Source organism: Amblyomma mixtum, chromosome 9 (assembly GCF_055824585.1).
Source record: "Amblyomma mixtum isolate Tamu chromosome 9, ASM5582458v1, whole genome shotgun sequence".
Lineage (NCBI taxonomy): Eukaryota > Metazoa > Arthropoda > Arachnida > Ixodida > Ixodidae > Amblyomma > Amblyomma mixtum.
The window spans coordinates 60949786-61000753 of NC_143020.1; the positions used below are offsets into that span (position 1 = coordinate 60949786).

Sequence of the window (50968 nt, forward strand, 5' to 3'; positions counted from 1 at the left end):
CCTACGGGACACTGCACAAGCGTGATGAACACACCCGGGTTATATAAAACGGTGTGTCATGTTTAGGTGGCGGTTCTCGATCAAGTTTAGCCGCTGGACGAAAGACTAGCTGCGGCATTCGGGGAACCGTCGTTCGCGGTACGCTTTCAAGGCCGAGTCGCTGAATGTTATAATAGCTTGTATGTGCCATCGCTACGGTGTTTGCATAAAGTTAATTTCAATTGTTATCCGAGTGGGCACTGCTCGGCGTTCACAAGTGGCATTTTGCTACGAGCCATCCGCTCTAACAACTGATCCTCGGAAGAGCAGAGAAAAATGTTACTTTAATGCTAAATCAATAAACAATCCAAAAATGTCATGTTTTTTATATGAAACCCGAAGTTTAGAATTGCAATTCGCGCACACCAGAAAAGTACTGCGTAATAGCCAAGATGGAGGAGTTAGGCACCGTCGCTCTCGACCAGATGAATTCCTATGAAGCTTGGCTACAAATGATAAAACATGACATATAGGGTAAATATTTGTTACTGAAGGCGTCATTTTAAGAAACTATAGAAAGAGCCAGGGGAAATATTTGTTTCATTACAACGCTTTGATTGCTTTTGTACTTTGTACGTCTTGTCAGAAGAACCTTCGAAACAAAATCTACCACCCAGACAGAACGCGCCAGTCGGCCAGGCGCGGCATCGTGCGACCTATTCGGCGGAGTGGCACAGTCACGGCCATTACGCCCCTGCAGTCCTTCCTTCAATGCAGCCCTCCTTTAAAAGATAGTCATCAGCGAGTAAAGTGGAGATCGGTGTATAATGTGGAGCACAACGCCGCCACTAGCACTTTTCACTTCCGCAACATTATTCGTTTTGTATGAACATCGCAAAAGCAGCGAATACTCATGAAAAAAATCGAGTGTAATACATTTAGTTTTATTACAACACGATTCATTTTTACTTTTTTCCTGCACTATTTTCATTTCATACGGCAGGAAAACTACATAATTAGAATCCTAAAAATGCTATTTGCATACCCTTAAATAATGCCTCTAAACTTTTGGAAAATTTTAAACGCATCACATCTCATCTGCGTTGTGGCCTCTTTTCTTAATTACAACTTTCGCAAAACATTCATCCGCTAGACCAACAGTGGCAGAGGTTTAACAAGGTAAGACATGTCAGTTCTCGCGAATATCTCAGAAGTCACACCGAGAAAGTAGCTCGCTCCTAACACAGTTCCTTGTGGAGGTAACAGATTTGGGCTTACACACAAAAGTTCGCACCAAATAAGGGTAAGCAAGAGTCATACATAAATTAAAAGGAATACACTTCAGAAGAGCTAGTTGTTGGGATACTTAAAAAAAAAAAAGAATACTTAAGTGATCCACTCGTCTATAATAATGAGAGCAATATCGTATAGCAACGAAGTCAACCGGTCGAAAGGTATCGCACAAAAAACAGATAAAAGAGCAAAAAGCATACAAAAACGTATCATCCCGCAGATGTACACGGTTTCCCTTAGCAAACTCATAGACACATAAGCTACATCATCCACTCGGTAGCGTGACATTATCGCAGCGATTCTGTTCGCCCGCCTCCGCGCCACCCTGGCAGTTGTACGCCGTGGCAAAGTCAGCGTTTCCCTTAAGTGGTTCATTCACCAAAAGCGTAGTGTCAAATGTGCCACTGCAGCTGTAGTAGGCGTAGCGCGCGTAGAAGAACTGCGCCTCGGACATCCAGCGGAGGCTCCACGCGGGACGCATTTTGTACCAGCTGGGTCTTGCAACCGCTGGTGCGACGCCTTCTGTGGGCTCAGCAGGCGCTGACGCGACCAAGGCGGAGATTCGTAGCCCCACCTTCAACGCCTCCACTTGAAGCGCGTGTTTGGGGTCCACTGCGGGTGATGAGTGCGCCTCGCAATCCCTGCACCCAAGTAACTGCAGCGTAAGTTTTTAAGGCGAAAGGCCTTTAACGGCTCATTAATCCGTCCGTCCGTCCGTTGCACTATACCTGTCAATCATGCTGATGATGTCATCAGTAGTGTAATAGCAGGAACCAGAAATCACTGAATTCGTTGTTGCATGGTATGTCGTAACCATTAATTGGTAAGCAGTCATTAATTTATACTAGTTTATTAGCAATAAGACATTGACAATTAGTAATTTATCACTAATCAGCCATCAATTAGCAATTAATTATTATTTGGTGTCTAGTAATTGGTGATTACTCGTTAATTGATAACTACTCGGTAATTAGTCATTGATTAGTTATTGGATCCCCACATGGTTGATGGCGCTCGCGTAGCTCCTTACTGCGCATGCGCTTGGCGCTTTGGTGGCGCCACCGTCGTGTGGCGCTGACATTTCACCCGACCGAGTCAGACGCCTCGTTTCATTCGTAAACAGCATTCAATCAGCAACAGAAGCAGCCCAAGTGGCGCAGAAAGGCTTTCGCCTCGCGCACTTAAGATCGTCAAAGTTCCCTCTGAATTTTGATATGACGGCCTACCTTACCTGTTTCCGCGGAGAATGGGTCTATCGGCATTTGAGAGTACTTAAAGGGCAACTCCGGCGATTTTTCAGTCATTTTAGGTCAATGGCTCTTTTGTGTTCCTAAAAACCTCCTGTACTGTGTACGATACAAGGTTTTCAAAAGCAACCCCAAAATAATTTTTAAACAGCAAAAAACGCAAAACTCGTAACAGAAACCGCAAAAAAGAAACCGGGAAGGTGCCTTCGTGCGGTATTGACTGGGGCGTCACTGGCGTGTTCGCCGCTCTGTGAAGTCCCCGGAGATATCGAAACTACCCTGAGCCGCGCTGTCAACATGGCTGAAACCGCGGAGAACAGCTTTTCCGAGACCAGCGAGTCTTTAGAAGACGACTCATTCGATGATTTTGGACTGGACGAGTCGCCTTTCAGGTATGATCCACCACCGCGCAAGCCAGCCGAGTCACACCACAGGCCGCGTCACCTGCAGCAAACAGATGGTCTGAACTCGGAGAAGCACTCGCATGGGCGTCCGGAAGTGGGGGGAGGGGGCAAGGGGGGGGGGGGGGGGGTTCCCTGGAATTTCGGATATTTTTTATGCACTACTAGAAAACAACTACACAGCTTGATTAGCACGCTCAGGAGATATCTTTCCGGATTTTGCTTATTAAGTTCAATTCTTTGTTCATGAATAAATTCCAATGTATGTTATCCATGCCTAGCACTAATTTGCTGTTTCTAATTTTTGTTTCCTGTGCGTATAGTTTAGACTACAAATACTTCCTTTTTGGTGCTAACCTACCGCCTCCCCCACCCCCGCCCATCGGGTGCTGCACCCCCGCCAACCCCCCCCCCCCCCCCCCCCCCTCTGCAAAAATTTCTGTGGACGCCCTTGAGTACTTGAGTCATTTATCGTGCATGCATTTGTGACAATCGTCAGAACAAAAGATAATGTGATGCTCCCGCTGACAGCTGTTCGTGTGGCGAGTGCCGGCCGACCCAGCCTGATGAAAGAATCTGCTGCCGGAACGTTGCCGCGGTGCACAACGTCCAAACAGGGGCATGCATCGCCAACAGTCCTCTCTTCGCGAAGCTTCGTCTCGACGGCGAGCTTTTGGAGGTGAATTCACGCCAGTTACAGTTCAACGATCCAACCTACTTTGAGCACGCCTAGCGTGTTCCTCTTCCTCTTGACAGCCGCTCTTAGTTCAGCTGGCCGCTGCGACGGGCGGTTGTACTCTAATAAAGTTGGCACAGAATCTGCCTTCAATCGCTGGTTGAACGAAGCCATAGCGAGTCCAAAGCTCTCTCGAAGGTACACGCTGTCTTAATAGCAATCTGGCTCGAAATGTTCCGAGCACAAGCGGGAATGCTCCCTCGGAGACCAGTCGACACGACGGACAGCTCTCACCCACTTGTCGCGAAGGTCCTTATCGCTAGGAAACCTATGGTAGGTCACACTCGTTGTCACAGATGAAGCATTTGTGCACCCCACAGAAAACAGAAGTTGCCGTGAGCCATCACTCTGGCGTACACATCACATCATGCATGTTGAGATGGCGCGAAACTAAACAGGTGGTCGAAATAATTCCGGAGACCTCCACTACGGCACCTCTTTCTTCCTTTCTTCTTTCACTCCTCCCTTACGTCGCGGTTCGAGCGTCCGTTACTGTGTCATTTACTTCCCTCAAAGCCAATTTTCAGTTTTCCCCTGCACTGCCAACGCCAGCGCGCGCCCGACCAGCTTGACACGCCAACACGCCAGTGACGTCACAGTACAGGATGGCCTGTAGAAGTTGCTCGATCAATGAGTGCCGCTCGTGTCAGCTCGCGTCGAGGAGCGCTTGTCTTCAAAATTCGCTTGCGGAAAAACTACGCTGCTTCCAGGTGCGAAATTTTACGAGAGATCAGACTACCATAAAGAATACAGACTTAAAATTTCATTTTGATCGATGAACCTCGAAAAATCGCCGGAGTTGCCCTTTAATACCTTTTGCCAGTGCATTTTTGCACATTCTCTTTTAACTTGTCCTGCGTTCAGTTTTCAATAGCGGAACTTCTTGCTTATTACGCTACGTGCTTAAGTTCTCAGCAATAAACAAAGATTCCAAAAAGACCTTATCAAATTGAAAACAGTGTGACTATGTATTCCTCTCCTTGACGTATTACATCCTGCTTTTATTTGTTTTTTGTTTATTGATTGAACCCACGGGGCTGAAGGCATTCAAGAGAGGAATGGTTTCAAATAAGAACATACTTAGACTAACGCAATGACTTTTACAAAACTTCCATTCTCCTGTTATAAAATGTTAGCAAGGTTCGAAAATGCTGCTTATAACTGATGTCGGCCATTTCTCCGGCAAGGTTCCTTTCTCGTAATCCACGAGGCAATGAAGACTGAAATGTAGATACGGTGTGACACGTTCCAATTCAAATCTCGGCTGGCACGCTGAATCTACTGTGCGGTGGATAGCGGAACATTCATCTCACAGCACACTAAGTTCTTAACCGACAACGCTCGCATGATTGTAGGCTACGTTATTTCATGAGCGCTTGTTTTCTTACCGAATTCACAACGGAGTAATACACATTACCTGAACTCTTTGACCGCCGCCTTTGTTTCTCGAGACCAGCCCGTTGAACTCAGCATGTTGCTCCACATCAAAGCTGCCATACGACTCGCAATCACCGCGGCGTCGGCAAGCAGTGGATCGAGGGTGCCCGAACTCAGCCAGGCGTAGCCCAAAGACGACACGTACAGGGTGGCCTTGTTCAAAAAGTACAGGCGGTTGCTGACTCTATTCATAGTGTCGTCTCGAATCCCGGGGACACCTCGTCGCGCTTTTTCTTTTTTAGCGTCGAACTCGAAGTTCAGCGCCAAGAACAAGTTCCGAGCGAAGCCATGCATGGACATCTGGGGCACGGCCGGCTCCTGGAACACCAGGTCGCCGGGGAGCATCAGAGTAAAGTTGCCGATGACCTTCTTGAAGTGCTCCGTGTCATTTGGCGAAGCCATGAGCCGCAGGAATGGGGCGTATTCCACGAATCTTCTTCGCGTCTCCTCAAAGATCTTGTACAGCTGCTGGTCTTTCGCGGGACTCGCGAGGGCCGCTACATAAGTGGCGCGCCATAGTTGGCCTCTCTGGAACACGTGGACGTGGCAGATTGCCTTGCTACGCATCGTTGGTGATTTCAACGTCCTGTCCTTTTGAATGTAGCTCATCGATTCCAGAGCGACAATAAGCAGCATATAGCACAAAGACAACGGCTGATCGTTCATCAGGAGGCGTATGTCCGAAAGGATCGCAGCCTTGAAGGGGGTTCGGATTTCCTTAACCTTGTCAATGTCAATAAGAAAGTCGAGAAATATGTCCCTCAGCTGCGACGCTTCCAGACCGCCAAAGACGTCGCTTATTTCTTTTAAAGACAGGGAATCAGCTTTCTTACGGCCAGGCAGAAATTTACTTTCGCATGTGGACATGTCATTCCGGGTGTAGTTAGTGCCGAAATGAGCGCTCAGGATGGAGAGAGCTGTGATGTAGCAGGAATCGTCGCAAAATTCTTTGTAGTCGGTAGTCCGGAGTAGCCTCCTTTTTAACACGAACCCCAATGTTTTGGTGGTCGGGCTGATTAACGTGAAGATAAACTTGAGATGGTATCGCCTATCCACCGCGAGGGCAAAACGGAGCAGATCTGCGCCACTCATTCGACTGGAGGTGTTGGCGATTTCCAGCACGACCGTCACGACATCTCTGGCTCGCTGATCTTGACGCCACACCTCATTGAGGCAGGATGTGTAGAGAGCGTGAAGTGCTGCCGCAGCCCGGCTGCCGTAGTTGTCTGTTCCTTTGATGATGTTGGAGGCGATGTCCCACTGCGAAATTGCGCAACAGGGCGAGAGTCAAATACCTAATTAAGGAGGTGCAACGATGTTTGTTCACAACGGTCTTTCTCACCGCACAACAGTACACTGACCGTCGTGACGTTGAACGTAGCGGTACATTGAAATTAAGGAATCGCAATGTGCTCGTAATACCACGGTATGCAGTCCTATTGGGAATTTTTTGTGTGGGTTCGATGTCCACGAGGCGATAACAACGGTCTTTCTCACCACACAACCGAACATTGAACCTCATGAAGTTGAACCTTGTGGTGCTGTAAAAGTAGGGAGTCACATTATAAGCATAGTACCACGGAATGCAGACCCATCTTTTGGGACTGTTTTGAGTTGGTTCGATGTCCAAGCAGCGATAATCTAAGGAAAAGTAGATACGGAGTGCTTTACATATTAACATATATCCCGCGTAGCACAGCATACGGATTCTACAATCTTTCAGAGTGCTAAACGTACCGAGCGAAGCTCAAATCGCAGATTGCCCATGTATTACACTGTTTATCTTGATCGTGGACAGCTTTTATCCGTAATCGCAAGGGATGAAGTTATCGCAGAATCCGGGGAAGTCCCATGTTGCAAAACAGGGGAGGGAGGACTAGTGTTTCTCACCTTCAAGGGTTCTGAAAGCTGGCGATGCAAAGCAAGCGTCACCATATGGCAAAACTGGAAATCCAGTGGGCTTTCAGTTTTTACAAGGGTTGTGCTTACTGATGTCACAATTTTAACGTTACCGCAAACCATAACTACACAACACCTAAAGGGAAATGGTCCGGAGCAAGAAAGACGACAATAGTCCCTTCGCGCAACTGAATTCAGATGCATTCACGTCCTTCTAAATGAAATTGGTATCCAGACAATGTACCCCCTTTGACAAAAGTACCGAGCAGCAGGTTTTCGTTTTCAGCCGCATAACGAAGCCTTCATGGCACCCTTCAGGACCGAAAGGTGTCAGAACGTGAGGACAAAGGGTCACCTCACTCTATAGAGATTCATAGCTTAAGGGCCACCATAAGTGCTTCGCTAGGCGGCTAAGAAACAAAGCACCTGTGCCCGGTTACTTTTGGCAAAGGGGTACACAATGAAATGTGTTCATGAATGACAGACAGCCTGAGCTGTGTGCCTTGTAGCACAGACTGACTGCAGCCGTGTAGCCTGTGCTGTGAATGCCATGCAGAGGGCGCTCGGAATGAAGTGATGCAACGTGCACGAGCTCAGGCACCGAAGCCTACGACAGTATGCTCAGAGGTTGAAAGATGCGGGCCACTCTGAATCTACAGCCTTTTGAAGCGAAAAGCTTCACTACCCGCACCACAGCCGCGCTTCGGGTGAGCCGTCGGCGTCAACATTTGCCGCAGTGCGCATGCGCGAAACCGAATGACTTCACGCGCGGCGCAGGTGGCCACAGCCGCCGCCGCGCCGACTCCACCGCCTGACCTTTCGGTGCAGCCGCGCGCTACTGCGCATGTGCGCCGCCTCCTCACCGGAGCTACTACTGCGCGCTCGCCTTCTCGCCACCGTTTGGTCTTTAGTTGCAGCCGCGTGTTTACCACCGTTGCTACGCATGCGGAAGGAGGGCTAATAACGCGCTTGCCTACACCGTTATCGTGGTGCTCCCAGTGCATTGTGCGCGATCTGCGACAGCCATGACGTCTAACAAAGCATAACTGCAGCTTTTCGCTTGTATATCCAGGCTTAACCAGAGATAGGTCACTGCCAATTTTTCGGCCCACCCTGGGCCAACATCGGCGGCCGATCGAGGCAGTCGTCAGCGTAAACTTGTTGCTTGGATCGAGTAAGCGCAGAAAAGTGTACCGCTAAGCATATTTGCGGAAGTGAGCAGACAACGTAGCAAACTGTTCAATCCGTAACAAACCTCCTATATATCCCATCCATATTTCGGCGCCAAACATAATAGTAATGTCGTAAGAATACTGCAAATAGAGACACTGTAGGTTATTCGCCTTATTGCAGCCATACAGGCTCATACTGCACGTTCAGAAGATAAAATATTGCAAGATATGTTTTACCAAGGCTCTTAATATGAGACAGAGTTTTTCTGTGAACCACAGGCTCTCTTGAGCCAAGTGTAATTAAGGACGTGTTTAGCTTCTGTTCAAGATCAGCAACATAGTTTACCTTTCACCTCAGAAAGAAACAAAATTTTCCAGTTTATAGCACTGCCAAGACTAAATGCTTATGCTTTGGAATTTTGATCGTATTGAAAGAGAGCATACTACTTTCTGGACGTCAGTCAAAAAGAAGTGCTTTTTTTCGTTTTAGGCATTTATTCTAGATGGGCGATTCTTTTATTGCTTTTCAAGCGCGACAATGCAGTAAATCTTTTAGATCGACAGTTTAAATGCGCGTTACTAAATTTCTTAGAATTTTCTCCAAGCCACGAGCAAAATTCCTGAAGAGCGCTCCGGCAGGGGACTGTTTTTCTTCCAAATTGGGCTGAAACCTTTGAGAAGGCAGTGGGACTTGGAAACCTCCTGTCAGGTATTGAAAATTGTATAGCAGTAAGATATATAGCCTCCTATTGAGCATGCCAGGATAATTTTAGTTGGTATTGCGTACATTATGTGTCCAACAGGTTACTTCCCTGTAGTTTCGAAAGTCTATAATAAACGGACTTGCACAGAGGAGCCACCTCTGAAGTAATTTGAAGTAATTGCAAAAGCCTTAACAAAGAGTCAAAACCTGCTCAATTGATGTTTAAATTGCTCACTATTACACACGCCCTCTTTAGAATGCGAGTTTCGCAATGTATGCCTTTAGGTACACGTTTCAAAGAAGGTATGTCAGCGAAGAAAACACTACAGAACAGGAATGAATCCTGCCTTTTGAGATGCATTTCTAGTCTATAATTGTTTTTTGCTGAAGTACATTCCAGGGAAGCTATAGACGTTCCAAAGGAGGTATGTCAGCGAAGAAAACACTACAGAACAGGAATGAATCCTGCCTTTTGAGATGCATTTCTAGTCTATAATTGTTTTTTGCTGAAGTACATTCCAGAGAAGCTATAGACGTTCCAAAGGAGGTATGTCAGCGAAGAAAACACTACAGAAAAGGAATGAATCCTGCCTTTTGAGATGCATTTCTAGTCTATAATTGTTTTTTGCTGAAGTACATTCCAGGGAAGCTATAGACGTTCCAAAGAAGGTATGTCAGCGAAGAAAACACTACAGAACAGGAATGAATCCTGCCTTTTGAGATGCATTTCTAGTCTATAATTGTTTTTTGCTGAACTACACTCCAGGGAAACTATAGACGTTCCAAAGGAGGTATGTCAGCGAAGAAAACACTACTGAAAAGGAATGAATCCTGTCTTTTGAGATCCTTTTCTAATCTAAAATTGTTTTTTGGTGATGTACATTCCAGGGAAGCTACAGGAGTGTACCAGATATTCACCGACCCACAATCGTCTGTTCTACGCATGTGGGAAAATATAAGAATATTTGCGAGAACGAGTAAGAGACCAAAGAAAAGGCACCATCCCATCGCTTCTGTGGCACAGTGTATATATAAGCTCTGAGTTATTGAACGCATAAGGCAGTGGTCCGAATCGACTTTCTTTTTCTGATACGTTTTCTTGTCTTTTTTGTCACAAAGCACAGACAGCTGGCAGATTATGCATCTTTTAGTTTGGGGAAGGGAGGGGGGGTATATACTGCTAGGGTGAGTTCTGTGATGCTTTCGACCCAAATTTGCCGTTCAAGGGCTCATTTTTTAATTCTCATTTTTTTTCTGTTCCTCAACCCTTCCATACACAGCGTGTACAGGAAGAATCATCAAATTTAGATGTCACCGTCCTTCAATTTGAGCAAGAAAAGCGTTCGTTCTTCAACTTGAGCAAGAAAAACGTACATTTTGAAGCAAAAGCCTTAGTGGCGTAGTCAAGCCGAGGTGATCGGTGCCGCAATTTCACCGTCAAGTGGAGGAGCGATGGGTGTGTGGCAGCCACATGACATACCTTCTCTCATTCCCTCCTTTATCCCTTCTCTTAAGACGCGGCTCAGGTGTCAACCGAGATGTGACACAGATACTGCGCTGTTTCCTTTCCCCAAAAACCAATTTTCGATTTCCCCTTTCTTTCTTCATTTCTTTCTTGCTTCTATCACTTCCTCCTTTATTCCTTTCCTTACGCACGGTTCGGGCGCCCACCAAGATGTGACAGTTACTGCGCCATTTCCATTCCTCAAATACCAAACCAAACAAAGCAAGTGGGCCATCGACGTTCATTGGGTTCATTGGTTTGGTTTATGGGGTTTAACGTCCCAAAGCCACTCAGGCTATCATGGACACAGTAGTGAAGGGCTCCGGAGAATTTCGACCACCTGGGGTTCTTTGACGTGCACTCAAACTACCGCACTATATGAACGCTAGTCTCAATCAGGGTAGGCGGCAGGCACGAGCGAGCTATTTCACCAAAACATACAGAAACCGCCCCGATATCCTTTATGTCGACGCGGCGGAAAATTCGAAACCAGGATATTTCACGGCAGTCGCAGCCTATGAAGACGGCACAGTGGGGGCCGCCGCCACTATCCGAACTAATTCGCCTGCAAAGGCAGAAGGAGCCGCCATCGCACTTGCGGTGGCCCCCTCGATCATTCACAAAACACGTAACCGAAATTTGCACAGATTCCCAGGCCGCGTATCGCCACTGCCTAAAGGTCGTGGCGACGGTATCCTTGCCACAGCCACCCCTCTCGACCGAACGGCTACTCTTTCGTGGGCCCCTGGGCATGCCTCGATCCCCGGTAATGAGAGCGTTCATGCGCTGGCCCGAGAACTCTATCCCGGACCCCGGATGATCAGGCACCCAACCCTGCTCAAGAGGCCCCACCGGTCCTCTCTACATATCAAATCACCACAGTCTACAATCTCAGCCGCATGACACTGCTACCACCGTACAGTACCTTGTCGCCCTTATCCAGCGCCACATGGCGACAATTACAGGCAGGCTGCTTTATTTCCCCCCACCGTCTCTCATGATTTCCCCCCAACTTTCTTCCTGGTTGTAAAACCTGTGGCGTGCCCAGTTCCACACTCTCCCACTACCTTTGTGAATGTCCTTCCGCAAAGGCAGTACCCCCTATCCCCAACCCCACCCATTCTTCCTGGGAGGCTGCTTTACGGACCGCTCTGCCCGCTGGCCAGAAATGTCCAGAAAGGGAATTGGTAAGGAGGACGTAGAAGGGAAACGGCAGGGAGGAGGAATGGGTAAGAACTGTAAGAACTGTTACAGACAGGCTGCACTTCAGCAAAGACAAGTGTGTTTCAAAGGAGCTGATATTAAATTTCCAACAAATCATCTCACCCAACTAAGCCATTTGCACCCATCAAGTCCCACTGATTCCATTTGGAATCGTGCAAAAAGCGCATTAAGAACCAATGTAACTTTTTATTTTTATTCGAAGCATACTACTTTAGCTACCGCTTCAGCCCTTCACCGTGGTTATGCGCTTCCAAATCACGTGATACATGACGTCACACCACGTGACACGATGACGTCACGACAGTGGAGAAACGGGGGCCCACCTCGCGCCGTCGCTGTGGTTGTGCGCCTCCAAATCACATGATACATGATGTCACACCACGTGACACGATGACGTCACGACAGTGGAGAAACGGGGCCCACCTCGCGCCGTCGCTGTGGTTGTGCGCCTCCAAATCACGTGATACATGACGTCACACCACGTGACACGATGACGTCACGACAGTGGAGAAACAGGGGCCCACCTCGCGCCGTCGCTGTGGTTGTGCGCCTCCAAATTACGCGACACGATGATGCTTCGCATTCTCCAGGCTTAACCAAGTTAAGCCTCAGCCATTTTTTTTCACCTTGTTGAATTATTCTCCTCCTACACACGCTGGCCTCAAAATATGCGCTGTAATTGGGCTACGAAAGGGTTAACACACAATAACCTGCAAGCAGATCGTTTAAAATATTCCTCGGCACGTGAATGACCTTTTAGGTAGCATTCAAATGTTATGAGCTAAGCTCGATCTTTAGCAAACTTTCAGACTAGCCGGGCGACAAAACCAGCGAATGCCAGCTGTTAAGAGAATGCCGCTATTACGACAAGTGGGATGTCCGCGCTGAAGCTCACCAGCATGTCGTTGGCCACGTCTTGCTGGACGAAGCCGTGGCTGATGGCGTTTTTGCAGATGTACGCGGAGAAGTCTCTGCAGGGCGGCTCGTGTTTGTCGATGACGGCGAACAGCCTGCCTGCCTCGCTGGAGCAGCAGAACTCAGTCCCGGTGCCGTTCTTCTCGTCCCGTTTGGCAACTCCTTGGATGGCGAACCAGAGCAGCGCGGTGGTGGCCGCTGCCAAAGAAGCTCCGCAGAAGCAGCCAAGGCAGGTGCCGGCCGAGAGTAGCGCTTTGCTCCGCGGTGGTGAAGTCCGGGACGCTGGGGGACCGCTGCCAAGAGGCGAAAGTGGGTTTTCTGCCATTGGCGGAGGCTCCATCGCGTCTCTGTCTCTTCTTCTGGAAAATTCCCTCGAGGAGTGCGTGCGAATGCGTGTCGGTAGCGCCTCCTTGTGGTAGAAATGTCCGGTACAAAGCTCGTGCTCCCGCTGAAGCTGCCCTACCTTTCCATATATAGTGATCCAAGTGGTCGTCCTGCAGCGTTCCAGGTGGTGTCATTACGCACGTGTGTATTCCGATGGTGTCTTACTTCGATAAAAGAAAGACCGATCTCCTGAAACAGACTGCCCGCAAACCGCAACGAAATGTCAACGTGTTGCGTCCATAACATGCTCTCGCAATCCCACACGTCGTCATCATCATCTTCAGCCTGTCTTAAGCACACTACAAGACAAAGACCTCTTCCTTGTCTCTCCAATTAACCGTGTCCTTTGTCATCCGCGGAAACCGTATCCTCACAAACTTCTTGATTTCAGCTGCCCACTTAACTTTCAGCCGCCCCCTGCTACGCTTGCCTTCTCATGGGAACCAATTAAGGACTTCATTTTACCATTACCACTAAGGACCTCATTGTTACCTCATTTAATTGAATGCCGATGTGCCCCGGTACCCAAAAGAACCGCACCGAATTTACACGGAGCAGGATCAGCTGTTGAAAGAGGCGTAATACCCGATACTCTGTGGGGGATGATAATGTAGAGCAAATAGAGAGTCCGTCATAACCATAACATGGGAAACGGTAGGATCCAATTCACGTAAGGCTAAGATTACTGCTAATAATTCGTTCAGATTAAACAACAGTTTTTCGCCGCTGCGTTTCGCTGGGCGTTCCCTCTTCATCTGATGACAATGATGATGTCCTCTTCATCATCGTCCCTGGACATGGATTCACAGTTAGTGCGTAATATCCTTTCCTCAAATTCATTTTCTTCATTACGGCCTCTCTTTCTGTTTCTTCTTTCCCTCCCGCTTCTTCCCTTCCTCTACAAACGGATGACAGGTGTCCACTGATATATGCGAGGCAGTTACGGCGTAATTTCCTTTCCTCAAATACAATTTTCATTTTCATCATTAGGGTCCCTCTTTCACTTTCTTCTTTCGCTCCCACTTCCTCCCTTCCTGTACAGTGCGGTTCTCATCAATAACAACTTTTGCGTTCCGCCGCCATCAAAACACGGCCGCCGCGGTCGGGTTCGAACCCGGCTGCCCCAGCTCGGCAGACGAGTGCCTTAACCACTCAGCGAACGCGGCGGGTGGTCGCCAAAAAGCAAGGTGATTTTCTGGACTGTGGGTTGCACACTCGCCTGGAAATTGCAAAAAATTAAATTCCCCTTACGTACGGAAGAAATTTTATTTTGCTTTGATACCAAGATGACGTCATCTGGTATTTTTGAGCCCATTGCTTCTAGTGAACGCCGAGACCCGGCTTTATTGCCGATTAGCGATATAATGCCTCCGCATTGAAAGATGCCTACGTGCTGTGGGATGTCAGTAAACGTTCAAGATCACTAAGTGGTCGAAAAAATTGATAAGGCTGAAACTACGGCACCACTTTCCATCTTTTCTCTTTATCCGGAGCCCTCCACTACGGCGTCTCTCATAGCCTTAGTCGCTTTGGGACGTTAAACCCCATAAAACCAAACCAAACCAATCTTTATACAAGACCACTTCCTCCTCTTCAACACCACCTTCCACTATCCAAAACAGGCACGCATTAGCCGTAGAGGTAGGTGGTAGGACGGTTCGACAGGGTACAGGGAAGCTATCTCAGGAGACGAAAGATGTGATTGACAAACGCCAAAGCACGAGGACGTAAGATTGAACAGACAGAATAGAACGAGCAGAGCTATCAAAGTTAATTAATAAGCGCAAGGTAGCCGACATAAGGAAGTTTAGCATGAAGAAAATGGAGCATCCTCTAAAGAACGGAGGTAGCCTAAAAGCAGGGAAGGAAAAACTAGGCGTAGGTAAAAACCAGATACATGCGTTAACAGACAAAGAGGGCAGTCATTATCTATATAAACAAGGTAGTCCAAGTAGCGAAAGAGTTCTGCATAAATCTACAGAGTAGCGAATGTATAATGAGAAATGCAGTAGAGCACAGCAACGGGACACCCCACCGGTAACGAATGAGGAAGAAAAGAAAATATTAGGGGCAATGAAAAGGGGGAAAGCCGCTGGTGAGGATCAAGTAACGGAAGATGGGTTGAAGGATGGAGAAGAGATTGTGCTAGAAAAACTAGCCACCCTGTATACGCAATGCCTTTTGAAATCGAGCGTACCCGAAGCTTGGAAGAACGCTAACATTATTTTAATTCATAAGAAAGGAGGCGTCAAGGACTTGACAGACCGATCAGCTTACTGTCTGTTGCCTACGAGGTATCTACTAAGGTAATCGCTAAAATAGTGAGGACAACCTTCAACTTCAATAAACCAAATCGTCATGCAGGCCTTTGTAAAGGATACTCGACAATAGACCATTTTCACGCTATCAAGCAGGTGACAGAGAAATGCGCAGAATATAGCCAACCCCCTATACTTAATTTCGTTGAGTACGAGACAGCTAGAACAAGTGGAAACCTCCGCTGTCATGCAGGCATTGCGGAATCAGGGTGTAGAAGAGTGTTATGTTAAAATATTGGAAGGTATCAGTAACGACTGCACAGCTACCATAGTCCTCCGTAAAGTCAGCAATAAAATTTCAATAAGGAAAGGGGCCAGGCAGGGAGACACGATCTCACCTATGCTATTCACTGCCTTTTTGCAGGAGGTATTCCGGGGCCTGAATTGGGAGCAGTTTGGGATAAGAGTTAATAGAGAATACGTAAGTAATCTGCGATTCGCTGATGACATTGCCTTGCTAAGTCACTCAGGACATGAACTGCAAAGCATGATCAATGAGTTGCACAGACAGAGCTGAACGGTGCGGCTAAACATACAGAAAACCGAACTAAGGCTCCACAGTCTAGCGAAAGAACAGCAGTTAGCATTTGGTCGCGAGATTCTGGAAGTAGGAAGAGAATCCCAAGCAGTACAAGTTACCGGTCCAATATTCGAACTGGATGGCTTCACTGTTGGGCTATGTAAGATCGGCCTTTGCCTATACATGTCCAATAGTGTGCCGATTAGTCGCTAGTCGCACTTCTGGGGATATGTCTACTTCGGGCAGATAACGACCGCTGATCCGGATCAGGAGAGGGAAATAACGAAGAATAAGAATGGAGTGGAGCGCATATGGTAGGTTCTCTCACATCATGAATGGCAATTTACAAATATCCCTCAAGAAAAAAGTATACAACAGCTGTATCTTACCAGTACTCACTTATAGGTCAGAAGCATGGAGGCTAACAAAGAGGGTTCAGCTTAAGTTAAGAACAACGCAGCGAGCTATAGAAAGGAAAATGATAGCTGTAACGTTAAGAGATCGGAAGCGGGTGGATTGGGTGAGGGAACAAACGCGGGTTAATGACATCCTAGTCTAAACAAAGAGGAAGAGATGGGCTTGGGCAGGGTATGTAACGCGAAGGCAAGATAAACGCTGGTCCTTGAGGCTAAGGGAGTGGATTCCAAGAGAAAGCAAGCGTAGCAGGGGCAGCAGAAAGTTAGCTGGGCTAATAAGATTAAGAAGTTTGCGCGGATACGGTGGTCGCAACTGGCAAAGGGCAGGGTTAATTGGAGAGACACAGGAAAGGCCTTTAACCTGCTGTCAGCATAGTCAGGCTGATGGTGATGATGATGGCAAAGGGCATTTGATAACCTTGCCGAAAACTTAAACAGGCCGTCCACACTTGTGCGCAGTAGTCTCCCGCATAATACACAAAAGACTCCGTGAGAAACACCCCGCGTGATCCCCGAAATCATCTATCACGCATATACACTTTCATCCATCTTTATTGCCAATATCTACCACCCCCAATTGAAGACGATAGCCTCATTGGAATCTTTCCTGCGACAGCGGCACCGACTGGCAGGGAAGCACCTGCAAATCAGCGGGTATCTGAACAGTCAGCGGGCAGTCTGGGGACACACAACAATACACAGAGGTCACAGGCTCTGGCTGGGTACACTCACTTCAGGCTGACATCAGCACAATACACAGTAGCCTCTGACGACGTGATCACATTAGCATAATAGCCCTCCTGGTTCCAGTAGCAGAGCCCAGACGCGTAACCCCTCAATAGGCTTGCATAAAATTGCGAGACCTGGTACAGAGCCCAAGTAGCTTTGTCCAACACACCAGAAACCGTTCGTGGTACGCGCATGTATCCGTTTGTTGCATCCCAAATGCCCCTTCCTCCCGAAGCGGTGCAAGTATACAACTAGTTAGGCAGCTATCACCTCTTTCTATCTTTTTGAACCTGTCTTAGAGCCCCCCCCCCCCCCATACTCACCTTTTACTTTCCCTTTCCCCGCTCCCCTGTGCGAAGTGGCATGCCAGGTGACCTTACCACCGGCCGACCTCTTCACCTTTGCTTCCATTAAATTATTTTGGCAATACTAGCAGTAGATCCGCTCGCAACTGTTGATAAACCTATCAGCCTGTCAGATATTCCTCCTCACCTTTCTTTTTTCTGCATCATTAACCCTTTCCTGCGCCACTTTTCCCTTCCATCTAATGAAATATTTTCCACCAATTAGTATATTCGGGCTATTTATCGTTTTTCAGAGGAAAATACTAGTGGTTGATTTTTGCAGGGCTGCCCAAAAGATCGTAAGAAGTTTCATAATTGATGAAAGTAGCTACAGCGAAATGCTGCGACTTATCCTGAAGAAGAGTCTGCTCGTTGAGCCTGCGCATGCACATTGAAATGCAAAGTGACCACAAGTCCACCTCGTGGCCAGTGAAGGAAGGTATTAACAGGTCTATAACTTGCACAACGTGTTTACTTCTCAGGGGTTGAAAGAACAGTTGATAAGGTACCTGACTCCTCCGTCGCCCCTCGGCGGCGAGCAGCACGGCGGTGGCGCCCGGCCTACGCGACACAGTTTGTACAAGCGTGACGAACACACCCGGTATATATAAAACGGTGTGTCGTGTTTACGTGCCGGTTCTACATCAAGTTTAGCCGGAGAATGAAAGACTAGCTGCGGCTCTCGGGGAGCCGTCGTTCGTGGTAAGCTTTGAAGGCTGAGTGGTTGTGTGTTTTAACACCTTGTATGTTCTATCGCTTCGGTGTTTGCATAAAGTTAATTTCAATTGTTATCCGGGTGGGCACTGTTCGGCGTTCACAAGTGGCATTTTGCTACGAGCCATCCGACACAACACTTGATCCTCAGAAGAGCAGAGGAAAACGTTACTTTAATGCCAAATCAATAAAGAGTGCAAAAATGTCATGGTCTTTGATATGAAACCCGAAGTATAAAGATGCAATGCGCGCACACCACAAAATTACTGCGTAATAGCCAAGATGGGGGAGTTTGACACCGTTTTTTTAACGACCAGACGAATTCCTATGAAGCTTGGCTATCATAAAATATAGGGTAAATATTTGTTCCTGAAGGCGTCATTCCAAGACAACTGTTCACATTAGAAAGCCAGGGGAATATTTGTTTGATTAGACCGCTTCAATTGCTTTGTACATCTTGTAACAAGAACTATCGAAACACTAGCTACCACCCAGAGATCATGGAAGAAAGTTGGGCTAGTTGGTGTGTATTCGTTAGTGACTGCGACATTGCAACTAGCGTGGAAAGCACAAAGACAGCGACAAAAGGAACCGACGGGACAGCACGCTAGACTTCGTGAGTAGCTCTCACGAAAAAATAAATAATCTATCTGTCGAAAAACTTTCGCGTCAATTTGGTTTAAATGTTTTCTCTTTGTTATGACAACCTGCTTCGTGATAAAGAGAAGGGGGCGGGGGCACAGTCTCCTGAGCATGCACCGAATACAAGTGTAAAAATCTGTTATGTGTGCATTAAAACGTCAGTTGAGGTCTAGCGTGCTGTCCCGTCGGTTCCTTTTGTCGCTGTCCTCGTGCTTTCCACGCTAGTTGCAATGTCGCAGTCACTAACGAGAGAGAGAGAAAACTTTATTACAACAGGAATTCGGGGCATGCCCCAGGGTCCCTGCAAGACCCCACTCCACTCAAGTGTTTATGTTCATAAAGTCCATAACACTGGCAGCCCGGCCGGTGGCGATGGTCTGCACGGCCGGGTCCTCCGAGCGCAGCAGGGACTCCCAGTCCTCCCAGGTCTTGAGGTTCTCTAGGTCCCGCGGGGGAGGGTCCGCCGGGCAGAGGGAAATGATGTGGAGGGAAGAAGCGAAGGGTTCTGGGCATAGGGCGCATGCCGGAGAAGGAAAGGAGGGATGATAGTGGGCTAGGGTAAGGGGCGAGGGGAGAGTGTGTGTCTGTAATCTGCGCCAGAGTGTTGCGTGTCTGTTATCTAGGGAGGGGTGGGGCGGAGGGTAGAGCTGGCGTGAGGCTCTGTATTCCTGGGTCAGCTCACTGAATGAGTGCATGCGCTCCTTCGTGAATCCCGCATCCGAAGCCACCTGAGCCCGGTTTAAAGAACCTCGGGCTAAAAGGTTGGCGGCCTCGTTTCCGGGATTCCCGGAGTGCGCAGGCACCCATATCAGCTCCACTTGGCGGGGCAGGGGTGCATCGGGCGAGTCCAGTATGCCAAAAGCAGGCACATGGATTCAGCCTCTTGCAAAATTTAGAATCGCAGTTTTTGAATCGCTGAAAATGCACCGGGCCTCCGTGCGGGTGATAGCGAGTGCAATGGCGGCTTCCTCTGCAGCCTCTGGTGAGGTGTTGGGAGGGAGAGGTAGTGTGATGAGGGCAGATAACGAGGAGTCCACCGCAGCTGCTGTCGCTTCATCACCCGTGCAGGCAGCGTCCACCCATACGGCGTCCGGCTCGGAGCCGTACGCTCGATGGAGTGCCTTCGCACGGGCTCTGCGGCGCTGCTCATGGTGGGACGGGTGCATATTCCTCGGGAGTGGCCTGATGAGGAGCTCCCGGTGAAGGGATCGTGGGATGGCGAGGAGGGTTGGGTCGTTGGCAGGTATTCTGATTCCGAGGGAGTCCAGGATATACCGACCTGTGGAGGTTTTTGTGAGCCTGATGTATTGGGCCTGTCGGTGGGCCTCCACCAGATCCCCGATCGTGTTGTGGAGGCCCAAGCCTAGTAATCTGTCTGTGGGTGTGTTGAGGGGAAGATGAAGTGCTATTTTGAATGCCTTGCGAATCAAAGCATCCAAAGCGTTTATGTCGTGTTTGGATAGTTGTAAGTATGGGGTAGTGTACAGCACACAGCTGAGGACAAAGGCATGAATGAGGCGACATAGGTCACGTCCCTTCATGCCTCTATGATGTCCCGAAACCCTGCGGATGAGGTGCGATATCGCACCTACAACCTGCTTGAGTTTCTTCAGAGTGGTGGTGTTTTTGCCATCGTTCTGGATGTGCAGGCGAAATACACGGAGGGTTCCAACCTCAGGTACCGGGTCACCATTGAGTTCAATGGCAATGGGGGAGCGGGGACAGCGGTGGTTCTTAGGACGGATGAGGAGGAGTTCGGACTTCTCAGGGGAGCAAGACAGTCCGATGGTCCGTGCGTAATTTTGGGTGAGGGTGGCTGCTTCCTGTAAGGTGTTCTCTGTCGCCGTCACTGCCGTGGGTGGTCCACAGGGTGATATCGTCGGCATAGAGAGTGTGCTTCAGGTGGGGAATAGTTGCCAATTTTCGAGCGAGGGGGATGAGGGTAATGTTAAAGAGAAAGGGGGAAAGGACGGACCCTTGAGGGGCGCCGATACTCTGAAGCGTGTAGGAGGGGGAAGACAAAGGGCCGAAGTGTATCTCAGCCGTGCGGTACACGGGCCTCTAGAATTTCGCTTCCATGGAAATTCGGCTGTCGCGGCCGGGATCGATCAAACATAAAGCCACACCGAGTAATGTGGAGATTGGTGTTTATTTCGTAAGGTACAGCACCGTGGCACAACGCCGCCACTACCGCCTTTCCCTTTTGGAAGAATATTCGTTTTGCATGAATATCGCACAAGCAGCGAATACTCAAAAACTATCCATTCTTATACACTAGTGTACACTAGTTTTATTGCAACACGACTCACTTTGTTTTTTCTTGCAGTGCTGTTATTCGATACGACAGGAAAACTACATAATTAGACTTTAAAAAATGTTATTCGCAAACCCTTAATTAAAATCCCTAAAATTTACTCGATAAAATGGTTACGGCAGGAAACTTTTAGAAGCTTCACATTTGATCTGCATAGTGTTGTCTTTTCTTAAATACAGCGTTAGCAAAACATTCATCCGCTAGGCCAATAGCGGCAGAGGTTTAACGAGGTAAGACATGTTAGTTCTAGCGAATATCTCAGAAGTCACACCGAGAAAGTAGCGCGCTCCTAACACATTTCCTTGCGGAGATAACAAATTTGGGCTTACACACAAAAGTTCATACCAAATAAGGGGTGAGCAAGAGTCATACATAAATTAAAAGGAATACACTTCAGAAGAGCTAGTTGTTGGGATACATAAAGAAAAGAATACTTAAGTGATCGACTCGTCTAAAATATTGAGAGCCATATCGTATAGCTACGAAGTCAACCGGTCGAAAAGTATCTAACAAAAAAACAGATAAACGAAACAGCAAAAAGCATAGAAAAACACAACATCACGCAGATGTACGCGTTTCCCCTTCGCCAACTCATAGACACATCGCTACATCATCCACTCGGTAGCGTGACATTCTCGCAGCGATTCCGTTCGTCCGCCTCCGTGCTAGGCCGGCAGTTGTACGCCGTGGCAAAGTCGGCGTTTCCCTTTAGTGGTTCATTCACCAAAAGCGTAGTGTCAAATGTGCCACTGCAGCTGTAGTAGGCGTAGCGTGCGTAGAAGAACTGTGCCTCGGACATCCAGCGCAGGCTCCAGGCGGGTCGCATTTTGTACCAGCTGGGTCTTGCAGCCGCAGGTGCGACGCCTTCTGTAGGCTGAGCAGGCGCTGACGCGACCAAGGCGGCGATGCGTAGCCCCATCTTCAACGCCTCCACTTGAAGCGCGTGTTTGGGGTCCACTGCGGGTGATGAAAGCGCCTCGCAATCCCTGCACCAAAGTAACCGCAGTAAGTTTTTAAGGCGAAAGGCCTTTAATGGGTCATCAATCCGTCCGTCCGTCCATCCGTCACACTACAGCTGTCAATCATGGTGATGATGTCATCAGTAGTGCAATAGCAGGAACCAGAAATCACTGAATTCATTGTTGCATAGTATGTTGTAACCATCAATTAGTAATCAGTCATTAATTAATAGCACTTTATTAGTAATAAGACACTGGCAATTAGTAGTTTATCAGTAACCAGTCAACAATTAGTAGTTAATCCTTAATTGCTGTCTAGTAAGTAATTGGTGATTACTCATTAACTGGTCATTACTCGGTAATTAGTCTTTAGTCTTTGATTAGCAATTTATTAGTCTTTGATTAGCAATGGCAGTCGCGTCGCTCCTTACTGCGCATGGGCTTGGCGCTTTTGTGGGGCCACCGTCGTGTGGCGCTGACATTTCACCCGACCGAGTCAGACGCCTCCTTTCATTCGCAAACAGCATTCAATCATGAACCGAAGCAGCCAAAGTGGTGCAGAAAGGCTTTCGCCTCGCGCACTTCAGATCGTCAACGTGCCCTCTGAATTTGCATATGAGGACCTACCTTATCAGTTTGCGCGGAGAAGAATGGGTTTATCGGCATGTTACAGTACTTAATCCCTTTCGCTAGTGCATTTTTGTACGTTCTTTTAACAGACCCTGCGTTCAGTTTTCTATAGCGGAACTTCATCCTGCTTATCACGCTACGTGCTTCATATTTAAGTTCTCAGCAATAAACAATGATTCCAAACAGACTTTATAAAAGTGTAAAAAATGTGTTTATGTATTTCTCTCCTAGACGCATTACATCCTGCTTTTATTTGTTTTTTGTTTATTCATTGAACCCGCCGCGCTGAACGCATTTAAGAGAGGACTTGTTTCAAATAACAAAATACTTAAACTAACGCAATGACTGTTACATAAGTTCTAGCCTCCTGTTATAAAATGTTAGTAAGGTTCGAAAATGCTGTTTATAACTGTTGTGGACCGTTTCTCCGGCAAGGTTTCGTTCTCGTGATGCACGAGGAAAGGAAGACTGAAATGTAGATACGGTGTGACATGTTCCAATTCCAATCTCGGCTAGCACGCGGAAACTACTGTGCGGTGGATAGCGGAACATTCCGCTCACAGCACACTACGACCTTAACCGACAACGCTCGCATGAGTGTAGGCTACGTTATTTAGTGTTATTTCGTTATTTCGCGTTTTCTTACCGAATTCACAACGGAGTAATACACATTACCTGAAATCTTTGAGCGCCGCCTTTGTTTCTCGAGACCAGCCCGTTGAACTGAGCATGTTGCCCCACATCAAAGCTGCCATACGACTCGCAATCACCGCGGCATCCGCAAGCAGTGGATCGAGGGTGCCCGAACTCAGCCAGGCGTAGCCCAAAGACGACACGTACAGGGTGGCCTTTTTCAAAAAGTACAGGCGGTTGCTGACTCTGTTCGCAGTGTCGTCTCGAATCCAGGGGACACCTCGTCGCGCTGTTTCTTTTTTAGCGTCGAACTCGAAGTTCAACGCCAAGAAGAAGTTCCGAGAGAAGCCATGCATGGACATCTGGGGCACGGCCGGCTCCTGGAACACCAGGTCGCCGGGGAGCATCAGAGTAAAGTTGCCGATGACCTTCTTGAAGTGCTCCGTGTCATTTGGCGAAGCCATGAGCCGCAGGAATGGGGCGTATTCCACGAATCTTCTTCGCGTCTCCTCAAAGATCTTGTACAGCTGCTGGTCTTTCGCGGGACTCGCGAGGGCTGCTACATAAGTGGCGCGCCATAGTTGGCCGCTCTGGAACACGTGGACGTGGCAGATTTCCTTGCTACGCATTGTTGGTGATTTTAACGTACTGTCCTTTTGAATGTAGCTCATCGATTCCAGAGCGACAATAAGCAGCATATAGCACAAAGACAACGGCTGGTCGTTCATCAGGAGGCGTATGTCCGAAAGGATCGGAGCCTTCAAGAAAGTCCGGAATTCCTTAACCTTGTCAATGTCAATAAGAAAGTCGAGAAATATGTCCTTGAGCTGCGACGCTTCTAGACCGCCAAAGACGTCGCCTAATTCTTTTAAAGACAAAGAATCAAGTTTGTTACGGCCAGGTAGAAATTTACTTTCCCATGTGGACATGTCATTCCGGGTGTAGTTAGTGCCGAAATGAGCGCTCAGGATGGAGAGAGCTGTGATGTAGCAGGAATCGTCGCAGAATGCTTTGTAGTCGGTGGTCCGGAGTAGCCTTCTTTTTAACACGAACCACTTTGTTTTAGTGGTCGGGCTGATTAACGTGAAGATAAACTTGAGATGGTATCGCCTATCCACCGCGAGGGCAAAACGGAGCAGATCTGCGCCACTCATTCGGCTGGATGTGTTGGCGATTTCCAGCACGACCGTCGCGACATCTCTGGCTCGCTGATCTTGACGCCACACCTCATTGAGGCAGGATGTGTAGAGAGCGTGAGGTGCTGCCGCAGCCGGGCTGCCGTAGTTGTCTGTTCCTTTGATGATGTTGGAGGCGATGTCCCACTGCAAAATTGCGCAACAGAGCGAGAGTCATGTATCTAATTAAAGACGAGTAACGATGTTTTTTCACAATGGACTTTCTCATTGACCCTCGTGGCGTTGAAGCTTGGGGTACATTGAATTTAAGGAATCGCAATGTGCGCGTAGTACCACGGAATGCAGTCCCATCTAATGGGAGTTTTTTGCGTCGGTTCGATGTCCAAGAGGCGATGACAACGGTCTTTCTCACCGCGCAACAGAACATTGAACCTCGTGAAGTTGAAGCTTGGGGTGCATTAAAAGTAAGGAATCGCATTGTATGCATAGTACAGCGGAATGCAGACCCATCTTTTGGGACTGTTTTGAGTTGGTTTGAAGTCCAAGCAGCGATAGTCGAAGGACAAGTAGATATGGAGTGCTTTACAGATTAACATATATCTAACGTAGCAAAACATGCGGCATCTACAATCTTTCTGGGCGCTAAAAGTATCGAGCGAAGCTCGAATCATAGACTGCCCACGTATTACACTGTTTATCTTGATCGTGCACAGCTTTTGTCCGTAAGCGCAAGGGCTGAAGTTACCGCAGAATCCGGGGAAGTCCCATGTTGCAAAACAGGGGAGGGAGGACTAGTTTTTCTCACCTTCAAGGGTTCTGAAAGCTGGCGATGCACAGCAAGCGTTACCGTATGACAAAACAGGAAACCCAGTGCGCTTTCAGTTTTGCCAAGGGTTGTGCTTACTGATATTACAATTTCAACGTTACCGAAAACCACAGCTACACAACACCTAAACCGGAAATGGTCCGGCGTAAGAAAAACGACATTAGTCCCTTCGCGCAACTGAATTGATATCCATTCACCTCCTCCTAAATGAAATTGCTATCTAGACAATGTACACAGTGACTTTTATGTGTTAATGTAAGACAGACAGCCTGTGCTGTGTGCCTTGTAGCACAGGCTGACTGCAGCCCTACAGCCTGGGATATGAATGCCCTGCGGTGCGCGCTCGGAATCAAGTGACACAAAGTGCATGAGCTCAGCCACCGAAGCATACAAGAGTACGCGCCGAGGTTGGAAGATGCAGGGCCACTGTGAATCTCCAGCCTTTTTGACCCACCCTAGGCCAACGTCGGCAAGAAAAGTGTACGCCTAAGCATATTTGCGGAAGTGAGCAGACAACGTCGCGTCCTGTTCAATCCGTAACAGACCTCCTATAGATCTCGTCCATATTTCGGCGCCAAACATAAAGCGAATGTCGTAAGAATACTACACATAGACACACTGTAACTTATCCGCTTTATTGCAACCATACAGGCTCGTAGTCCACGTTCAGCAGATAAAATATTGTAAGATGTTCTTTAGCAAAGCTCTTATTATGAGGCAGTTTTTCTGTGACCCACAGGCTCTCTTGAGCCAAGTGTAATTTAGGATGTTTGGCTTGTGTTCAAGATCAACAACATAATTCACCTTACACCTCAGAAAGAAACAAAATTTTTCAGTTTCTAGCACTGGCCAGACTGAAAGCTTATGCTTTAGCGTTTGGTTCGTAATGAAAGAGAGCATACTTCTTTCTGGATGTCAGTCAAAAAGAAGTGCTGTTTTCTCTTGAAGCATTTCTTTCTAGATGTACGATTTCTTTATGGTTTTTCAAGCGTGACAATACACTAAATGTTTTAGATCGACAGCTGAAATACGGGATTCTAAACTCCTTGGAGTTTTCTCCAAGCCACCAGCAAAGGTCCTGAAGAGCGCTCTGGCAGGGGACTGTTTTCCTTCCAAATTCTGCTGAAACATTTGAGAAGGTAGTGGGACTTGGATACCTCCTGACAGGTATTGCAAACTGAATAGCAGTAAGATGTATGGGCTCCTATTGAGCATGCCAGAATAATTTTAGTTGGTATTGCGTACATTAGGTGCCCAACAGGTTACTTCCCTCTAGTTTCAATAGTCTCTAATACACGGACTTGCACAGAGAGGTCACCTCTGAAGTAATTTGAAGTAATTGCAAAGCCTGAACAAAGCGTCAAAACCTGCGCAATGTTATGTTTAAATTGCTCACTATCACACACGCCCCCTTTAGAATGCAAGTTTCGCGATGTATGCCTTTAGGAGCACGTTTCAAAGAAGGTATGTCAGCGAAAAAACACTACAGAACAGGAATAAATCCTGTATTTTACGATTATTTTGTAATCTATAATTGTTTTTTGCTGATGTACCATCCATGGAAGCTATGCGAGTGTACCAGATATTCACTGGCCCACAATCGTCTTTTCTACGCATGCGCGAAAATATAAGTGTATTTGCGAGAACAAGTAGGAGCACAGTGAAAAGGCCCCATTCCATCGCTGTTGTTGTTGTTGTTGTGACTGAGAGAAGGATGAAAAGGAAATTGCACGGGCCTGCTACTGGCTCGAGCCAAGCCACCACCGCTGCCACGTGCAGATAGAGGAGAGTTAAAAGATCAGAGGAAGGAGAGAGAGGAAAGGAAAGACGCGCGTCGCAGCAACAACTGCGTCCGCCGGAGCGGACGCAGCTCAAAAAACAGATAAGCGGCCGAAGCCGCGATCGCCGAAGCGAGAACAGATACCCCATTCCATTGCTTCTGTGGCACAGTGTATATATGAGCTTTGAGTTATTTAACGCACAAGGCAGTGGTCCGAATGCACTTTCTTTTACTGATACGTTTTCTTGTCTTATTTGTCACAAAGCACAGGGAGCAGGATAATTACGTATTTTTTACTTTGGGGAGGGGGGGTATATTCTGCTATGTTGCTTTCTGTGATGCTTTAAAGCCAAATTTGCCGTTCAAAGCCGTGGCTCAGTGGTAAGGCGCTCGTCTACCGAGCCGGAGTGCCCGGGTTCGAACCCAACCACGGCGGCTACGTTTCGTTGGAGGCGAAACGCAAGAGGCGCCCGTGTGCTGTGCGATGTCAGTGCACGTTAAAGATCCCCAGGTGGTCGAAATTATTCCGGAGACCTCCACTGCGGCACCTCTTTCTCCCTTTCTTCTTTCACTCCCACCTTCCTGCCTTCCCTTACGGCGCGGTTCAGTTGTCCGCCGAGATATGTGAGACAGATACTGCGCTATTTCGTTTCCTCAGAAACCAATTCCACCAATTCTAAGTTTTTCATTTCCATTTTTTTCCCTTCCGTAACCCTTCCATACACAGTGAGCCCAAGCAGAATCATCAAATTTAGATTTCACCGTTCTTCAATTAGACCAAGAAACTCGTACTCTTTAAAGCAAAAGCTTTAGTGGTCTAGTCGAGCCGAGGTCATCGGTGCCGCAATTCCACCTCCAAGTGGAGGAGCGATGGGTGTGTGGAAGCCGCACATGACATACCTTCTCTCATTCCCTCCTTTATCCCTTCTCTTAAGACGCGGCTCAGGTGTCAACCGAGATGTGACACAGATACTGCGCTGTTTCCTTTCCCCCAAAACCAATTTTCAATTTCTTCTTTCTTTCTTTCTTTCTTTCTTTCTTTCTTTCTTTCTTTCTTTCTTTCTTTCTTTCTTTCTTTCTTTCTTTCTTTCTTTCTTTCTTTCTTTCTTTCTTTCTTTCTTTCTTTCTTTCTTTCTTTCTTTCTTTCTTTCTTTCTTTCTTTCTTTCTTTCTTTCTTTCTTTCTTTCTTTCTTTCTTTCTTTCTTTCTTTCTTTCTTTCTCTCTTTCTTTCCTTCTTTCTTTCTCTCTTTCTTTCTTTCTTTCTTTCCTTCTTTCTTTCTTCTATCACTCCCTCCTTTATCCCTTTCCTTACGCGCGGGTCGGGTGTCCACCAAGATGTGGCAGTTACTGCTCCATTTCCTTTCCTCAAATACCAAACCAAACAAAACAAGCGGGTCGCCGACGTTCATTGGGTTCATTGGTTTGGTTTATTGGGGTTTAACGTCCCAAAGCGACTCAGGCTATGAGGGACGCAGTAGTGAAGGGCCCCCGATAATTTCGACCACCTGGGGTTCGTTGACGTGCACTCACATTCCACAGTACACGGGCTTCTAGAATTTGGCCTTGATCGAAATTGGACCCCCGCGGCCGGGATCGAACCCGCGTCTTTCGGGTCAGCAGCCGAGCACCCTAATGACTCAGCCACCGCGGCGGCTTAAAAATTCGTTTTGTAGACGCGGCATGATACTGTGGAACAAGGAAGAACTTAGGAATAGCTCCACCCCCCCCCCCCCGTTCTCTGCAAGGACCACCTTCACCTCATGAATATTTGAAAAATTTATGCAGCGACTCACTCAGTGAGTTTGGCATTCCAAAATTTTAGAAAATGCAGAAACGTGCTTTGAGCTCGAGGCTTCGAATCTGGGTGCTGAGATTGCAGTCGTCCTGCTTCTTACATTAAATCTCTAAAAACCAGTGCTTTTCATCAATAAACCCAAGAGTTCCGCTGGCATAGGACATTACACTGACCTTTAAACAGCAAAAAAACGTCACAGGCACAAGCTGTGTTTCATGCCATTATCGCATAATTTGGTAAGAACTGTTACAGACAGGCTGCACTTCAGCAAAGACAAGCGCTGTTTCAAAGCAGCTGATATTAAATTTCCAACTAAGCCATTTGCACCCATCAAGTCCCACTGATTCCATTTGGAATCGTGCAAAAAGCGCACTAAGAACCAATGGAATTTTTCATTTTTTTTTTCACCTTGCTGAATTATCCTCCTCCTACACATGTTGGCCTCAAGATATACATGTACACTGTAATTGCGGTACGAAAGGGTTAACACACAATTATCTGCAAGCAGATCGTTTAAAATACTCCTCGGCACGTGAATGACCTTTTAGGTGGCATTCAAATGTTATCAGCTGAACTCGATCTTCAGCAAACTTTCAGACTAGCCGGGCGACAAAACCAGCGAATGTCAGGTGTTGAGAGAATGCCGCTATTACGACAAGCGGGATGTCCGCGCCAAAGCTCACCAGCATGTCGTTGGCCACGTCTTGCTGGACGAAGCCGTGGCTGATGGCGTTTTTGCAGACGTACGCGGAGAAGTCTCTGCAGGGCGGCTCGTGTTTGTCGATGACGGCGAACAGCCTGCCTGCCTCGCTGAAGCAGCAGAACTCAGTCCCGGTGCCGTTCTTCTCGTCCCGTTTGGCAACTCCTTGGATGGCGAACCAGAGCAGCGCGGTGGTGGCCGCTGCCAAAGAAGCTCCGCAGAAGCAGCCAAGGCAGGTGCCGGCCGAGAGTAGCGCTTTGCTCCGCGGTGGTGAAGTCCGGGACGCTGGGGGACCGCTGCCAAGAGGCGAAAGTGGGTTTTCTGCCATTGGCGGAGGCTCCATCGCGTCTCTGTCTCTTCTTCTGGAAAATTCCCTCGAGGAGTGCGTGCGAATGCGTGTCGGTAGCGCCTCCTTGTGGTAGAAATGTCCGGTACAAAGCTCGTGCTCCCGCTGAAGCTGCCCTATCTTGCCATATATAGCGATCCAACTGGTCGTCCTGCAGCGTTCCAGGTGGTGTCATTACGCGCGTGTCTATTTGGGTGGTGTCTTACTTCCAAAAAAGAAAGACAGATCTCCTGAAATAGACTGTCCGCAAACCACAAACAAATGTCTGCGTCCATAACATGATTTCGCAATCCCACACATCATCATCATGATCTTCAGCCTGTCTACGCCCACTACAGGACAAAGACCTCTCCCATGTCTCTCCAACTAACCGTGTTCCTTGTCATCCGCGGCCACCGTATCCTCACAAACTTCTTGATCTCAGCTGCCCACATAACTTTCAGCAGCCCCCTGCTACGCTTGCCTTCTCATGGAAACCACTCCATCACCATTGAGGATCAGCTGTTATCTGCAATATATTAAGGCGGAAGCCTTTAATGTCTCATCGTTGTAAGCAGCAGTTGACGACAGAAAATGTCACGCTTTTCAATTGGTGGACATGGTCGTGACGTCACAGTGCGCGAATTTCAAACGGGGCCAATTGTACTTTGGCTAGTAACCATGCAACCAATTGCAGGGATCTTATAGTGATGCTCCAAGTAAGTGGGACTGAGCTTAGTTAATTGCTTAATTACCCAATTAGCCTAATTAGCTTTACTAGTCAGGCCATATAAATAAATAAAACCGATTAAGAAATTGGTCGAGCTCAGGAATCGAACCCCGGTCTTCGGCGTGAGAGACGAGCATGCTATCCACTCCGCCATGCCAGCTCGATGGTTTGGAATGAACAAGGCGCGTCTAGTGAATACGGTTTCTTCACTCACTCTCATCCTCCTCCATTCCCTTCCGGCGAGGTTTAGGTGTCCACCGACAAATGAGAGACAGATACATTTCCTCAAAAACCAATCTACCGACGAGCGAGGCGTAGAACCGAATGGGCGATGGCGTTCTATGGACTCCTTGGCAGCGTTGCAAGACGCTGTCGCGTTCCACTCTTAGGGGCGAAGCTTAACATCTTAACCACACATCAGTGACCACAATTTAGGTCAAAAAAGTGCCCCCCTGAATTTTGTGACACAGTTACTGCGTAATTTCCTTTCCTCAAATACAATTTTCATTTTCTTCATTACGGCTCCTCTTTATCTATATTCTTTCACTCCCACTTCCTCCCTTCCTCTACGGTGTGGTTCAGGTGTCCACCGAGACGACAGAGAATTACTGCGCCATTTCCTTTCCTCAAAAAGCGTTGCGTTCAAAGGGCAAGGCATCGCGTCGAACGGGTAGTGGTGTTCCGTGGTCTCCCTCGCAGCGCTACAACGCGCTGTCGCGTTCCACTCCTAAAGGCGAAGCTTAAGCATCATTAATTAGCAGGTAATTAGTATTCAATCATTAATCAGTAATTAACCATTAATTAGTGATTTGTCATCACTTAGTAATTAGTACTCAATTACTTGTGACGCCACCAGTGCCACAGAAACAGCGAAGGTGGTGCGGAAAACGCTTCCGCCTCTACCCACTTTAGACAGTCAAAGTGCCCCGGAATTTTTAGTTCATTCAGAGGCAACCGTGTGGTTGGGCGTCTCATCAGTCTTTCTGGCGTCTCTGCACACACATGCATACCGGGCGTTTTTCCGCTTGTGGTCTTCGGTACGACCTCGGCCCGGTACACTTCACGGAGTCCATGAAGCCAGTTGCTCAAGTTCGTAGTGCTCAACCCGACCGTGGTGGCCGCGTCTAGCTCATGTGGGCCTGCAGTAAGATCCCCTTCAGCCGAATAACCAGAGAGGAGAAGTGGGAGACTGTGATGCGGAGCCAAGACCTGTGGCAACAAAAGTTGCTGACAGAGGGAGCTGACCAGGTCGACAATATCCAAGGGATCAAGGCCACAGAGCGACAGTAGAGTACCTACGCCAGAAGGGAACCTTCCTCTTCAAAGACTCAAATAAAGTTTTTTTTCTTTCTCTCTCCCCCTCTCTCTAGATGGAGGAGAAGCGCTAAAATCACGGAGGCCACTTGAGACAGTGGTGTTAAGTGCCCTGCGTGTATCCGCTCAGACGGGCTGTGAATGCGAAAGCACCCTTTTCTTTATTTTCTTCTAATTCTACTATTTAGAAACTTTTAATTTTTGTCTTACTTTCCAATGAGCCACCTACCCATTGGCGTACTGTCTCACGGCAACGAATATAGTAGGTTCAGAGAGACAAGAAAACTGGCTGTGGTTTAGCTCTGGTTAAACCTGGAGTGACGCGATAGCTACAGCTGGCCGAGTGGAAGTCGTTGAGTCGAATTACAAAGTCAGTCGTTGGTTGGCTGGTTGGCCACAAGTAAAATGGCATAAACCCACTATAGGGGAGTGGCCAAGACACAGGTGGTAAACTGCTGGAAAGAGGAGCATTTATAGAGGAAAAGGAGTAGTAATAGGGTATGGGCTGACAGATTGGACGACGCAACGACAGGGGACCTGTTAGCTGGGAGATCGGAGACGGGACGATGGCTCTATGTCCAAATTTGAATGCTACGCATGTGATGGTTCAATTTTACCGTGACCGAAAGAGAGAAAAATAAACGAATTAAATAAATTTTTGAAGATCAGAAAAATAAAAATAAATAGAAAAAATGAAATTAAAATTAGCATGAGAGTCGATGTGTTTCTAGCAGAAAATTTTGAACTGCACAGCGCGCACTCCTGCACTGTTAGCGAAAAAACACCCAAAAGGGAGTAAATGGCTTGTCCTCTAACGCACACCCAAAAGGAGGTTTTTTACTCCATATGTATGGTGGTTTTTATTTACTCCCTTATGTAAGGGAGTTATTTTGGAGTGAAAAGGGAGTAAATTTTTTACTACCCACAGAAATGGAGCCCAAAAATGGCGTCATGTTTATTTATCCTCATTCAGGCTCACTCTTACAGCAGTGACAGCGGCGGAAACGGGCAGCAGCTCTGCGGGCCGCCGGCAACCCAACTTCGGAAACTGCGCTGCCCTAGACTCCGCGTCAAGCATTCTTTCCGCCGTCTGCTAGCCCAGCGGCGGCGTACGCGGCAGGAGTCGTCTGCTTGTCGTCTCCTTTTGCTGTACGAGCTCGTTACGTTGGCCATGTTCGTAGATAAAGGGATGTAACCTTATAATTAGTAGTTCAAAACTGACAAGGACACGTTGGGTAGTCTTCACGGTCATGCACCACGCTATATTTGACCCAAAACCAGAGCAGAAAAGATGAAAATACACCTGATGGTAGTTTGGAATGGCAGTGTTTGCTTTCATATTCACTTCATTAAGGCTTGGATATTAAACATGGCTGAGGAAAAATGTGGCCTCATGAGCTCAATCAAGAGCTCAGCGTTGACACTATGTTCTATCACAGTTCCCTGTTCATGCAACACATAATCTGCTGCAACACATTGCGAGGACCACACTGAAAAAATCCTGTGGGAATTAGGCCTAAGCGGGGGCTGTAACCGGGTGGCGACACAAACCAAGGAAAGTCAGGTATGGTTAGAGCACTGGAGGCTTCACAGGAGCACTTCAATTATGTACCGTAATGGAGCGGGAAACAGCGACAAGCCGATATCTTGTACCGCGGCTGGCGCCCGTGAAGGAGCAGAAGTCAGGAGAGATCCAGCGACGATGGTAGCCAAGCGGTCTTCACTCACCACCATTATCAGACGACTGACCAGAAGCAGACGAGACGCTAGGCGGCGGGACGGATTGCACAAAATGGTGTTTTTTTACTCCATTTCGGCACTGCTGGAGTATTTGGTACAATTAACTCCCTTTCTAGACTGGAGTAAATGCTGCTAAATCCTCATTTTAACTCCGTTATTCCCTCCTGGGAGTAAAGTGGAGGACAGCCCACCTTTTTACTCCCCACTCATGGAGTAAATGTTTTCACAAATGGAGTAAAAGGGTGGACGCCACCATTTTTACTCCCTTTTGGGTATATTTTTGTTTACAGTGCAGTATTAAAATTATACAAACTGAATTGTAATGCAAAATAATTTTAATGACACACCCTGCAGAAAAGGAAACCGTGAGCAAATAAAGTGACAATGTACGCAAAGAGTTAAGCAATAGTTATTGAAGATATAAGATTAAAATATTTGTCAGGATCAGTGGTGGTCTTAATATGTGAAGGCAGAGTGTTGCAGTCAGATATTGTCCGTGGTAAGAATGAATTCGCATAGTTGAATGTTCTGCACGTGAAACGCTTAACTTTAAAGGGATGATCGCGGCGGTCAAAAATCGGAGGAGGCAAAGAAAAAAGTCGTTATGAGGTGATCGATGATGATACAGTTTATGAAAAAGTGACAGTCGTGCTACTTTGCGGCGGAGACATAAATCTTTGAGACCTGCGCGTTTCTTCAAGTCTGTGATGCTGGTATTACGTGAATAATCGGAGTAAATAAAAACGAATTGCGCGGTTCTGCAATGATTCAGTGGTACGAGGGGGTACCCAAAAGAAACCGGACTTATTTTTGTTTCAAACTTATTTGTTCACATTTTAAGCACAGACCTTCAATCTCCTTCAAAGTATTCCCCACTTGCAATGATACGCTTGTCGAATCTTTCATTCCATTTTTCAAAACATTGTTTAAATTCATCTTTTGTGAGGCTTGACACTGCCTCCGTCGTTTTTTTCTTCACCTCAGCAACATCAGCGAAACGCTTTTCATTCACCTATTTTTTCATTCTAGGAAACAAAGAAAGTAGCACGGGGCAAGGTCGGGAGAGTATGAGGGTTGAGGAAAAGGGTCATGCCATTTTGGGCCCAAAATTGTCGTAGAGACAAGACTGTGTGAGCAGGGGCTTTGCCAGGATGGAAAAACCAGTCACCCGACCGCCACAAATCTGGCCGCTTCCACCGCACACTGTTGCCCAATCATTTCAAAACATCCAAGTAGAAAGCCTGGCTAACTGTCTGACCCTGCAAAACAAATTCTCAATGGACGACTCCTCTCACGTCGAAAAAACAAATCAGCATTGTTTTGAGGTTTGGTTTCACCTGACGAGCTTTCTTGAGGCGAGGTGAATTTGAAGTTTTCCATTGGCATGATTGTTGCTTTGATTCAGGATTCGATTCAGGAACACTTGAGTTGTCCCCATAGCATCATCCTTGTACGTCTTTCTTAATATTTCAAGAGTTTCCATTCAACTTTTTCCGAGCAAAAATCAGAATTTCACCGGCGGACGCTGTTCACGAAAATCAGCCATTGCAAAAACGACATTCACACAAAACAGTCGTCACTCTAAAACTCTGCTTAAACTAGTCTGACCTCCTTCAACGACGGCACTCGGCTTACTGACTCTGGAATGTTCGTTCTATGCGCTCCTTGTGGCAAAACGCGGTACCACAGAAGCTTTGCCGACCAAAAATTTTAGTCCGGTTTCTTTTGGGTACCCCCTCGTATAGGCATCGGCACGGAGGTGAGGAGGAGCATGTTATGTTTTAAGGGACCTAATGACCGATTAGCAGATGCAAGCATAAGGTTAATATGGTGGTTCCATATTAGGTCTGTATGAAGGTGAAGTCCGAGGTTCCTATACGTGGTGACTAGCTCGAGTGAGCTATTATTTCAGGAGTATGCTGTTTGAATTCGAGACATTCGGTTAGTAAAAGACGTCAATTTTCTTTTTGAATGATTAAGTTGCATAAGCCTGGTTGAGCACCATGCTGCTACTGAATCCAGGTCAGATTGAAGAGATTGACAATCGGAGTTAGAATAAATTTTGCGATAAGTTACACAATCAACTGCAAAAAGTCTCATATGGGAAGAAATGGAATCCGGTAAATATTTGATACATATTACGAAAAGTAAGGGGCCAAGAACACTTCGTTGTGGGACGCCTGAGTGTACTTGGCTGAAAGACAAATTGTGGTTATTGACAGTTGTAAATTGATACGTGGAAAAGAGAAAATCTTTAACCCATGCAATAACAAGAGGGTGAATATTAAGCAGTGCTAGTTTCATTAACAACCGGTTGTAAGGTATCTGTCGAAAGCTTTAGAAAAATCAAGAAATATGAAGTCGACTTGAATGTCAGCATAAATCGATGAATGTATGTCTTGAATCAATCCGGCAAGTCGCGTTTCGCATGAGTAGCCTTTACGGAACCCAGGTTGATATTTAAAGACAGTATTACGTTCTTCAAGGTAGTTAATTACCTGCGAGTGAATTGCGTGTTCAAGAAGTTTGCAAACAGTACTTGATAGTGAAATGAGTCGATAATTCAGTGGTGAGGAACGATAGCCAGACTTGTAAATTGGCACAACTTTAGCTAGGCGCTAGTCCAGTGGAATCACGCCAGATGATAGAGATTGAGGAAAAATAGCGGACAAGATGCGATGAATACCATCAGATGAATTTTTGAGTATTTTGTTATTAAAGCCAAGGTGATCTGATGCTGATGTTGTTTTAAGCTTCCCTAGTAAGGATGAGATACCGGTATCACTGATACATATTTCGTACATTGACGTATTAGATGTGCTGATAGAAATAGGAGGTAGAGGGAGATCTTCACGGGTAAAAACGAATGTTAATGCGTTATTGAAAAGTTCAGCGCATTCGGCCACTGGAACACTGCTGCCTTCCGCGTTGGTAAGAGTAATGTCGTGATGATTAGAGGGGTTTATTGTCTGCCAGAACTTCCGTGGATTATTTGTTAGCATTGCCGGTAGATCGTGTGTGAAGAAGTGCCTGCGTGCAGATATCAACTCAGACTGATATTCCTTATCACGTAGTTTGTACCGTTGCCAAGATTCGGAGTGTCTGTTCTTGTCGGCCTTTCTGTAAAGGCGCTTTTTCTTATTATTAAGGCTAGATTCAACTGAGGGTATACTGACGAGGTTAAATGTGTCGAAGCTATCATAGAATACTTTTATTCATGCTGGAATCAAGGCAGGAGCTGAAATATTACCCTTAGCTGATCATTTTTCACGTACGTTAACCGAAGAAAGATTGCACCACGGCAGTGCATTACTTAATGCTTCTGGTCTTTGACAAGCAGAATGTGTACCGCCGACCCGTGCTTCGATTTCGACGTCTGGACATCACTTCTATGTATTGCTCGTAGTTTGACTGTTTTTCGAAATAGCCACTGTACAACGTCGTTAATTTCACCTTTGTGCAAGAGGAACTGCACGCAGAGGTTAACTCTTTCATCTTATGCAGCTAGTGCAATTCCAGGTAACATGTAGTAGCCGAGTTGGCACACTTTATCGTATTCATAACTGGTATGCATGAGTCTCGTGCAGACCAGAACGTCGAGTAACCACGCCCCGCAGCAGGTGAGTTAACCAGTGGCAGGTGGTGACAGCGTGGTGGAGGACTTGCACGTTCTTGGCCGCATGCAAAGGGAAGCCAAGAACTTTGCACTGCGTGACGACAGGAATGGGAGAGCGAGAAAGGTGCACAGAAACGAAGTGGTTGTGTGAGCGCTGGTAGGAGGAATGGTCGAGAAGGAGAAGTTCGGATTTCTCAGGAGCAGGAGACAGGCCAGTAGTGGTGAGAAAAGAGTAGATGAGATCTACGCCATGTTGCAGGGTGTCCTTTACCTGACCGGGAGAGCCAGACGAACACCAGAGAGTGACGTCATCGGCGTAAAATATATGATGCAGGTCGGGAATTTCACCTAGCTGAAAGGCGAGAGGGGCCATAGCGAGATTCAAAAGGGTAGGAGAGAAAACAGCACCTTGAGTAGTGCCACGGGTGAGGTGGTATGGAGCTTACGTATTTGTTACGTAAGCCGCTAATTTTGGGCGACAAGGTGCGTGGCGCATTTCGACTTTTTAAATTTTTAACATTCTGTAGCCGTGTGCAGCCAAGCTTTCTAATGAGCATTAAATAAACACGTATAACATTCGTTTCGAACAAACTAACTCGCGGCTAGAAACAAGACTGCCTAATATAGGGGCAACTTTCCCTTGTAGAGTGAACATAGAAAGTCCCCCCCCCAAAAAAAACAACAACGAATGGACAGAATACAGGCAAGCAGTTACGCAACACAATAGGCTATGTGTTTGTCCCAAGGAAAAAAACAACGTGCACTCAAGGAAAAAATCTTAACAAATGCCAGAGATGCTTTCTTAGGGTATCAACCTAGAGTAAAGCTAGTAGTCGCCTGTCGTGCTGCCTTCTAAACTTCCTGCGTGTCCGCACGCTATCTGCGCATGCTTCTTTCTCTGCTCCTGGTGGCCCGATACCCATGACTGGGCTCCGATCCGCTGTTCAACCGCCTACGTAATGTGGTATCTCCCATTTTTCGATGAGGCTATGGCCAGCATGCGATCGAAATACAGCACCGATAACAGACAACCACATCCTAGAATCAGAACGAAGGAATACCACAGCGATTATTCATGAGTACTTCTCCCTACACTCTTCCACATTTGGTGGGCATGATGGGGCCAAACCACACCATCTGCTGACGGAAAACCAACGGGCCCTCGTGCAACAAGTCCGCAGGGCCGCTCAAGCCTGTGGAGCCCTGGAATGAGGACACCACCCGTAAGAACACACAAGCCCCCTAGTTTTCAATAAAGTTTTTTCCTCCTCCGTGTCCTCCTCCTCGGCCGAGGATGCAAAGTAATTAAGATGCTTGCGTTGTTAATTCCTTGCTAGAAATTAAATGCATGTTTTACATGATTTCAGGCGCCCCATGATGTACAATCGCGGCGAGCAACTTTATGTTAAGATTTTAGAACCCGTAATAAATTTTCTCTCCGGTGTAACTCGACAAGGCCAGATGCACTGCTGTTGAAATCTCAGCGACAAAATTCTTGATGTTCAGATGTCGCTTTCGATTTCGACATTTTCATTATGCATCGCTCATACCTAGCTTACTCGACAATCGACAAAGGAACAGGCGTGACATGCGCTTCTACAGTTCATACAGAACCCATTATGCTTGGTAGGCGACGCACCGAACGGCATCGTGTCTTACGGAGTGACATACTCGGGGTCATGTTTTTGCTTTCTTTTTCTAATCAATTGTACCTGTGAATCGCTTTACAAAAGTAATAAAGATTGGCGGCTTGTTAAGAAAATGAGTTCAAATTGGCAGGAGAAAATTTATACGCTTTCAAACGCGAATTCCTTTTATCGTCTGGCCATCCGCCATTTTTTAAGAGCGTTAGCTGTTACGTATCCCGTTGCGAGATTTCATGGGGTCTGCTACCAGCCTGAGATCACTGCGCCATCTGTGACAGCAACTACTCATCACGTTTAGCGATTTCGTGGGGTCTGCTACCATCCTGAGATCACAGCGCCATCTGTGGCAGCTACTAGAAAACAGCACATCTCGCATTCAAACTTGCAGCGCCATCTATAACAGCGTTGTAGAAACAACCACCTGCCGCATGCCAATGATGGCGCGACAGTTCAATGTGGTGGACAGAGGTGGAACTACATATGTATGACGTCAGGGGTCGAAATGGCGGCATAGTTTCAGCTAACGCTTGTTACTTCAACGTCTTCCAGACGGTGGCGGCTTTTTTTTATCTATTTGCTCGGAATGTACTGCACCATAGGAGCCAGCGCCTGCTTATCCTCATGGATATATAATTAGAATCCGCGCTTCTCTGTTTAACCCTAAAAGCGTTTACAAAAGCACGCCAAATTCAACTTTGAAATTTGGTTGGGATCAAATAAAAACAGGATAAGAAATAAGAATAACAAATTTGGTTGGCACCAAATGACGTGCCTAACGTGCACGTCACATCTAACTCGCTATTCAGCACCTGTTTCAAAAGGTAACATTAAAAAAAAGCTATGACAGCACTGTAGGCAGGAACAAAATGAGGCAGAGGTATGTTTGGAACTTAATGCCGTGTATTTGTGAGTTTTGAGGCATTTATCCTCTAACCAGGGAACGCTTTTGCAAATGTGTAGGTTCCGCTTCCTAATATGGCACTCAATGTCTGCAAGCGCAGTGCCACCTGCTAGGACTCATCAACGGTTTAGGGTCGTCTCTAGTTTAAGCACGTATTTAGACTGCCTTGTAAGGACTACTGCGAAACTATAACAAGGAACTGTCATCGCGAAAACATGCATAAATCGTACGAAAGTGTTAAATTCTGACTTCTGCGAAGGTTACAATTCTGTTACATCGTGGCGATAAGCACGCGTATTACAAGATATACGTTCCTCTCGTTCCACCTACAGTGCAAGTATTACGTTTTCGCCTCAGAGAGTGATGACGTAACTTCAATAATTTTATTTTTCTTACGACCGTACGCCTTCGTTCTCCATGCATGTAGATTTGTGTGTTATTACTGATACATGAGCGGCTCGTGCTAAAAACAAAAGGTCACAATAAAGTGTTCGCCGCTTTTAACGCACAGAGACGTGTTATGTTTCGCCCCCTGTTTCCCGCCCCCCCTCCCCCGCCCCAAACAAAAAAAAATCACTTTGCAAATTGTAACCTTTGTGATTGGAGGCTGTCTGATGGAATGTCTAGAGCTCTAGTCACACGTCACCCATAAGCCAAAGGGAATTTCTCCTTTGCTGTAAAACCTTATGATACGATTTGAACCAGCAACAGGTTATTATGCATAAGAAAGCATAGGGTTTTGGAGGGTTCTAAAGCTTGTCTGAATGATTCGCCGCCGTGGTCCTAGTTCTGGTCACCCCATCCAATTGTCCGGCGCCTGGGACTGTTTGTGTATGAACGCGGACCACAGGAGAAGTGATGAGTGCTGCTCGGGCACACTTTTCGGAAGAACACAATTTAACGATTATAACGGAAACATAGGGCTTTCTGGTCGGTTTATGTGCAAGCATTGCTTTTCCTTAAGGTAATCCTATGTCCATCAAAAGAGCATACCTCGGAAAAATTAGGAATGCTCACTCGGTCTGACTCACAAAACCTTTGTCAACCTATGAGCTCACCAAAGCTCACTCGCCCAGGCCCAAGCTCACTAGAGCTCATGAACAACATTTATTTGGGCTCACAACTAGCTTGGGATCACACAGACACACCGGTCATCTGGGACAATTACTCATAATGACTCACGATTCATTTCGACTCCAACTATCTGTGCTCACACATTTCTACTCTCGACAGACATGAGCATGTGTATGTGCTACGTAATATGGGCTAGAGAGAGGTGACGGTAACGTATGTTGCCGGGCTAGTTGACTGCATTTTCGAAAAAACACATGTGGAAAGTACACGCACAGAAAGACGAGGAGACGACGGACAGACGCCAACTTCCAAATGTCTATTCGGAAAGGGAAGCAATGTGTTTATGGAATCGAGCTACTAGACGACTCGCAAGTCACAAGCAGTCGACAAGTAGACGACTCTTGCCGCCTCCGCCTACACCATCGCCACGCTCGACCGTGATAAAAAGCAGCCGAGACAGAGAGTAAGGTGCAAGCACCGCAGTCGTCCATGCTTCTTCGCCGACGTCTATCTGCTCTTTTTCGTTGCTGGTACGGGAATGAGGGCAGAATAAAGGCGGAAAAACATGCTGCGAAATTCGTGCTCTGCATATGTGGGAAAAAAAGCTTGACTTCCTGGCTCTTCTAAAAATGTCCCTTTTTCAAAGAAGCAGGCACTATATATAGGACTAAGCACGATGACTACATATTTATTGCCAGATAGGCTTGTTTCTGTTAACAGTGCAGTGCACTAGCTGCGGTTGAATTTAGCATTATATTGCCTTGACAATGGCTGCAAATACTGTATACATAGATTAACTAACTCCAAACACTTATTGAGACAAAAAATGTCACCTGATTATCATTATTACTGCTCAATCTGTCCACGCCGGTTAGGGCAGACATCGCAGTGGAAAGGAGTACGGCATGGAGTAAGGAGTGTATTTAGTAAAGCCTCTTAGGTCACATTTTTTTAAACCAAAAGTGATGGCTGTGCCGGGTCATTTGGCGTGTCGTACTCGTCGTTCGGCATGTTTTCACGTTCACCGCTTGCGCCGCGATGCCAGGCGAGAAGGCAATCTCAATCTCGCGTCCTGCCTGGCCGCAGGCACGGCCGGCAGCTGACAGGGACTCCAATGATGCAGATGACGGCGCATCGGGATGAAGCAAATAATCCCAGTTTTCCTCGCGAAAGCACGTGATATATGGCACACTTTTTATGCGATAATAATAGTAGCCTCATCAGAGAAAAATACACAGTGGCGTCCTGCGCCTGTCATAAAATTTGCTGATTCGTCAAAACGGCTATGACGAGACACCTTATGGGAAAGAAGTGAACGGAATTGGCCGCGAGCAGGATTCGAAACCGTGGCGGCGCGAACAGTGAAGCCTCGCTGGCCGCTCTATTAGACCACTACACATCGCCACAAGTTATATTACAGGGGCGTTGAAAGTGGATCTATTAATGCTTCAGAATTTTCGCATTAAGGGGAACTACGGTATAGTATGTCGTACTTAACACCTCAAAGGTGAGCATGATTTGTGAGAGATAGCGTTATGGAGGGCTCCAGATTAATATGGACTACCTGAGGTTAATGTAACAGTTTTAAAACCCCATCTGCTACCAAGTTTTTTTAGGCAAGAATGTTCGTGTTGGTCCAATATTTGGGGGAGTCACCAAGGTGGGGGCTTCCCTTCCTTGGGTAGTTCCCATAAATATTGAACCAACACAATTCTCACTCAGAGTGATTAATCCGATCGCTCGCGCCCTATCAGCTGCTCGCCGTCCCCGCTAACTCGAGTGGTTGAGCGACCGCTCCGGGAAGCCGGAGGTTCTTGGTTCGAACCCCGAACCAGGACAAATTTTTCTGAAAGTACAAGTTTTCTGCGGAAGCTTTATGTATTTCTTAGTAGCCGTGTGGCTGCGCTGGGGCAGATGTAAGTTAATAATTACTGCCGCATTGATGGTCGTTTCAGGCCAGAGATCACGGCAAGTGGAATAGCCACCCAGACGGATCATATATGCTTACAGATAAGATGAGGAATGCATCAATCGCGCGTCTCGTCTCGTGGAATTTTCTTTTTCGTGACGGTCCAGGAGTTTTCCAGCGGGGGGTTTGTGTACTTCGCGTGGGAAGAAGAAAATACAACCTAAAAAGTTAATGCGATTCCTGCTTTATGCTTTGAACGTTTATAACACACACAGACAGCCCGAAAAAGCAGCAAGATTGTGCAATATTTTCTTTATTACCAATTTCTTTTCACAAGTTCAGACCCTAGGTTAAAGACCATGCTTTACATATAAAGGACAGAAGCGGCTCGATGTCATGACAGACCGTGTACCCTTTTTCTTGCATATTGCTAACAGTTCCATGAAACTAGGGGCTCATTGCTTTATACAGCCTCTGCAAGAGCGGTGTGCCTGACACAAGTGGAAAATAAACATGTGCTAACTGTGGTCGAACATAAAGCAATGATGTTGCTATTGTACAAGATATATGTCCTGAATTCAGAGTCCAAGATTTGATGTGTGATTTATTGACGTATTTGACTAGAAGCTCAGCGAAACAGGCCCTACGTAGAGAGGTTAGCTCATGGAAAAAAATTGGTCGAATTGTTCTCAATGATTCAGATTGTGTTCAGTCGAAATGCTGCATCAATACCAGCCGATTTATGCGGTGTTTAAACATGCGTCAATGCGCCCTCGTACAAGTGTAGCTCAAGGCAGCACCTCCCACTTAACTCGGAGCTGATCTTCATTGACGTAGCCGTCGGGCGAAAGACTGTAGACATCAAGCAATGGAACCAGGAAGAAAGATAGCGGGTTGTTCGGCGTTATATGTTTTTGAACGTATTCAACTGTATGAAAAGGCTCAATTACAAGCTGGTGGTCTGGCTTTCCTCCTGGATGTATGATGCTCACCTTGATTTGCTTATTGAATGGCCACTGAACATCATCGTCCGTGTAATCTTTGTGCAGAACAAACTGCGCACATAGGCTCAGAACCACACCTGCCTTTATGACTCTAATTCCAGGCGACATGCAGTATCCACGCAGGACTACTGGTTCGCTCATGTACTCAGCGTAGCCATGCTCCCGCGCGTTTAGTTGGAGTGATTTTACCCCTTTTACATCGAAGACTGTATGGGCTACTGGTAGCTGAACACGTCGGGGCATTGTACTGACGCAGTCCAGTGTTTTCTGGCTATTTTCTTTGACTTCTTGGATGAATGACATAACCCGCGAGCAGTTGTCAGAGGCCTGTCTTGTTGCGTGCGCCAACTCATCTTTGAAAATCTTTTCCAGTGCATTTAAGCTTGTGGAAAGATCATTCCGAGTTATCAAATGCTCTTTCATCCTCCCATTCGCATTGCTGATTTCGCGTTCACTCTTTGCCAGACTCTCTTGAATGTGCCGCACTGCTCCTGTTAGCTCTTCCGTCAACGCTTCTTTGAAGATGTTCATAGTGTGAGACATTTCGGCGAGTCTGTCACCATGAGTGCTGACATCGCCAACCAACCGCTGCAGATGCATCCTGATCTCCCCTGCCTGCTCTTCTATGGCTTCTCCGAGGGACGGTGAGTGTACTGCGTCTTCTCTGTCGCTGGGCGGACGGCCACGTCCGGATGCCAGAGGCGGAGCAGATGCTGCGCAGTCAGATCTCAGGTGCGCGCACACGTCGCTGCAGAGAACCGAGGCCGAGCACCTTGGGCAGCGAGCAGGGTGGTGTCCGCACTGACGCTGGAAATGCTGCCAGATCTCGGAGGCAGCCATGACAGCACCGCAACCGTGCTCCTCGTTCCAGCAGCGGACCTGAAAAATATAAAAAATATAAGCAGCCGCAACAAAATGGCACAAACGCGTTTGTAACACTTCGCTGGCTTAGGTACGGCACGCTTCATTATGCAAGCCTGTTGGTGGGAGACGGTCAATTTAGAGCGGGTTGCGAGGAATATAAGTGGAATTTTACTGTTAAATACTGTTGAAGATTACTTATTTAATATCGTTGAAGACAGCGACGATTTTGTGATCGGATTTAAACAACCTTTCTTGTTTCAGTTGCTTTGTGGAATGTGAGGTATATGAGGGGCATACTAAATAAAGAAAAAAAACTGAAAAAAATGATAGATAACAAAAGAAAAAAAGCCAGGATACTAGCATCTGCTGGCAATATATCTAACACGTGGTTTGAAGGTGGTAGCATCACAGAAATTAACGTATGGCTGGCGAAAGTCTTACGATACGCATAACTTGTACTGCCGTCAGTGTCGGAAGTCATGAGACATTCGTCTGCCATGTTTGTGAACCGCTAACTGCTGCAGTTTGCATGCCGCAAATTTTGAGTATGGCTTTGAGAGCGTTATTTATTCGCCTCGAACGCAGAGACACCCGCTTCATGATTATCCCCAGAAACGCAACTTCCTCTCCACAGTTGATCTCGCAGTAGCGAATAAAGTTGCGCTGAATACAGAGTGACGGGGCTTGCATGTGGCGCGCATTAAATGTTTCAACTTTCACCATGAGAAGCGCAAGATTCGAGTCTGCGACGGGCACTTCGTGATTTTGACTTTCAACAGCGTGATGATGGCAAAATAATGAAAGCTTTGTTGTTTGGTCATTCTCTGCGTTAAAGCGGAGACAACAGGGATAGATCACGACTGCGCCCCGCCAGCCCCCCGGGGAAACAACACGATACCGGGAGATATCGTACACCGACAGCGTACAGCGAAAATTGACGCAGCGGGTACAGCGATCCAGCCGTGCGCCGATCGATTCTATCCTGTCGCCGCGGCCGAATGTAGACAGCAACGTTTCACCTACAGTGTCGAAACTATAAACGAACCAGCGATTGCGCGGAGTGCTACATTACGATTCGGGGTAATTTCAACCTGCTCAAAGCACAATCAATTGAATTGATGCGGAGGCAATGCGGTAACACTCTTCTTTCGCTCACCACTCTATTGCAATTCTGATTGTGGCTATGCAGCAGCGATTGCCCTCACAAGTGGCACTTTCAAACACTGCCACCGGTGGCGAATCTGTGACCTACGAGGTTGCCCTCCCCGAATAATGCCAGGATCCTCGCTTTTCATAGTTCAATCATCATCTTTATCAGCCTGAGTACGCCTACTGCAGGGCAAAGGCCTCTCCTTTATCTCTCCAATTAACCCTGCCCTTTGCCAGTTGCGGCCTGCGTATCTCCGCAGACTTAATCTCATCCGCCCATCTAACTTTCTGGCGCTCCCTGCCACGCTTGCCTTCTCTTGGAATTCTTTTCGATACCCTGAACGACCACTGGGTATCTTGCCTTCGCATTACAACGTACTGCCCAAGCCCCCTTTCTTCCTCTCGATTTCGACTAAAATATCATTATCCCCCGTTTGTTTCCACACCCACTCCGCCCAATTGTGGTCTCGTAACGTTACACCTATAATTTTTCTTCGCATAGCTCGATGCATTGTCCTTAACTTAAGCTGAACACTTTTCGTTAGCCTCCACTTTTTCACGTTAGCCAGCAAGATTCAATAATTATTTCCTATTTAATTTCATTTTTCTTGGCGGGTCTTCCGCGCTTGTTTGCACTGTTTAATGTGCCGTTCTTGTACCACGGAGTAATGCTTTGCAGTTCCAAAAACGACGCACACGGCACTATACAGTTTGGTGTGGCCGCGTTACGGGATCAGTGATACAAGTGAAAAAGTCACACGTGAGGCATTTATTCCCCTATGCGCGCACCAACACTGTGAGCACAAACTTGGTTTCACATGTGGTTGAGAGACCTAGTTTACGGATCTTCAATGGCATAAAAATTGCTGTTTGTTACTGCTGGACACGAAGCGCAAATAGACGTAAGCACAACATTTTGCCACTGCGTTCGGTGAGTATTGTAAGCGCGCCTAGTCACACGCAATCAGTAGCGCTATCTTGCTTCACTCTTTTTTCAAGCTCGCCATGATATAAGCTGCCGGCCGCGACAAGTATGCCAGCGCGGTCGTAATGGCGTGAAGAGCAGGCACGAAGCAGGCGCCATGTTAGAGACCGAAGAGCAGGAAACGCCTGTGTATTGCCAGCGCATGCGCAGTAAACAGTTATCCGGAGTGGAGGAGCCAACGTGAGATGGCGCTGGCTTACTCCGCCGCAGCGCATCGACGCAGCGCTCTAAGCCAGGCTACTAAATTCTGTGACAAAAAAGGCTTCGCTGTACAGAAATGATCCGCTCGTAAGAACAGCAAGCATGAAACTCCTCCAACCCAGGTTTGCACGCACCACGCTTACCTCTCTTTCAAGCAGATCCTCGGCGGCGTACTCCTTCCAGTCGATGTCGTCATCCAGGCACTTCTCGTCGTCCAGAGGACAAACGCGAACGCCCCCCTCTCCGCACTGGCCGTAGCACGACTCGCACAGGACGTGCATGCACGGAAGCAAGGCGTTCAGCTTTCGCACAAGTCCGCAGGCGCTGCATATTTTGTTCCTGGGAATGGGCCTCACGAAGTGCAGTGGTCTCCAGTCTAGTTCCTCCGCAAAGCCGACCAGCCTGTAAGGCGTACTTGCAGGAGGCATGCTGCCGCTCGTCCGCTTGCTACGGATCGCTGCAGGAACTACTGCGCCGCTCCGATAGGCGCGCCCGCCGTCTGTCTACCTTTATCTCTTCGTCAAGGGTGCAACGGCTTCCATATCAACTGCACGCTATTGTCTTCGACGCAAGCCGCCGCCTGCGGTGCAAAATACCGGCCGTGAAGCGCCAGATCTCTGGAAGCTTGCATGCAGGCTTGGATAACGTTATAGTGTTTTAGAAGCGGGTTGTGGGTTCAGGGAGCGCTTGCGAGTGAAAAATCTCATGTCGACGATGGAAGATGGCGCCATCAAAGCATGGGCTTTATGAAAGTGTCGATACAAAGTCTGTTACGTAGGCAAAGAAGGCTTCGTGTGCTGCGTGCAGGGTAAAACACGGGATGTCTACCGCAGTACTGCATACGATATTCCGCATAACTACCTCCGAACTCAAAGACCGCAAAAAAAAAGGGATGACGCATAGTCGCGGACAAAAGTATGGTCGCGGACAATGGTCGCTGTAAACGACGCTGATAGCTCTAGTATTCGGATCGAGACCACACTTGTGGAGGTGAGAGCCATACGTTCCTCACTTTGTAACGTTGAAATGATGTGATCGCTGGCACACACGATGTCTGTGGCCCTAAATGGCTTTCCGAGCGTCCTGCAGGCTTACGTCCGGGGTAGTGCATTGCAAAGTTTTCTGCGTTGCTATAAAGAACAGATGCGAAAAAGGGGCCGCGTGAATATGTGATTGTTAGACTCAAACCGTTGACGCGCACATGATAAAAAAGGAAAAAAATTCGAACAGTTGTTAGTCTAATTAATTTTTCCATAGAAACTTAGTACATGAATTTCAGTGCAATCGTTTACAACTGTCTAAGTGTAAAAATAATCGTGCCTCTCGAGCAATATATATATATATATATATATATATATATAGATATACGTATATATATAAACACACTGAAAAGAGAGGTGCCAAGAAAGAGCGATGTAGAATTATATTAAAAAGAGGGTTTACGTCTATCAAAGGCACGTATTCATTTTGAGAGGTAAAATTCTGTTACTGCGATGACGTTAGTGACTCTTACAAAAGCTTCTTGAATTTTACTATCTCGTAAACACAAAACGGAAAGAAATAGATTTCTCTCGTCATCAAAGCAATATACCTAAGAAAAACCCGTCTCGTGGCTTCACTTCTTTTCGCATTGCGAAGAGAGGCAGCCACAATCTCGGCAAATACTATTAGATTTTTATTTTCGAGTGCAATTTTTTTGGCCGTGCATTTCCCAAAAGGTACAGACCCTGTAATTATCACTACAACCTTGACAGCGCATCAAAATTTGTTGTTTCAGCAGTGAGCACATTTCCGTGCTGATTGCAGCGCAAGTCAAACCACAATGTATCCGTCACTAGAAAAATTACGTGCAGTATATTGTCGCTGTAAAGCTGCTCTTAGTTTTGAACAAATAAATAGCAGCGCAAGTAGACGAGGACTAGACGAGACAACAAGGACGGCGCTGAACTTCCAACTTTTAATGCCAACGAATCGTGCGAACATATATGCGCTCTGAACAATCCGGCGTCATCGTCAGTGCATGCGCAAATATGTTCTTAGTTGAAGCTGCTCTTAGTTGAAGCAAACACTGGTAATTTCCTCTGACTACAGTAGTCGCAAACTTTCTTCGGATTGTCAGCTTTACCAGAAAAATCGTAAATCCAAGTTTCTGCGTTTTAGTGCGCGTGTACCCATATGATCGTCAGAGCTGAGCAAAAGTCTTGCTTGCGCATCTCAGTTGTGCATCGCTCGTCGCCATAGCAACTATGACGCCAAGCGGCAAGGATTGCGGCCAGGCCAACCCCGAACTTTGACCTAGGCTGATTTGGACCAGAATTGATGTCCGACCATAACTGGACGTGCCCGACGCGGTGGGGACCTCGAATTTTGACCTGGGTCGTTTCTAAATGTTTGGTTCGGGCCATCCTGAAAAAGCAGTTCACAGGTGTGAGATTTGCGCCATCTCGTTGCTGTGGTGTCGATTTTGGCGTCACCATTTACGTCACCGCGCTTTCGCACGTCACACATCGGTTTAAGAGGATATTTAAGCCCCGGCTCATTTTTAGTAGAACTCGAAAAGATAGGCCTTGTAGTGTGCTCAGTCATTCTGCTTACCCGCTTTCCAGCCACACATTCTGAAAATATGATTTGATCCGTCGTCACTCTTACTGAAGCATTCCCTGCGCCCGCGTTCTCTGGTGAAGTTAGGTTTTCTGACTCGAAGATCTGGTCTGTTCGAGCAGTGCTGCCTTCTGGAACAAGGAAACCAGATGCATAGGGGAAGGAACTACTTTCTTGACAAGCTCCATTCTGTTGAGCGAAATCTGAGCGTACTGGCTAGCCGAGGATGAAGACTCAGCAGCATATATAAATTAATAACTGCGTCAGTATTGGCTGGCCGTTAACTCATTCCTTCCCGCGGGAAAATGGCCAAATTGGGGTGTATAGAAAGAATTGTTAGAGCGTTAGTCCTACTCACCAGGGTGCAACTTCCAAAAAGTCCTCATGCCGGTACTTTGACCTTCAAGGTCTCCCAAGGTCAGATCGGGACTTAGTCGATTTCGCTGCTGTCTAGCTATGTGTCTGAGCATCGTATACGTGAAGTGATCAATCAGGAGTTTGATCGTTTGGTTAATTATGCAGTTATGTAGACTAATTATGGGACCTAATTTCTGTATAGTTGTAGAGTGTCCTTATTAATGTTGTCCATATACACAATTTTCGGTAAGCTCTCCTCTCCAGTCCGCCCCTCTGCGATCGCGGCGCCACCCCTGACCCTCTCCTCGGGTGGCGTGTATCGAAGCAGCGGGCGCAGATGAACCGTGTTACATTCCTTCGCTCTCGCCACACTGCCTCCTGTTAGGCCGATTCACACGATGGTCCGTTCGCCCGCGGCCCGCGCATCACGTGTTCATACGCCACTAAAAACTGGCCTGCGATCCCATGACGTCAAGCGGATGCGACGGACCAAAGGAGCAGACGACGCGCTATGTGTACCAGAGTGGCCAGAATATTTTACAGTGTTTGGCAAGGCTGGTTGAACCTGTTTTTCCTCCCGAACCATGACTGTGCGATTAAATGAAAGAAAAATATTATCAACTGCGGGGGAAGTCCTGCAGAGTGGGTGCGGCCCTTTGTCCAATTCCTCAATGGCCTGGGACGTCTTGTTAGCCCAGTTGTCAGAGCTAGTGCACGCATCTTCGCGGGCCGTCGCCAATTCTCGCGAGGGGAGAGGCATCTGAGCTTCCTTGCTTGACCAGTCCGCGGGCCGACAGCGCGGCCATCAATGTCGTGACACATGAACACGTAATGCGCGGGCAGCGGACGAACGGACCGTCGTTTGAATCTGCCTTTGCGGTAAACACCGTCCGGATGATGCCCATGGTAAGTACACTCTGGTTACGCATTCCTACGCTGTCGTATTACCCTCCTCCTTTCATGGTAATCCTCCTCTCCAAACAGGTAACTATCCTCTGGGTGGTTCCCGTGGCCACCACCCCTCAGTTGCACCTTTTTACGCAATCGCCATATCCTCCTCCGTACACGGTAGTCCCCTTCCGATTGGTTCCGGTGGTAACAAACTGTCGGTTATGCATTAATCCACTCAGAGCATGTCTTTCTCCTTCCGCAATACGCACCTTCCCAATGGTTCCCGTGGCAACGAACCCGCCTGTTACGCC

General features: G+C 47.2%; 3 protein-coding genes across 4 annotated transcripts; all 3 read right to left on the minus strand.

Moving 5' to 3' along the window:
- Nucleotides 1-1103: 1103 nt before the first annotated feature.
- On the minus strand, nucleotides 1104-13158 carry LOC149329256 (uncharacterized). Its single transcript, XM_089562167.1, has 3 exons — nucleotides 12491-13158; nucleotides 5074-6353; nucleotides 1104-1913 (listed from the first exon to the last, which is right to left on the minus strand). The coding sequence occupies exons 1-3, from the start codon at nucleotides 12848-12850 to the stop codon at nucleotides 1538-1540; spliced, it is 2016 nt and encodes a 671-aa protein (XP_089418293.1). The 5' UTR covers nucleotides 12851-13158; the 3' UTR covers nucleotides 1104-1537.
- Nucleotides 13159-20826: 7668 nt separating this feature from the next.
- Nucleotides 20827-29993, minus strand: LOC149329257 (uncharacterized). Of its 2 annotated transcripts, none has more exons than XM_089562168.1 (3): nucleotides 29334-29988; nucleotides 23156-24435; nucleotides 20827-21877 (listed from the first exon to the last, which is right to left on the minus strand). In XM_089562168.1, exons 1-3 carry the CDS (start codon nucleotides 29691-29693, stop codon nucleotides 21502-21504), a joined length of 2016 nt encoding a protein of 671 aa, XP_089418294.1. In that variant the 5' UTR covers nucleotides 29694-29988; the 3' UTR covers nucleotides 20827-21501. The 2 variants fall into 2 exon arrangements, with proteins under 2 accessions (XP_089418294.1, XP_089418295.1); XM_089562169.1 differs by having other exon boundaries at nucleotides 21481-21848; nucleotides 29334-29993.
- A 12909-nt stretch (nucleotides 29994-42902) lies between these two features.
- Nucleotides 42903-47314, minus strand: LOC149329258 (TNF receptor-associated factor 6-like). Its single transcript, XM_089562170.1, has 2 exons — nucleotides 46952-47314; nucleotides 42903-44488 (listed from the first exon to the last, which is right to left on the minus strand). The coding sequence occupies exons 1-2, from the start codon at nucleotides 47234-47236 to the stop codon at nucleotides 43394-43396; spliced, it is 1380 nt and encodes a 459-aa protein (XP_089418296.1). The 5' UTR covers nucleotides 47237-47314; the 3' UTR covers nucleotides 42903-43393.
- Between the last annotated feature and the right edge of the window lie 3654 nt (nucleotides 47315-50968).

What these genes read in the sequence shown, in the direction of transcription:
- LOC149329256 (XM_089562167.1), bottom strand. Translation starts at nt 12,850, where the DNA reads ATGGAGCCTCCGCCAATGGCAGAAAACCCACTTTCGCCTCTTGGCAGC. An exon ending in ACGTGGCCAACGACATGCTG is followed by an intron (nt 6,354 to 12,490) that starts GTGAGCTTCAGC and finishes GCAATTTCGCAG; the next exon opens with TGGGACATCGCCTCCAACAT. An exon ending in GCGGCGGTCAAAGAGTTCAG is followed by an intron (nt 1,914 to 5,073) that starts GTAATGTGTATT and finishes ACTTGGGTGCAG; the next exon opens with GGATTGCGAGGCGCACTCAT.
- LOC149329257 (XM_089562168.1), bottom strand. Translation starts at nt 29,693, where the DNA reads ATGGAGCCTCCGCCAATGGCAGAAAACCCACTTTCGCCTCTTGGCAGC. An exon ending in ACGTGGCCAACGACATGCTG is followed by an intron (nt 24,436 to 29,333) that starts GTGAGCTTTGGC and finishes GCAATTTTGCAG; the next exon opens with TGGGACATCGCCTCCAACAT. An exon ending in GCGGCGCTCAAAGATTTCAG is followed by an intron (nt 21,878 to 23,155) that starts GTAATGTGTATT and finishes ACTTTGGTGCAG; the next exon opens with GGATTGCGAGGCGCTTTCAT.
- LOC149329258 (XM_089562170.1), bottom strand. Translation starts at nt 47,236, where the DNA reads ATGCCTCCTGCAAGTACGCCTTACAGGCTGGTCGGCTTTGCGGAGGAA. An exon ending in AGGATCTGCTTGAAAGAGAG is followed by an intron (nt 44,489 to 46,951) that starts GTAAGCGTGGTG and finishes TATATTTTTCAG; the next exon opens with GTCCGCTGCTGGAACGAGGA.